Raw genomic sequence first — 72,089 nt, forward strand, 5'->3', positions numbered from 1 at the left:
ACATTCTTATACCCTTGTTCTTCTTATTGAGCCAGAAAAACTCAATACTCCACTTACCCTGATGTGATTATTATATATTGTATGTCTGTATCAAAAAATCTCTTGTCCCCCATAAGTATATACACCTATGTCTTCCCCAAAATAAAAACCAAAGAAACTCACTCAAAGACAGAATGCCTTACATGGTGTCAACTTTAAATTTACTTTCTCTATTATTTTCTCTAATTACTCTTTTATCCCCCTATCCCAAATCATCATAATGTCCAATGTAGATGTTCTACTTAGCCTTTTGTTTTAGAACAGAGTTTGCTCAGTTTAACTTGAGAAATGAAAGGCTTATGAAAAGGGAGCACGGGGAGATAAAAAAGCAGGAATCGTAACTGTTTAGCCTGGCACCATGAAAAGACAATGAACTTCGTGGACACAGGAACAAACAGGCCTTTCAGAATCCAAAGATGTTTTGGCTCCACCATGTCTTGCCATCAGAGGAGTTCATGGATCACCCCCTGGATCTCCATTATTGTGATTTGGTTTACCTCTTGGTGTCTTCTCTCTGTGGGTCTTTTGTCATCTTTCACCTTGCCAGCAGTTGGCCAACTCTCTCCAAATTAAGTTCTAATTCCCTCAGAGAGAAGATGTAATTGACCTCATTAGACATGGTTTTCCAAGTCGGATGCAGTTTTCAAACCAAACCATCTCAAAGGCAACTCTCAGTCCAGAAATTGGCTACTCTTAGGAGCACTGCCTACACTAAATCACTGGGGTCAGAGGGTGGGGGTCCCATGGTCCTAGGCTAACCAACTCATCACAGTTTGCCCGGAACTTTCCCAGTTTTAGCATGGAAAGTCCTGCATCCCAGGAAAGTCTTAAGTAACAGTTTTAAAACTGAAAGTCTCGGCCGGGTGCGGTGGCTCAAGCCTGTAATCCCACCACTTTGGGAGGCCGAGATGGGTGGATCACGAGGTCAGGAGATCGAGGCCATCCTGGCTAACACGGTGAAACCCCGTCTCTACTAAAAAATACAAAAAACTAGCCGGGTGAGGTGGCGGGCGCCTGTAGTCCCAGCTACTCCGGAGGCTGAGGCAGGAGAATGGCGTGAACCCGGGAGGCGGAGCTTGCAGTGAGCTGAGATCCGGCCACTGCACTCCAGCCTGGGCGACAGAGCGAGACTCCGTCTCAAAAAAAAAAAAAAAACTAAAAGTCTCCCACCTTATAAAGAAATCAACTCAAGATGGATTAAAGACTTAAATCTAAGGCTTGAAACCATAAAGATTCTAGAAGATTAACATCAGAAAAACTCTTCTATACATTGGCCTAAGCATAAACTTCATGACCAAAATCACAAAAGCAAATGCAATGAAAACAAAGACAAAGAGATGGGACTTAAACAAAAAAGCTTCTGCACAGCAAGAGAAATAAGCAGCAGAGTTAACAGACAACCCACAGAATGGGAAAAAATCCTCATAATCTATACATCCAACAAAGGACTAATATCCAGAATCTACAAAGAACTCAAACAAATCAGCAAGAAAAAATCAAACAATCCCATCAAAAAGTGAGCAAAGGACAAGAGTAGACAATTCTCAGAAGAAGATATACAAATGGCCAACAGGCTTATGGAAAAATGCTCAATATCACTAAGTATCACAGAAATACAAATCAAAACCACAATGCGATATAATCTTACTCCTGCAAGAATGGCCATAATTAAAAAATCAAAAAATAATAGATGTTGGTGTGGATGCAGTGAAAAGGGAACACTTTTACACTGTTAGTGGGAATGTAAAATAGTACAACCACCATAGAAAACAGTGTAGAGATTCCTTAAAGAACTAAAAGTAGAACTACCATTTGATCCAGCAGTCCCACTACTGGGTATCTACTCAGAGGAAAATAAGTCATTATACAAAAAAAAAAAAAAAAGAACTTACTCATGCATGTTTATAGCCGCACAATTTGCAATTGCAAAAATATAGAACCAGCCCAAATTCCCACCAATCAACAAGTGGATAAAGAAAATGTGGTGTGTATGTGTATATATATATAACATGGAATATTATTCAGTCATAAAAAGGAATGCAATAATGGCATTCACAGCAACCTGGATAGACTTGGAGACCATTATGCTAAGTGAAGTAACTCAGGAATGGAAAATCAAATGTCCTGTGTTCTCACCGATATGTAGGAGCTAAGCTATGAGGACGCAAAGGCATAAGAATGACACATTGGACTTTGGGGATTTGTGGGAAAGGGTGGGGGCTGGGGAGGGATAAGAGACCACACATTAGGTACAGTGTATACTGCTTGGGTGATGGGTGCACCAAAATCTCAGAAATTAAGACTAAAGAAGTAATTCATGTAACCCAGCACCACCTGTTCCCCAAAAACCTATTGAAATAAAAAAATTAAAAAGAAAAAAAAAGATAAAACTAAAAGTCCCATATCCTGGAAACTTCTTCAGTCCCAGGCAAACCAGGATACTTGGTCACCCTTTGTGGCCCCAGAATGAGAATTTCTGCAGTGGAGGTGTGACAGGCATGGCCTCTCACACAGTAAAAATTAAGAACTCCGTAGCCTGCCAAAATCATTCTGACATGGTGGAGTCAATCTGTCTCAGAGGATCATCTTGTTGGTATGTGGGATTCAACTGATTTCTATTAAAACAATGTTTAAAATAAACATTCTGGAATAAAAAAATCTCTCTTAATTTGGAAGTTTTAACCTTTTTTATTTTTACTGCATTTCAGCTTTCTAAGCTTGTAACCAAAACAGTGCCACTTGGACCCAAATCAAATATGATAGTCTGGCTCAAAAGGAAACATTGATAAAGTTAGTAAAACTTGAAAGCAGATTTATGGTACACGGGACCCAGAGACACAACCAGGGATCCCCAGACTGTGAAAGTGGGTATGTGTGCTGACTGCCCACTATCACTCTTCTATTTTCTTCTTAAATCAATATTCAGTAGGAAAATTTATTGGGTGATCACCACATACCATGCTCCCCAGAGTCAGCCAATGTATAAGATTTGCGGACATAGTCCTCAGACTGCCAGGTCTGCTCAAGGCGTCTAACACCAACTGCAAGTTTGGGGATATCCCCAAATTACCCTCAGGTTGGAGAGTTTGCTGGAAGAACTCCCTGAACTCACTGAAAGCTATTGTGTTCTCTTATAGTTTATTATAAGGAAAGGATACATTAAAATCAGACAAGGGGAGAGATGCATGGGACAGAATCTGGAAGTGTTCTGAATGTGAAATTCCTCCTGTGCTCAGGATGCATTATCCTCCCAGCATTGATGTGTGACAATACACACATCTTACTGTACCTGGAAAGTTCACCTGAGCCATGGGGTCTAGAGCTTTTATTGGCACTGTACTACTTGGGTGGGCATGGTTAGTTGATTACCCATCTGGTTGAACTCAGGCTCCAGTCACCCCCTCAATGGAGGCCAGGCTGATATTCTGTGGCATGAGGGGCCTACCACGAGTCATTTTCTAGCATAGTGAATTATCAAGTGTGATCCAAGGGCAACTATGAATTTCAAAGACATTCGTATCACACCAGAAATTTTAAGAGTTTAGAGGTTACCTCCCAGGAGTTTTGGAGAAGGTGCAGAGCTCTTTTTGGGCAAGGTCAAATTCTTTACTACATCCAGCCCAATGATAAACAATCTGTCTTCATGTTCCCATTTAATCCTCAGAAATCTGTGAATAAGCATTATTATTATTATTATTTCGATTGTATCTTGAGGAAACAGAAACTTAGAGTAACTGACCCATGATTGCATAATAGTGGAGCTGGGATAAGAACCAATTTTGTCTGACTCCAAAGCCTGAGCTCTTAACCACTGTGCAGTGCAATTGCCAGGTATTCAGGATTTGTGATACCACTCAAGATATACCAAGATAAAAGTGGCAGGGTCCATGTATTTATCGGGGCCTGGCAGGAAACAGATGGCCTATATATTCTTCCTAATTCAAAAGACTTGGATGAAACGACCATTTTCAAAAGTGTAAACAATAGCACAGGATGGTGCTTTATCCTGGTGCCAGCAATAATGGGGTGCTGTTGGCAACCCTAGCCCTGAACATGAGTGGAGTCAGTAATTCCTGGATCTCGGAGACAGTAGGCCCAACTACTGAGTGGAGGCTGTGGCCTCTGGTAGGGAAACACAAATACAGCCAATGCACAATTCAGTTAGGAGTGGGGGATTGAGAGCTCTGGTAAAAACACTCCAACCTAAACTTCTTTCCTCCTTCAGATTTCCTCCTAGTGTCTCCCATTGACTGAAATCTCCAGGAAGCCTGGAGCAAAAGAGCCTACGGATATAGTCTATACACAGTCCTGGACACAGATCAGGGTTGAAAAGTGTGGAGAGTTGATCTGGAGGGATAAATAAGAAATATTCCACACCCCTCTGCTCACCATGAACTCAATTATAATAGGGTAAAGAAATAAATGCATACATAATGGCAACTCAGGGAATAAACATCATCTTTAACAGAGATAGTAAGAATGGGATTAGGTGCAGTAGAAGGGCTGAAAAGAAATCACCAACCAGCAGAAACACTTGCATCTTTTCTTGAAGGATGAATAGATTACTATTTGGGCAGGAGAAGGATGGACATGCTCGACAAATTTTTTTTTTTAATAGGCAAGACACGGAGGCTTGAAACAGTGAAAAGAACTGTATAATGTTCATCAGGCTTGGTGTGGACTGTTGGGGGAAGCAGCTAGTGATGAGGTTGTGAAGTTAGACAGGGCCAGACAGGGAGGGACTTCAGGTACCTTATTAAGTAAAGAGTGTCTTGATCCCCCTAAGGCCATGAGAGACATTCCATAATTTTATGACAATATTTTAATTTAAGAAACTCCTTCTGGCAGTTTGGAAGATAAATTAGAGACATATGATTTGGTGGCAAAAGATCTGTTAGGAGGCTATTGTAATAGTTTGGGTAAGAACCACAGAAGATGTAGTATAGGGAAGGGGTCTGATGAGCTTGCTGGATGCAGAGGAAGACAGCATGGAGCACGTGCAAATCACTGCATGAAGTGGAACCAGGATCACTTAGGAGGCTGATGACACAGTGAAAAGGATGGTCATTGCTAACGGCATGTGACAACAGTACTCAGATATTTAGGTGTAAAGCATTTGAAAAGATGAGCATTTGTTCATCAACATCACACCATAAGACACTTTTTCCTTGTCTCCTTATCTCCTGATAAAGAAGTCTCAAAGAGAGACTTTTATTAGATGATGTTGCATATGGGCATCTGAAGTCTAAACGGTCATGGATTTATAAAATTGTAAGGTCAGTAGGAAAAGGAAAAGTGATTAGATGATGGACCAATAGATGATGAAAAAAACTTAACAGCAGTGGAAGAACTTTTGAGTTATATAGAAAACCTTTGTACTCTAAAGAGTGAACCCTCAGTAGTCATGAATATGAAAATGGAAAAGTATCTTTATGGTTCTATAAGCACTATTCAGAAGGAAGCTGCAAAACTTACCCACTTTGGGATTTATTTATCTAACAAACTTTGGTCCAGCATTTGTTACGTACCAGGCGTTATTATACTATATTTTAGGTTAGATCAGATTAGATTCTCTCTTTGATCCTTATAAAGACTTAAACTTTACTACCATATTATTATTAATATTATTATTATTATTATTATTTGAAATGGAGTCTCGATCTGTCGCCCAGGCTGGAATGCAGTGGCACGATCTTGGCTCACTACAACCTCCACCTCCCAGGTTCAAGCAATTCTTCTGCCTTAGCCTCCTGAGTAGCTGGGACTATAGGCAGGTGCTGCCACGCCCAGCTAATTTTTTGTATTTTTAGTAGAGATGGGGTTTCACCGTGTTGCCCAGGCTGGTCTCAAACTCCTGAACTCAGGCAATCTGCCTGCCTTGGCCTCCCAAAGTGCTGAGATTACAGACGTGAGCCACCGTGCCCAGCCTACTACACTATTATATTATTATCTGATAATATAAAAGGATTCTGATTCCATTCCCTATTCCTATCCAGGCACAGTTACCACGTACAGTGACGCAGTTTATTCAGTGACAAAATATGCCCGTCTTAGGAGTGAGTCAGGGCCAAAACCCCCACTGCATGTGAGACATGACTTAGGCTGACATTTACCTAGAGGAGAGGAAGGACCACATTTCACTATTATTCATCCAGAAAAGTTCCTTTTTCCTAATTTACACAAAGGCTGATGCCTGGCCCAAATTTAAGGTCCCACTGAGAACAGAGACTTGGCCAAGATGCCATCCAGTTAACTGTGCTCCCCAGACTGTCTAGCTCTCTCTTGCCAACCAGGATCCTCTTCCCCAAAGTTCCAAGGGTGGAGCTCTAGTTCCTTGGCTTCTACTTGATTTTCTGCTCTGAATAAACTGATTATACCAAACCTATCCAGGTACCCATAGTCTCTGCTACAATCTCAGAGCATTTATACCACCATAGGCAGTTCTAACATGCCTTCAGTATAGGATTTGCTAAGTCATGAGTGATGTATATTTGAAGTAGTCCCTGGCTCAGAGCGCCTAGATATGGGTAAAAGAATGGAACTTTCTATCAGGTATTGACAACCTGAGATGATCTGAGGGCAAGGGATGGGTGGGGAACTGGTTGCTACAGGTGTGAAATCGTTAACTCTGGTCTCACTTTGTCCACCACTTCCTGAGTTTGGAAACTGAAACCATGGCCATTTAGAACCTCTGTTCCCTGGAAGGTAACAGCTAGATCATAATTCTTCATAGAAGCGTGATGAGGCTTCCCAGTACCCTCTTCATTAAGCTCCCCTTCCTCCCTACCTCTCTCACTCCCCACCCGTAGTCCCAACAACAAACCATATTTCCACAGCCCCACTCAGGCAACCTGAACCCTTTCTGGCTAATTCCAAACTTGCCAGGAAATTTGTTTCTGATAAAAGAGACTCACTCTCTGATGTTGGTTCTAGGTGTCTTTTCTTAATAAATAGGCAAGATCACCACATGCATCTTAGCCACATAAGAAATGAACAAAATCAAAACAGCATGGGCTTCAGGGTCAGACAGAACTGAGTTCAGTGTTAGAACAGCTAATTATTAGCTGTGTGTCCCTGAACAAGTTACTTCATATCTCTGAGTCTCAATTTCAAAATATGTAATATTGAGGGTACCAATAATTACCTCCAAGTGTTGCTGTGAAGATGGAAGTTCAAAAAGTGCCTCATATAGTTGCTGGCAAATAAGAAGTACTGGATGAGGCACTTGGAGGAATTCGAAAGACTACCTCTGCCTGGCTTGTTTCCTTGTCTAAAAGGAGCCCACAGAGCAGCTGATCTCAGAGAGAATTCAGTGGTGAATTTGTACCCTGACTTCCCCCATCTGACAGTAATGCAATAAAGGAATAATACTTATGTAGATATGTGTTTGAAGTACCAGTTGCCATCAACATGGACATAAAGAACCTATTAGATTCTAAATACCTCATGTAAGCTAAATTACTCATCCGCATAGTGTGGCAAAGATTTGCCTTGGAATTAGGCACTCAACTTCTAAGTCTGGCTCTGCCTGTCATCAACCATATGTCCTTGGATGGGTCACACCCTTGCAAAATCAGAACTTTGCAAACGAATATTTGCAAGAAACAGACGAAATAATTGACGTGGGATACAACATAGAAAAGAGGCTCAATATATTAGAATTCTCTAGTTTTTTTGTAGATCAATACTGCCAAACTTACAGACCATGAGATGACAACAACTGTACCCTGAACTGTTATTTCAAATCCTTTATTCTTCAGTATGTTTTGGGAAAAGGACTTGTTGATGTTTGGACAAGTTAGCAACATGGGTTTGTTTTATGGGCTGCCAGTACTAAATGTTGTCTGTATGCACTTTCATCTTGTTTTTATTTGAGCTTTTGCATAAACTTCTCTTCTATGTTGATTTGACCTTTTCAAAGCCCTGTTCTCCAAGTGTTTGAGACAAGATGAGGATATGTAGAATGATGAAGCTGAACTCACACCTTTTAGACTGAGACGGGAGTAAGCCCAGGCAATTGGGTCCCATGCCAGGAAAGCCTATTAAAATATCAAATGAGGAGTTCATGACAGGTTTAACTAGGCTCTTGTGGCATACCTCCAAATCTTAACTTAGTAAGGTTGGGTTTTGGCTGCAACAAACCAGCTGTCACAAGCTGTGTGAGACCATTAATTATGTATGTGAGCATTGATAAATTAATGCCTGATGGCTAAAAAAATTAGGGGTTCTTGTTTTGTTTAATGTACCCTCTTCCCACCTTTAATGGAGTGCCATGAGAAAATTACATTGTACAACAAGTGTATGGAGCTACAATGAATAAAATGAACATTAACAAATGCATGGCATAGATCTCACTGCTAAAGACTGCATGTTGGACTCATGTTTCTCATAGGTTACTCTTACAGTGGACCACCTATCCTGGCATTTTAGAAGATTGTCCCGGGAGATCATTCTTAATGGGTCAGGCAGGCTTATAATGAGGCCATTTTTTATAGTTTACTAACCAAGAAACTTTGGATCTGTTCCAAAATACAACACCTTATTCTGAATATCTGTACTATAATGATAATAGCCTATATTTATTGAGCAGTTACAGAGTACCAGGCAATTGCAAAGCGTGGAGATTATCCTAGTAATTATAATACGATATTAATAACATATAAGTAATGAGAGAATACACTGAGGCAGGACACCCTATGACCTCGAAGCAAAGAACACAAGAGGAGAGGAAAGGAGAGGAGAGGAGAGGAGAGGAGAAGGAAGGGGAGGGGAGGGGAAGGGAGGGGAGGCCTTTGTGTATTTCAGTCTTATGCTCAGTATTGCAGGGGGTCAGCTGAGTTTGGGCCAACACTAGCTGTTACAGTACCCCTTGAAATGTCAGATTCTCAGGACAAAGAAAAATCATTCCTGCTATTTCATTTCTGACATATTACTAGGGATGACAGCCAGCTGATATGAGTAGACAGTGAGATATGGTTACTAGAATTTGATTTCATGCTAATAACTTAGAATCCATGGTAGACTGATTGTAATAATGGCTCCCTTTCTCATCCCTCAATGTAAATCAATCCCTTTGCCACATAATTTTGCAGTCCTTCTCATTAAAGAAAGATAAAGTCTATTTTGCCCAAAACTGAATATGGTTGGCATTGTGACTTGCTAAGGCCAACAGAAAGCAGCAGAAGTGACCAGGCCCAGTTTTGAGCTTAAGCCTTAGGAAATCTTCTTGAACTTAGGCAACTGCCATGAGAACATGCTTGGGGCTAGCCCACTAGAGGAGGAGACACATGGAGCAGAACTGAGTTGCCTCACTTATCTCAGATGGGGCCAACCAAGACGAGGCAACAGCCATCCAACTCTGGAACTCAGAGTGAGCCCAGCCAAGATCAGCAGAGGCATCTAGTTGACCTGCAACTGTCTGTAGACATGAGAGCAAACCCAGCCAAAATCAGCTAAGCCCAGTTCAGATCAGCTGAACTCTGAAAACTCAAAAACCAGAAATGTGTTTACTGTTATTTGCCACAGAGAATTTCTGGTTGTCATGCAGCATTATTGTGGTCATTGATAAACTATGTAGAGTCTTATAGAAGCTGCTATTTGCTCTAGGTTTCTAAGAACAAATTCACTAATGAGAATACTATTTGTAATTTACATCACAGGGCTTGTGTTACCGAGTCAACGAAAGGAATCTTAAAGCTTATCTTGCCTACCTGTCCAATCTTAAATAGAAGTTCTACCAGATTCAATTCTATTCAAAACACATACATGGAAATTGCAAAGCACAATTTTGTTATTGGGAAGGATGATTCTCAATAGAAGTATACACTGAAGAGACAGAGCAGAACTGTGCTGTGTAACTCCCTTTTTCCCTCTACACCAAGATTCAGTGGGTGATATTTCCTTCATTACCTCTGTAAAGGGTCTCTGTTGCTAATGGGAGGAAGTTATATCCTTCAACCGTGTTGGGTGGAAAAAATGGAGGCCATCAACCTAAAGTCAGAGCTTACTTTCTATTGTCAACTATAGGCATCATTTGTGTGTTATTCATCATAGCAATGCCTGACAGGCAGTAAGGAAAAGAAGACAATGCTCACAAGTCCCCGTGATTTGCAGGTTCTATTCCCCAGCAGCCTCCCTCTCAGTCAATGTTTTCACATCATGACAATTTACAGATGGGCACAAGGTCTTCCTGGAGTCAAGAGATGATTATTCATTCCAAAAGAACTCTAAACAGGGTTCTCATTAATAAATTTGTTCTTTACTCCATAAGTTAAACACAACATCAGGTGGTTCATTTATTAAATGTCATGCTTGAAGCCAAGCTTTGTGATGAGATTTGTAACGCGTGTGTGGGTTAGCAGATGAGTAAGTTAGGATCCTGGGTCTACACAAGGATATGAGTAGTTGGGAACCAGAAAACTTGGCTGAAAGACATTCCCTGACTCTAGCATGTATTGCTCAGATCCACAAAATTTATTTTACTTTTAGAAAGACCCTCAGTGATATGCAGAATATTCTATTTGATGGTTAATATTCTGTGTCATCTCCACATTAATCTAGATGCTTGCCTTGAAAATACATGGTAGATGTGGTTAACATCTACAATCATTGATCTTAAGTAAAGATAATGTAGCTGAGATTAATCCAATCAGTTGAAGGCTTTAAGAGCAAAAACCAAGGTTTTCTGGAGAAGAAATTCTGCCTCAAGACTGCAACATCAATTCCTTCCTGTGTTTTCAGCTGCCAGCTTCCTCTACAAATTTGGGATTTGCCAGCCCCCACAATCACATGAGCCAAGTCCTTAAAATAAATCTCTTTCTCTCTCTCCACATATACAATATAAGATATATATTACATGTCTAATATACATATGTATATATGTATGTACATATTACATAATACACACTCATATGTAATATGTGTATTGTGTATCTTATATATATATGTGTGTGTATATATAAATATGTATATACCTTACTGGTTCTGTTTTTCTGCAGAATCCTGGCTAATACACTACATCAATTTAAACTTCCATCACTCTCACAAAATTAACTTCTGCAACCCTGAAGGAACTACTTGCACCTATTTTGCACTCAGTATCTGAACTTGCTTTTGATACATTTGTTTCTAACCATTTTTATGGTCTTAGGACTTAGATGTGAAGTTGCTTTGTGTATTATTTGCTATGACTTTTGAGGGGGACACTGTTAGCATTCTGCTCAGGTAACCTTGGATCCTTTTTAACTTTACCACTTTACCGTGAGTCCCCCAGAATGTTGTGTGTTTTTGCTTCTGCAGCTCTCTTTGTTTGGTCTTCTCTTATGTTACTGAAGCCTTCTTCCCCATGAGCACAGAAAGCCTATGTGTTAATATCTTAGTCAATGACTGACTGATGTGGGAATATGGAAGCCCAGTATCCTCGCCTTAAGTTGGGGTAAACTCTGAAATGTAGTTTACACTCCAGAGGTCCCTGTGGGATCAGATTGAGTTTGGGACTCTGGCTTGACTTCTGCCCATTTCCTGTCCTGCTTCCTGCCTCTCTTACCACTGTCTCCTAGGAATGCTTCCTTATCTCAGGCCTTGCTTCTCAGGCAAGCTCAGTCTAAGATGCTCAGTTATATTCTCCTTTGTCTGGACTCCAGATTCTTATTCTAGCTATACTAGCTTGGAAGAGCCTGGAGAGATAACCTGCCTGTAATTCAGCAGACCATCCCATCAAGAGTGAAATTTTTAGTTAGTTCTGTCTCCCTGAGTAAGATCCAGAGAGATCTGACAAAATACTAAATACAGAAATGCAAAAGCAAAGGTAGAATTTTAGAATGACACATTCACAGCAGCTCAGAGTTGGAAGAAACCTAAAAGTATTTTATCCAAAATCCCACCTACTCCTGAATTCCTTCTTTAACATCTCTGGAAAGTGGTCATTGCATTCTTTTTGAATAGTCTCTACTTTTTAAAGCATCATATCCCATTGTTGAAGTGTTATATCAGAAAGTTTAATCTTACACTGAGTCAATTTATTCTCCTATAAACTTCACCCATTTGAAAAAAGAAGTCTTTACTGTTTATAAGAATTGCACTGAAGAAGAAGAGTAATCCCAGGGACTCATGCGCACCACGGTGCAATTCCTTAATGAAAAATTTTAGAAGTTTCCTTTTACACCTGAGTTTAATCCAATATCCCTCCAATAGTTGCCTTGTTTTCCACAGGAGTGAAAGAGCCTCGAGACACATATGTAGGGAAGATAAGACATTTCATTGTTCAGCATAGAAGAGATCCATGGCTACAAGTTAGCAAACTTCAGAAAGACTTCTCATAAGACTGCTGATAACATACTTGAAAAGGTCCTAGTCCTTATCCAATAAACACTTAGGATCTATAAAAGGGTTTACAATATGTGTTCAGCTGAGTGAGAATCTCAAAATCAATAAAGATTCCCAGTGTTTATCTGGAGGAGGTGAGCATCAAGGATCTCTTTGTTAGTTAAAAAATTTTAATTCTAGAAAAGATGACGTAAAAACCAATTGATTATGTAGGGGCTGATACCAGTGTGAATATACATAGTAGGTCTAATTCCATGTTCATTTAACTGCCATTTAAACATCTGAGTCCTGGTCTAAGGCTCTCTTTGACCATCTTCAAGTGCTCCGGTCACTTTTCAAAAGATACAGCGAAGCTCATTCCTTTCAACCCTTACCTCTCAGTGCTGTGCCCTCTTCTCTTCCCAGGGATCCCCCCTCTATATTCCTTTCTGGGCTCTGGGTCCTCCCGATCTTTGCATTTTGTTCTCCATCAAACTTTGTTCCTTGTTAAGAGCTGAAACTAGAGTGGAGATGACTATTAATTTAATATCCTTACTCTGGCCTAGAGGCCAACATGATTTCCCCCATCAACATTCTGCTCTGAGCTCCTATCGTCCCCATTACCCTCTCCAGCCCCACAGGTCTCTGCTGTTTCTCAAACACTTTGGACTCATGCTTCAGGGTTTTAGAATTTGCTTTCTCTCTGTCTGGAAGGATCTTCCTCGCATGGATTCTGATGGCACCTGGGTTAATCCATTCTCACGCTGCTATAAAGACATGCCTGAGACTGGGTCATTTACAAAGAAACGAGGTTTAATTGAATCACTGCTATGCATAGCTGGGGAGGCCTCAGGAAACATAATCATGCCAGAAGGTGAAGGAGAAGCAAGTACCTTCTTCACAAGGTGGCAGAAGAGAGAGAGTGAAGGAAGACACACACTTTTAAACCATCAAATCTCATGAGAACTCACTCACTATCACAAGAACAGCATAGGGGAAACTGTCACCATGAACCAATCACCTCCCACCAGATCCTTCCCTCGACACATGTAGATCACAATTTGAGATGAGATTTGGATGGGGACACAAAGCCAAACTATATCAGAACCCTAACCTCCTTGAGGCTTTTGCTCTACCTTCTTACTAGAGAGACCTTGTCTGACCACCCTGGATATTTCCTCTCTATTTCCATTCATGGCATTTGTTACTTCTTGATGTTTATAAGCTTCTTCATGTACTGTCTTTCTACCCCTATTAGAATATCATCACTAGAGGGCAGGGAATGTGTCCATTTTATTTTCTGCTGCCACCTAAAACTCAGAACTATGCTTAGCATCCAGTGTAACTACTCTATGTCTATATAACCAAAAATCACATTTTCATATTACCAAGGTTCATGTCTTAGCATATTTCTCTATTTGCAATTTTCTTTTTTGCAAAAGTTAGAGGAGTATCTCTGCACCTCTGCCCCCAGCTACCTAGATTTCCTTCCTAAAGGCAACCAATATAATAATTTCTTTATGTATCATGCAAGGGAAAATTTTGCATATACAGGAAAATATACATGAAGGTATTCTTTTTTATATTTTACTCAAATGAAACCATACTATGCATACTATTTTGCTAACCAAATAATATAACATGGAATCATTTCACACCAGTATAAATCAAAATATTTAAAAAGATGTATCTGCACGGTCTTCCACTGAAAGGATGTGCCATAACATATTTATCTAATCCCCTATTGATGGACACTTTATTTCTATTGTATGATTTCTTGGCACACTCATTACTTTGATCATTTTCAAGTGTTACATTGGACCATATACAAATGCAGATATTTAACCATTTTGTATTAAGAGGATAAATTTCTAGAAGTAGAATTGCTGGATTACAGGAGACAGACACTTGTGAAGTCAATCAATATTGTCAAATTGCCCTCCAAGGAGGATGTGTGATGACTTTCCCATTATGGGAGAGTTTCTATTTCCACACACACCATGCTGGCACAGAATGTTATTACATGTTCTTAACTTTACCAATTTGATAGGCAAAAAGTGATACCTCATTGTAGTTCTAATTTGCATTTCTTTTATTATTAGGCTGAGCATCTTTTTATATGTGTAAAAACCATTTGTATGTCCTATTTTATAAACTGTTTTGCCTATTTTTCTTTTAGGTGTTTTTATCTCTTTTATGTTGATTTGTAGATTCTCTCTATTAAATAGATAATTTCTATACTTGCAGTCTGAGTTGCAAATATTTGCTCCTAATTTGTGGTCTGTCTTTGAATTTACACTTATTTTTTTCTTTGTGGAATTCTATTTTTACATTTATGTGGTTAAATTTATGTTTCGTGTTGGTTTTGTGTTCTAGGAAACGACTTCCTTTCTCCAAGATTAATTTTAAAAAATTCTTCCATATTTTCTTCTAGTATTTTATGGTTTCAATTTGTATTGAATCTTTTAAAAATATGGAGCTTATTTTCAAGTGTGGGTGAGGTCAGGAGCCAGCAAGATATATATTTTTTTCAGATGGCTACCCCATTTTCCCAACTCCAGTTTTTGAAGTTGGCTTTATCCCTTTTTCATATATTAAGTTCTCATACGCATTTGCGTTTATATTCTGCCCTTTCTGGTGTATTTCACTGGCCTGTCTGTGCATGCATAGAGCAATACCACATTGCTTTAATTAGTGTAGATGTATAACATGCTTTAATAAATGGAAAACCTAGATTCCCTTAATCATTCTTCTTTTCTAGCATTGTTTTAACTCTCTCTGCTTGCCTAATTTCCATATTAATTTTATACTCATTTTATCTAGATTCCCCCAAAAAATTCTGTTGAAATTGAATTTAATGAGTCTATTGTTTCTTCATTAGGCATGATGTTGATTTTCAGATTAAGGTACATTTAAAATATATATTCATATAGTTGTATGTCATATAAATAAGCATTTATCTTTTTATTAATTAAAGTTTTATTCAAGTAAACTATTGAATTTTATCCAATACCTTTTCAGTAGCTTTAGAAATAATTATATAATTTTTTCTTTTGATCTGTTTCCCTGATGAATTACATGGATGGATTCCCTAACATTTCAATACACTGGGATTAAGACCGCCTTGATTATAGTATTACTTATTTAATGCATTCTGGATTCTGTTTGTTATCAATACAGGTAAATTAATTTGTTCTGCAATTTACTTTTTTTTTCTCTTTATTTATGGTTTAGGTTTCAATATTATGCTGAGTTCAAAAAGGAGAATTTCAAAAACTGCTTTATACTTCTGCGTTCTGGAGCAGTTCAGGTCACATTGGATTAACCTCATCCTTAAAGGTTTGGTGGAATTATTCTGTGAAATCATCTGGGGTGGTTGCTTTGGGGGATGTAACACTTTGACTATACTCCCAGGTTTAGTGGATGCTAGTGAACTTAAGCTTCAGGGCCCCTTGCATGGGATCCTAATAAGTCCCTGAAAGGGCCCTAGCAATTTGTCCACATGATCATATGCTTTTGTGAAATCGGTAAAGTGAGATGTTTTAGTTACAATTGGCTTAGGCCGCTATCTCCATGCTAATTTCTACGTTAGCCTTCTGTTTCTGTCAGGTGGCATTGGAGGGACTGCAGACATTTTTGGGGGTCTGGCTAAAGGGAACGTGGTAGACTTGAAACTGGGCCACTCAAATCCCCCTTTAAGAAAGGAGTTGCTACAACCATGTCTGGAAAAGCAGTTTAACATTTTCTAATTGGATTTTATCCCACATTTGCTGTATAATGTAGCTGTTAATACTGCACAAGTATACTTAGCAATAATGTTTACTTTAAAACAAAGGGATCTTCTCCCCCGTAACAAATTTTCAACATCAAACCTATGCTTATAAAAATTTAAAACTTTCAGCAGTCTATTTCAAATGAAAGCCATTACAAACTTCTCAAGTGTTCTCTATATTCCAGGTATGTCAACCTAGTTATCTAGTGTAGAATCCTTCAGAGATATTTCAGTCTCTCTCTCTTCACTGGATGGCTTTTTCTTTGTGCTGGCTTCATGGTTGTCTTTGCTCTCTTCATTGCTCTCCCCGTTATGTTGTGGTTGATTACCGTCTTGAGCATCAGATCTTCCATTTAGAGTCTTTGACCCTGTTTGTTCCTTTTCTAGCTTTTTGTTTGGCCCTTTCTTCCCTTGATCTTTGGTTTTATTCGCTTCCTCATGCTGTCTTTGTTCAGCAAGAGATTTCTTCAGCACTTGTGTGATCACGGAATCTCCTTCACCAACCAAAAACATGTTCTTAAACTTGTTATACAACATTGTAGACTTTTCCATGATAACCTGACTAACTTTGAATCGTCGTATTTTTTTGAGTGTAGTAATCATCTCTGTGTGTTTCTGAGCTTGTTGCATTGTGACCTGAAGTGAAGCAAGTTCATCCAAGGCCTCAATGCATCGGTTCACATCAAGATTATCAATTTTGAGGGAAATTTTAATCTCAGCATGTATCCTTTGAAGTCGAGAATCCATTGATGTTTCTCGCTTCTTCTCCACTTTCTCCACAATTAGTGTGTGTATGTTAATGTGTAATTGATAGTAGAACAAAGTTACATTTTTAAAACTGCTACTTGTATAAACCTTGCCTCTTTCCCCAAATACCGTGGGTTTTGTGCATAGTTTTTACAAATCTTGGATTTACCAGACTGTCTTTTCACTGTTTGTGGGTTTTGTAGAAGTTGAGCATTTTTATGGTAGATAAAATGTTACTTCTATACAAGTACTCACTCCCTTTTTATCTAAAGTCTGTATGGTTTGTTTGATATGACAACTAGTTAAGTAACTGACATTGAACTGACTGAGAAATCTACAAACTATAAAACATGATGTTAAATACAAACTAAATTTTTGAAGGTAATTTAGTTTTGTGGCTGAACATTCAGTGAAGTCTTAGGACTTCTCTGCAGATAACTGACTGGCTATATATAGGAATGAATCTGGCTTTAGGGTTAAATCATTTAAGGTCCTTTTATAGGCAGGCACTAGTAGTTAAAACTGAAAACTAAGTAAGTTTATTTTTGAGAAATGTTAAAGATGTGTTCAGGAAATCACTAAATAGTACTTAATTGGAAGAAAAAATCATGATGCTTAGACAAATATAAATAAATGCTATATAAGGAAACTCACCTATTTGAAATTATGGCTATATTATTTTTATTTTCTAGATTCCAAAAATACAAACACTAGTTCTTCCAACATAGTACTTTGATAGTCTGTACATTGACGTGTATGGACTAAATCCTGGGTGAAATCAATGTTACAAAATTTAAGGGTATGTTAACTAAATGATAGCATTTCTAAGATATTTTGAATATTAGGTCATTTGGCATTTTTAAATAAGTAGGATACTTCTCATGTTTTGAAACTACATGAATATGGAAAAAAATGGCTTAAGACCAGCATCTGTGTATGACATTGTATGGTTGACTCTCTGGGATAACTGTTTTCATCTACAGAATTGAAGTTTTGCTTTTACGAGGTCTTATAGTGGAACTAGGAATCACTGTTTTGAGAGAACCTGCATATATACCAGTCATTATCTGTTTGATCCTTATACAGTTTTAACTTAGATTTATCCTAGTTAAGCCATAAGTTCAACGTGTAAACTTGTTTTGATTAAAGAATTTTTCTACAAAAAAAAAAAAGAAAGGAGTTACATCTCACCTGCAGGAAGTGTGGTCAGCAGTCTGCAGCTGCCGGCTCCTCTGGGGACAGCCTCCCTGCTGACTATGTTACCCTTGCCAGGGCAGCCCCCTCATGGGGTGATTGAGTGAGAAGAACAGGAATGCCCAGGCGTTTCAGCCCAATGGAGAATACTCTGACAAATGCTACCGTCTGGAGGGCTCTCTACAGCACTGTTGATGTCTTCCTTTGTGCGATCCTGCGTCCTCTCCTTCCCATCACAGCTGTTGATTCCTAACAAACACCTTGCACCCGAAATGGCCTCCCAGCATCTGCTTCTAGAGAATCCAGCCTGCAATAGGAAAGTTCAGTCTGACATACATTTAGTTTGATTTTAACAGGATACAACACACACGCACAAACACTATGGTTTTCAATCAACCATAGTCAACCAACTTGTGTGTTTTGCTATTTACTGTTGCCAGATTTGGTGTGCAGTCTTGGCTTCCAAAGTACTCCTACTCCCCAGGGTATTTCCTCACCTGGCATTATCACATGAGTGGTGCCCGGCTCTGCAAGTATCCAGGGTGAAAGACAAACCAAGTTTGAAGTATAAGGAATCAGAATGTAATCTGCAAAAAAGAAAAAAAAAAAATTCAGTTGTCACACACATAAATGTGTAAGCAAAGAATTTGTTTTCAACCAATACCAGTCAAAATGGAAGATTACCCCTGAAAGAAAAATCCTCAATAATGTAGCATATTCACTTAAAAAAGCATCACATTTTAAAAAATCAAACTGCGCAAAATAGAACTTAAAATTCTCCTATGTAGGGCACAAATCTGCAGCAATACTCAAAACAGCAAATACATCTGTATGTGAAGTAGAATGGCATTTGTCTGCTTTTGTGTCCCTATATATTGAATAGAACCTTAGAAAAGTTGAGCAATTCCAGACAAATGGCATGCCAGATTACTACCCAAAACTGAAAGAGCCTGAATAAACAAATATTCCAGTGACAAAACCACACATATTTAATAATATGTCAATGCATGTTGCTTATGAGTAATTTGATTACACAGTTATGGAGTTCAATGCACCATAGAAGAAATTTTAAAATGCTTTAAATTGATCTAGGTAATGAGTGATAATAAATTCAAACAGTACTTAAGATTATTCATTGCATAAGAAAACTTAAAATACCTGAAAATACATATCTCATATAGGAAAAAATACAGTGGTTTTCCCAAACTTGCCAATAATCCTAAAATAGTTTTAGATTATCAGTAATGAGTTGTGAAGCTAAAAAAAACTCTAAGAGACAATAATTTTAAAATTAGAATTAACATTGCTAGAGGAAAGACCAAATCGCCTTTCTCATCTTTCTATAGAAAATGATGCTCAGGCCGGGCGCGGTGGCTCAAGCCTGTAATCCCAGCACTTTGGGAGGCCGAGACGGGCGGATCACGAGGTCAGGAGATCGAGACCATCCTGGCTAACACGGTGAAACCCCGTCTCTACTAAAAAAATACAAAAAATTAGCCGGGCGAGATGGCGGGCGCCTGTAGTCCCAGCTACTCGGGAGGCTGAGGCGAGAGAATGGCGTAAACCCGGGAGGCGGAGCTTGCAGTGAGCTGAGATCCGGCCACTGCACTCCAGCCTGGGCGACAGAGCGAGACTCCGTCTCAAAAAAAAAAAAGAAAATGATGCTCAAAAAGCATTACCATATGAAGAGATAACAAAGTATGCCGCCAAAAACTGTTGCAAAAGTACAGTATGGATGTATTGTTTAATAAAAATACTACATTATTTACCTGAGTTTTGCAATATTTGCATTTGGGTTTACTATTTTGCTTGTAATTTATCCTTTTTTATATCTTCTTTCCAAACAAACATTAACTTTGCTTTTTTTTAATTTTTTTATTTTTTTGAGACAGAGTCTTGCTCTGTTGCCCAGGCTGGAGTACAGTGGTGTGATCTTGGCTCAATGCAACCTCCGCCTCCCGGGTTCAAGCAATTCTCCTGTCTCAGTCTCCCAACTAGCTGGGATTACAGGCACATGCTACCACGCCTGGCTAATTTTTTGTATTTCTAGTATAGACGGGCTTTCTTCATGTTGACGAGGCTGGTCTTGAACTCCTGACCTCAGGTGACCTGCTTGCCTCAGCCTCCCAAAGTGCTGGTATTACAAGCGTGAGCCACCTCACCCAGCCTCACTTTGCTATTTTTATTTCAATATTTTTATATTTATTTATGAAGAGAACAACAGAATTTTTTAAGTATTGAGACCCTAAAAACTGGAATCCAGTTCTGCTCTTAATGTGTGTGTGTGTGTGTGTGTGTGTGAATGCAAACATGAGCAACTTAGGGAATTTGATCTTTTCAGATGTTTTATTTCTTATAGGTCAGTTTTAGTAATCTATGTATTCCTAGGTAATCCTTCATTATCATTACTCATTTTATTCTGCTTTCCAATTTATTTGCAAAAAGCAAAGTAGTCTCATATTTTCAATTTCTTTTGTCAGTAGTAGTTTGCCTCTTATGATCTAATTTGTATGTTCTCTCTGTTTTTCCTGAGTTGGTTATCTGATAGAGTTTACCTATTTGTTGTTCCTCCCTTAAAAACAGTTTATTCTGGCCAGGGATGGTGGCTCGCACCTGTAATCCCAGCACTTTGGGAGGCCAAGGTGGGTGGGTCACCAGGTCAGGAGTTCGAGACCAGCCTGGCCAACATGGTGAAACCCTGTCTCTACTAAAAATACAAAAATTAGCCGGGTGTGGTGGTGCATGCCTGTAATCCTAGCTACTCAGGAGCCTGAGGCAGGAGAGTTGTTTGAACCTGGGAGGTGGAGGTTGCAGTGAGCTAAGATGGCGCCACTGCACTCCAGCCTGAAAGACAGAGTGAGACTCTGCCTCAGAAAAAAAAAAAAAGAAAGAAAAACACACACACACAAAAAGTTTTTTTTTTTTAGTTCAACAATTGTTTACATGAATTACTTTCTGCTCTTATTTTTACTTATCCATTTTTTTTTTCCTGGTGTGCCTTTCCTAATTCTTATATTTTCAATCCCTCTTTGCTTTAAATTGCTTTTTTTTTTTTTTCTCAGCATATAATTGAATTTTGCTTTGTAAAATCCAGACTTTTTTTTTTTTTTTTTTGAGACCGTCTCGCTCTATCGCCCAGGCTGGAGTGCAGTGGCCAGATCTCAGCTCACTGCAAGCTCCGCCTCCCGGGTTTACGCCATTCTCCTGCCTCAGCCTCCCGAGTAGCTGGGACTACAGGCTCCCGCCACCTCGCCCGGCTATTTTTTTTTTTTTTTTTAAGATGGGAGTCTGGCTCTGTCACCCAGGCTGGAGTGCAATGGCATGATCTTCGCTCACTGCAACCTCCGTCTCCTGGATTCAAGTGATTCTCCTGCCTCAGCCTCCCAAGTAGCTGGGATACAGGCACATGCCACCACACCCAGCTAATTTTTTTGTATCTTTAGTAGAGACGGGGTTTCACCATGTTGACCAGGCTGGTCTCGAACTCCTGACCTTGTGATCCGCCTGCCTCAGCCTTCCAAAGTGCTGGGATTATAGGCGTGAGCCTATTATAGGCGTGAGCCACCGTGCCTGGTCAAACCCAGATGTATTTTTAAAATATAGAAGTTAAGCCATTTATAGTTATTGACATGTCAGATACATTTAATATTGGCATCATGTTATGCTTGCTGTTTGTATATATTTTCTTTACTTTAAAAAAATTTTTTCACTATACAGTGTGTGTTGTGTTTCTTCGGATCATTTGGAAGGTTTAATGTATATCTTCTGGATAAGTTCTTCATAATTATAACAACATAATACACTTAATGCTGTCTTTCTTTAGACAGTGTCAATTGAATTTCTATAACAGTGATAAAATTGATACATGTCCACATCTTCCCTTACCCTACTCACCAATTTTAGTTGAATGACTTTCCAAAAATTATCATGTTTAAATGATATATTTTTACTCCTGGTTATAAAGTATAAGAACATAAGAACACACTTACACTTAATTTTTTTCTCATCCTTCTTTCTCAACTATTGTAATTTATATAGTTTCTACACTGGTAATATATGTAGCATTTGTATTATGTTTTGTAGCTAAAATACTCTTATTCATTTAGTCTTTATTCTACTTCTCAGTATAATCCTAACGGGGTGGAGTTTTTTTTCTTTCTTTCTTTTTTTTTTTGCTATGGATTCTCCAGTCATCTCTTTGTTGACTAAACATTATATTCCAGTGGTTTCTTCAAGAAAAATTCACAAGGACTACACATTCAAAAATAGTTTTCTGTTTTTTGTTTGTTTGTTTTGGTGTCTGAGCAAGATGTAAAATTAATGGGTCTTACTTTATTTTCTTGAAGACATTGTCACTTTTGTGTTTTTATATTGGGGCTTCTGATGTTATTTAGAGGAAATATAGTTGGGAATTCCTAGAGTCCCAGAAATTAAAGCTTCTAAATTGGTCACTTGCTCCCTAAATTGGATGAAACCTGAAGCTTTTTGATTGCTTTCCCTCTGATATTTTGTAATCTGGGTTCAAGCCAAATGTGCCCCTTTCCAATGATACCAACTGATTTGGGGTAATATAATTGGTTATTCAGTAGCAGTTTGTTGCCTTTTTAAAAAATTGTTCGTTTTTAACTCTGTATTTCCTAATCAAAAGCCTGTGTGGATTTGGGATCCACGAGAAGCTAGTGCTCACCCTTTCTGAGGATCAGGATGATGCAACTTTGTCACACTCCTCTTTCTTCTGTGGCTGACAAGAAGCTTGCAGTACATCTCATTCCTATTCACAGGCACTTTTCTAACTCCTGTGTTTGCCTCTTTATCCTCTCATGGTGCTGACTTTTTTCTTGGCCCCCTTGCTCACATGAGGGGTCTTTTAGTTGCTAGTCCTTTTCCAGGAGAGCATCCTTTCCACTCTCTTCCCATTGCTAACTCCTAGACACCCTTCAAGGCTCAGCTCACACATCAGCTCTTTCTGCAAGCCTTTGTGGGTGCTTCCACAGCCTTCTATGATTGCACTCAACCCAATGCATTATAATGTTTTTGTTTATGTGGTTCCTCAACTACACATAAACTGGGAACTCCTTCAGGATGACATAAGTGTTTTTTGTTTTGTTTTGTTTTTGTTTTTTTGTTTTTGTTTGTTTGTTTGAGACAGTCTCACCCTGTCACCCAGCCTGGAGTACAGTGGTGCATTCTCAGCTCACTGCAACCTCTGCTTCCCAGGTTCAAGCCATTCTCCTGCCTTGGCCTCCTGTGTAGCTGGGATGACCAGGCACCCGACACCACACCCTGCTAACTTTTGTAGTTTTAGTAGAGACAGGGTTTCATCACGTTAGCCAGGCTGGTCTCAAACTCCTGCCTCAAGTGATCTGCCTGCCTCAGCCCCCCAAACTGCTGGGATTACAGGTATGAGCCACCACGCCTGGCTGACATAAGTGTTTTTAATCTCTGATTTCCCAACATTGAACACTGGATTAAGTTTATTCAGTGAATAACTAAATGAAGGAATGATGCTTGTTCTTCTATTTTTTTAAGCTGTAAACCATATAAAATATATTTTATCAAGGCCCCCCCTGCTATCTTTCAAGGCCTTTGCTTTCTGTATTCAGTTGTATCATTCATCATTTCCTTACATCGACCATCTGACCCAAGCAACCAGAAGTCTTCACTCATGTAGTTTGCATTTTCTCCCTCACCCCAGCCCCAACTGGCTCTGAAAAACCAGACATCCCACATTTAATCTGGTGACATTGCCTCTCCCCTGACTCCACTTACCTTGCAGCCAAAAGATAATTGGATGCTTGGTTAAGACAGAGCCCTGGCAGGAGCTCTGCATTCTTTTCTCCTGATGTGTGTCTGTATTTTGACACCTGTGTTACTCTTCGGGACTTCTCCAACTGACTCTCTGGTTTTCATTTGCCTCAACATACCATTTGGTTTCTTCAAGTAGCTGAACTGCTCCCTTCTTTTTGTCCCTGGAAGAGGGGAGCTCATTTAATGATTTCATAGTGGAATGCATTTTCTCTTATAAAACTGATTAATGTCTCAGCTACATCAAGGAAATGAAAAAACAGATATCCCTGGCAGTTTAGTCAATTACTGATCGGCCATATTTCCTAGGTTCCATTATCGGATAGAAAAAATAAACACTGAATTTGGAGAAAAATGATCTGGAGTTGATCTTAGCTTCATCACTTGCCCATTATGTTTCTTCGGGAATGTACACTTCCTGAGATTTAATTGCCTCCTTGGCACTAATGATTCTTCTGTGCTTCATAAGATTATCGTGGGTATGAAGTGAATTTATGAAGTCAAGAGTCCTTTTAAAACTCTGATGGATTACACAAGCAATAGTTGTCATTATATAAGAAATTTCAAGTCAAATCTGCAACTCCTACCTGATCTTTTCTTTTCAACAATGGTTATTTTTTTTAAACATACAATATAGTTATTATCCTTTTAGCAACAAAATCAGTGAGGGCCAGTATGTGAAGTTCTAATACATCCTGAACTCAGTGTGTTCTAATTTGTGCTGAATTAGTTTTTGACACACCCTATCCCAATACCACCGTGTAATGTAAGGGTTGTGATCAGTCTTATAAATTTTCATATCATACTCCTAAGTGGTGACAGAAATTCTAAGCCTACCAATTCATTTGTTCAAAAATTCATTTGTTTCTCCAAGTATGAATTTAGAAATGTGCTTCCTAACTGTGGCCTTTAAAAAGCTGTGTATTGGCCAGGTACAGTGGCTCACATCAGTAATCCTAGCACTTTGGGAGACCGAGGTGGGCAGATCACGAGGTTAGGAGATCGAGACCATCCTGGCCAACACGGTGAAACCCCCGTCTCTACTTAAAAAACACAAAAAATTAGCCAGGCGTGGTGGCGGGCGCCTGTAGTCCCAGCTACTAGGGAGGCTGCGCCAGGAGAATGGCGTGAACGTGGGAGGCGGAGCTTGCAGTGAGGCGAGATCACGCCACTGCACTCCAGCCTGGGTGACAGAGCAAAACTCCGTCTTAAATAAATACATACATAAATACATAAATAAATAAATAAGCTGTGTATCTGGCTCTGGAAAAAATTCTACTCAGTCTCATCACAGTGGGGCTCAAGAAGTGGATGTGATTTATTTTGTGTTGGTTTTCATCATAAAGCCCTAGTGTTGAACTTTAGCTTCTTTGATTCAATAATGATAATACTAACGAATGACAATGATTATGTTATTTCTAAGGCTTCTCTGGAGCTATGTATTTTAAGAAATTAAGGCAATTTACATGCTTTATACTTGAAATGATGGTTCATGACCTCACTATATAAGGCATTAGATATAGCTAATTATTTGCCTGTGTTAGAATCACCTTATTTTGATATAGAAAGCAGTCTTTTTTTTTTCACTTTCTTTGCTAGATTTCAATTTTTTTCTAAAATTTCAGTAATCTCATTATTAATTTCCAGATAGTAAATATTAATTGCATAACATTAAATACACAAAAGTATGACGATATTTAATAATATTTACAACCTTATTTTTGATACTACATATTAAAATGGTTGTATATGTTCTTGCAAATAAACACACACATGCACACACATTTTTAAAGTGAAATGTGTATTAAATATTTCACCTGGGACATTTTACAAATTTTTCCCTGTTTTAAAACAAATGCCTATTTATTATAAAAAATGTGAAAGGATGTTTAAGATGCTTTTACTCATTAAAGACATCTTAAAGAAAGTAAAACAACAAATTACCAACTGCAAGAATTAGTATGTAACACAATTAATTGATAAGTGACTAGAATCAATAATATATTAAAAATACATAAAAAGTTCCTTTAGGCCGGGCATGGTGGCTCATGCCTGTAATCCCAGCACTTTGGGAGGCTGAGGCGGGCAGATCACAAGATCAGGAGATGGAGACCATCCTGGCCAACACGGTGAAACCCCGTCTTTAAAATAAATAAATAAATAAATAGCTCCTTTAGATGCAAAACAAAAAGACACAATACCCTAATGAAAAATGTATTTTAAAAGTATGAACAGGAACAAAATAGGAGCAGAAATACAACAGGCTAAAAAAAAACAGATGTTCAATCCCCATAGTAATTAGGAAAATGTAAATCAAGATTAAAATGTAACTTTACAGCCAACTGATTGAAAAATAATGTTTTGGACAAATTTGTGATGGACAGCAATTTAAAAAGTTTGAAGAATATCAAATTTTGAAAAAAATTTGGGAAGAAGTTTAAGATGCTTTTACTCATTAAAGACATCTAAAGAAAGTAATAACAAATTCCCAACTGGAAGAATTCATTTGTAACACAATTATTGATAAGTGACTAAAATCAAGAATATGTTGATATTCTTGATATCAATGGCACAAATTTTGGAGACAGAGAGACAGAGGAGAGAGATTTCTGTCCATTATTAATTACCTAGTCTCAGGTATCCTATTATAGTGGCACAAAATAAATTAATATACCTTCTATGGAAAACTGCCTCAATCACATACCTTACGAAGGGATGCAGCCAGTGTTTTTGCCTTTATAGCAGGGGCCATATTCCATACCAAATAATCACTCCTCAGCCATGATAATTTAACTAGAAATGATCACCTGACTCACAGTAAAATAACATGCTGATAATTCAGACACTCTGATTTTAAAAATATGGCAGTAAATTCTTTGGCACTCTCCTACAAAGAAGATGGAGGTCGTCTATGCCTCCTCTCCTCCAAGCTGTGATTGCCTAGCCAAAAGAACATAGTGGAATTGGTACAATATCAGTTTCCAAAGCCAGGCCTTCTGAGGTTGCAACCTCTACTTCCTCTATTTTGAAATCCTAGTCACCATGCTGCAGAGAAGCACAAGTAGCCATGTAAAGAGGCTCGTGTGGGATGGAACCTAGGCCCCTGGCCAGTAGCCTCCACTGAGCTCCCAGCCAACAGCCAGTACCAACTTCCAGGTATGTGAGTGAGTCATCTGGGCTGCTGCGGGAGGTCAGGGACTCTGAACGGTGGGACGGGCTGAAGCCGCGGCAGAAGAACATAAATTGTAAAGATTTCATGGACACTTATCACTTCCCCAATCAATACGCTTGTGTTTTCCTACGCCCGTCTTTACTTTAATCTCTTAATCCCGTCGTCTTCTTCGTAAGCGGAGGAGGATGAATGTCGCCTCAGGACCCTGTGATTGTGTACGCTGCACACATTGTTTGCAGAGCACGTGTGTGTGTTTGACCAATATGAAATCTGGGCATCTTAAAAAAGAACAGGATAACAGCGATGTTCAGGGAACAAGAGAGGTAACTTTGAACGGGTCACCAGAGAGCCAGACGGAAACAGAGCTCTATTTCTCCTCTTTCAAAAGCAAATAGGAGAAATATGGCTGAATTCTTTTTCTCAGCAAGGAACATCCCTGAGAAAGAGAATGTGCCCTGAAGGTAGGCTTATAGACAGCCCCTTTTAAGGCGTCCTGTCTTTTATGGTGGAAGCCCAAGGGATGAAATAAGCCCCGGTCTCCTGTAGCGCTCCCAGGCTTATTAGGAGAAAGAAAATTCCCACCTTAAAAATTTTGGTCACACAGGTTGTCTGCTCTCAAACCCTGTTTCCTGATAAGATGTTATCAACAACAATGCGTGCCCGAAACTTCATTAGCAATTTTAATTTCACCTCATCCAGTGGTCCTGTGATCTCCCCTGCCTCCATTTGCTTTGTGATATTTTATTACCTTGTGAAGTATGTGATCTCTGTGACCCACACCCTATTCGTGCACTCCCTCCCCTTTTGAAAATCGCTAATAAAAACTTGCTGGTTTTACAGCTCAGGGAACATCACGGATCCTGCCGACATGTGATGTCTCCCCCGGACATCCAGCTTTAAATTTCTCTCTCTTGTGCTCTTTCCCTTTGTTTCTTGACCCAACCGAGACAGTTTGGAAATAGAAAAGAACCCACGTTAAACATCGGGAGCGGGTTCTCCCGATACTGGGATATGGATCCTCCAGCCCCATTTGAATCATTTTGGTTGATACTCCGTGAAGCAGAGATTAGCTGGACTCACTGAACCCTGCCCAATTGCAGAGTCACAAACGAGTGTTGGGATGGCTTGTTACACTGCAACAGATAACTAGAACTCCTAATTTCTCAGGTCCCACTTCTCAGATTTTTTAATGTGGCCTAGCACAAAAACGTTTCAGGAACAGGGAGCCATCAATCCCATTAGATGCCTGTGATTAGGAATTTAAATTAGAAAAGATGGAGAAATAAGTGTTGGCAAAAAAGAGAAGTTAGAAGTCTACCAGGATGGAAGAGAGGCCATGAAGGGAAGAGGAAGTAAGGCAGGAGATGCCAAGAGAGAACTGAGGGAGCCCAGGTTAACCCCCAGCCTATGCTGTCATGTGACTATTTACATTAAACTTTCTCTGCATAGACAAAAACATGGGTTTTGCTGGTAGTCAACACATCAGAACTCTCAAAATAAAACTAATCCTGAGCATCACCTAGTTAAGAGAGAAAATGACTTATCATTTCCCTCATCTGGGATTTATGAGTATCTCTGGAATAACCAAAAAGTGACTAAAACATTTTTAAATGAAGACAAAATGGCTCACGCCTGTAATCCCAGCACTTTGGGAGGCCAAGGTGGGTGGATCACCTGAGGTCAGGAGTTCAACACCAATATGGCCAACACGGTGAAACGCTGTCTCTATTAAAAATACAAAAATTAGCCAGGTGTGGTGGCAGCATCTGTAATCCCAGCTACTTGGAGGGCTGAGGCAGGAGAATCACTTGAACCCAGGAGGTGGAGGTTGCAATGAGCCAAGATCATGCCACCACACTCCAGCCTGGGCAACAGAGCAAGACTCCATCTCAAAAAAGAAAAAGACAAAGAAACTTGTCTTGATTTACAAAAGGACAAAGAAAAAGACAGACTTTGATGTATGTATTAGTTTTCCATTGCTGTTTAATAAGTTGCCACAAACTCAGAGGCTCAAAACACCACCGGTTTATTATCTCACACTTTCCAGGGGCATGAGTCGACTGGGCTCTCTTCTGAGGGTCTTACAAGGCTGAAATCAACGTGTTGGTCAGGCTGCGTAACTGGAACTACCATTTCTTCCTAGTTGTCCCTGGGGACTGCACTCAGGGGTAGTCACATGGGCTCCTCCACTGGCTCTCTCTCCACATGGCTGTCTACTTCTTCAGGACCAGCAGAGCAACCACTTGTACTCTATACCTTTTCCTTCAAGAAGAGAACGGTGTCTTTGAAAGGCTCACCCAATTAAGCCACACTCACCCAGAATAATCTTCCTTTTGATTCACTCAAAGTCAACCCATTAGGGACCTGAATTACATTTGCAAAATGTCTTCATTTTTGTCATATAACCTAATTATAGTCATAGTCTTGCCCCACTCAAGGGGAGGGGATCACATACAGCATATATATAAGGGGTGTGGACAGTTTAGGTGCCACCTTAGAATTCTGCTTACCACAGTAGGGTTATCAAGTATAATTAATTATAGGATGCCAAGCTAGATTTCAATTTCAGATAAACAACAAATAATTTTTTAGTATGCTTGCTTCCCAAACTTAGTCTTCAGAATGTTCAAGTGCCTACAATAGGGTCATGAGCTCAAACGTTCCCAGGGGGCAAGAAGGTGATGTGAGTAGAGAGGCCACATAGGAACTGCGGCCGACTCAGAGGCTCACGCCTCAGGTAAGGGAGGCCACAGCTCTGCAACTGCAGCTGGCTGTTGCCAGGAGGACTCACAGGCCAAGTGGCAGGAACTTCTGATGCTTTTTCAAGAGATAGTACTTCTACTTGAATTTCTACATGAACTCTCCCAGGGATGACTATTAATCCAAAATTTAAAAACAAAAACATTTTATGAGTTACATAAAACACATTTATGGACTATACTTTGGCCCATGGAAGCCAGTTTGCAACCCATAAACTAAGGTCTGCAATCCTTGAGACTTGGGTTCCTCCAGGATGCGGGGAGAGCTTCCCTTGGTCCCGCTCATGACACTCTCCCGACTGAAGCCCACAAAATTTATATCTCTTTGTACCCCCATCTCACTTAGCCACCGAGCTTCACCTCTAAAACAAAATTGATTTGCGACATCAGAAAACTGATTTACAAGTCCTCTACGGCAGCCGTAATGCCAACAAATCAAATGCCAGATTTACAAATGCTCCGAAATGCACAATAAATGCCAAATAAAAACTTTCAATTTACCAATCTTTATTTGTAGGAAGCATAAATCAGAAATGGGATGGAATGGCTCCTGGCATTATTATGATTAAGTTTTGAAGTCATGATTTTTTTTTACTTTATATTTCCTTTCAAATTTGATCTTCTCTTTATGAGTGGACTTCTAGTTTTAATGACTGTGTAAAAATAATAACCTTACTTGCAGCTTAGAAAAGATGTTAGGCCGATGGAGGCTTGGGCTGGATCTTAAAACCCACAGTATTTTTGATTTGGGGAATCAGCAAGGCCTTTGGGGGGCATTTCTGGCCAGTGTCTTATTCACCAAGAGAGTTTGCTGGACACAGGCCTTGTGTAGCCAGGCAAGGCCCTAAACATCCCAACCCAAAGTCTTTTACCTTATTTGGTTTGTTTTCTAGTGGCATTTAATACTCTCTCCAATTTATCATGAAGTTTGACTTTAAGATGCTTTTTTTTTTCAGAGAAGTCTCAATCTTTGGCTTAGAGCTGAAGACCTGACTTCTGCACAAGACAAACAGAAAACATTAGAAGTGACGGGTGCTCTTTGGCAATTGTCAGCTAGGTAGTGATGGGGAAGGACATGTGTCTGGAGATCATGGTGCTGGAGCTTTGAATATTTCCACATTTCCACCTTTGCTCTTTTCATCATTAACAATGGCTAACACCACCGCATATTGGTTGATATGCTTTGGCTGTGTCCCCACCCAAATCTCATCTTGAATTGTAGCTCCCATAATTCCCACGTGTTGTGGGAGGGACGCCGTGGGAGATAATTGAATCATGGGGGCAGTTTCCTTCATATTGTTCTCATGGTAGTGAATAAGTCTCATGAGATCTGATGATTTTATAAGGGGAAACCCCTTTCATTTGGCTCCCATTATCTCTTGGCTGCTGCCATGTAATATGTGCCTTTCATCTTCTGCCGTGATTGTGAGGCCTCCCCAGCCACATGAAACCAAGTCAGTTAAACCTCTTTTTCTTTATCAATTACCCAGTCTTGGGTATATCTTTATCAGCAGCATGAAAACGGACTAATACATTGGTAATTACCATGGCACATGGCAGCCTATGGTATCAATAAATACCGTTAAAAGGAAAGAAAGTGCCAGACGAAAGAGAAATGAGGAGCTCAAAGCAGGCCTTCTCTACACTGTCATCTGAGGTAGCTCACAGTTAAAAGCACATAATCTCATGGCAGAAGGATCATGAAGAGCACCTAAGACGGTTTCTTTGCCTGTATGTCTATGTCCCCATCAACTATGCAGTGGAGGCGGAAAGGAGCAGCTTGGGGTGAGACTGAGAGACACGAAGGGGCAATTGAAGCATCGGGATTCTTGGGGTGAGGGAGGAGCCATGCAGGGGTGCAGAGAAGGGAAGGTGGCAACAGGCAAGGCAGGAGGTGTGTTTGGAGCAGTTGGCCCCATCCTCTCTAGGATGAAGATCCCTCCCTTTGGTAAGGGGTAAGGGGACACTTGTATCTTTAAAAAAAAAAAAGAAACTTAGAGCAATTTATCTTTATTACAGAAATCTTAATAAAAATTTTAAAAGCCTATAAAATATACAGATAATCTGTTCCATCCAAAGTTAATCCTTGTATGAACCCCCTATTAAAGGATCCTTTGGTAAGGGGGTGAGAGGACACTTCTATCTAAAAAAAAAAAAAGAAACCTGGAGCAATTTCTCTTCAATGCAGAAGTCTAAATAAAAATTTTAAAAGCCTATAAAATATACAGATAATCTGTTCCATCCAAAGTTAATCCTTGTATGAACCCCCTATTAAAGGATCCTTGGTAAGGGGGTGAGAGGACACTTCTATCTAAAAAAAAAAAAAGAAACCTGGAGCAATTTCTCTTCAATGCAGAAGTCTAAATAAAAATTTTAAAAGCCTATAAAATATACAGATAACCTGTTCCATCCAAAGACAATCCTTGTATGAACCCCCTATTAACAGACTATACACAGTAATGGAATATAACATCATATATGATATTATCATATCATATGCCACCATGAAAGAAAAGTTGTTTTGTTAGTGTTTATTGATTGTGAAAATTCAAAGTGACAAACAGTGAGGAGTTCGAGACCAGCCTGGCCAACATGGTGAAAACCCATCTCTACTAAAAATAAAAAAATTAGTTGGGTGTGGTGGCATACATCTGTGTGGGAGGCTGAGGCAGGAGGACTGCTTGAACCTGGGAGGTGGAGGTTACAGTGAGCTGAGATCATGCCACTGCATTCCAGCCTGGGTGACAGAGTGAGACTTCATCTCAAGGAAAAAAAAAAAAAAAAAAACTAAAGTGACAAGCAGCCACTATGAATTGAGTATCGGTGCACATTTAAAGTTTAGTTATGCATGGCTCTAAAGAGTGTGGGCTATAGATCAAGTTTTGTGCACAGCTTCTTACCTTGTAATATCTCCCCCCGCTTAACCATCCTACATGCACTCAGTTATTCCACTCACACAATCCAGTGCTGTGTCAGCAATACATGAGTGAAATCATTTAATAAAAATATTTCCCATGCATCTGCTATGTTTAAGGCATTGTGCCCAGATGCTGGAAATGTACTTGTGGGGGAAAAAAAAATCCGAGCAAAATACCTGTGTTCCTGGAGCTTGTTATTATAGCAGGGAAAAAGTGACTCACTTGTGAGATGTTGCACTTGGATTTTTGCTAAAAATTATTATTAAAAGTAATGGCAAAACCACGATGACTTCTGCACCAATCTAACAATTTAAAATATTTGCAAATGATTTACTTTATTTAATTAATTAATTAATTTTTTGAGACAGAGTTAAGCTCTTCTCTCCCAGGCTGGAATGTTGTGGTGCAATCTCAGCTCACAGCAACCTCTGCCTCCCACTTTATTTCTTTGGTAACAAAACTCTCACTGACATTTGAATTTGCTACCTTGGGTGAGATCAAGAAGACCTAAGGCCATCTTGTGTTGAGATTTAATCCTGAGGGCTAGTGGTCCCCAAAAAGAGCATGTTACCCTTGTTGGCATACCAGATCATTTTAGAAACATTTAAAAATCATTGTTTACTTATTTTAATTTTCCTTCATGTTCAATGAAGAAAAAGTAACACATCAAAACTGAAATTTATTGAAAATTATTGCTTAGGACAAGAGCAAGTTTAAAATAAGAGTATATTTAAATAAAATATTAAAGAAAGCATTGTAAAGATGGTACATGATACAGCAAAAAAAAATTGTAAAATGTGGAGGCAAATCGTGAATCTTTGAGAAATAACCCTGCTAGAGTTAGACAGGAGAGCAACCTGAGTGACATGCCTAGGTCTGCAGGGCATTGTTGTGGGCTGTGATTTGCCTTCCAAAGATCACCCAAACACCAGAGCAGAGGTTGCACAAAGGTAAGTAGAGGACAGTCTGGAACTCTGATTTGGGAGACTAAAGAGTAATCCCAGAAAAAGACCTTGAAGACTGGAACTATAGTAGTGATAGTGATGGAAGGACACATTCAAATATGCTCCCCCTGCTTCCTGTCAAAGTAGAACACAGCCTGGCACACAGGCAGGAAATGAGAAGCAAAGATGGCTTTTCCCCAGATTATTATCATTTATGCTTCCTTTCCCAATTACTGGTATTAGAATTATAACGTCGCGTGATAGTGATGTTTTCTCCTGGTGTCCGGAAGCTGCAATCTAAGTGCTCATAAACATCTTTGGGAATGGATGAACAGAGAGTATGAAAATGGACTTTCTGATTTAGTCATTACAGCATCTGTGCTGGACTGTCAGCCACTTGCAACTGGCCACATGCAAGGAAATGCCTCTTTGAAGTTTACAGTCAACATCAAATATAAAAAAGAAGACAATTTATACCAGATGGGTTGACAGTTGTTTCAATCCCCAAAATTTCCTGCTTGGTATTCATCTTTATTCTCTCTCCTATCAGCACCCCAACTTTCCTCCTAAAGACACCCTTTCTCCACTTTAATCCCTGAGTTTAGATGGGCTTAACCCCCTCCCTTGCCTTTGAGGCAGACACAAATCTCAGGTTTGGCCTGGTTCACAAATAGGCACTTGGTACAATCTCAGTAAAGAAGACTCAACCAGCATGATGTGCTGGGCCTATTCGATAAGGAAGCACTTTGTCCACTCCTTATATTCAGACCTGAAGTTCAGGAGGGCTACTACAGGGAAGGAGAATGACCCTCATCCAGAGAGAAATGGACCTTTGGGAGATAAAGACTCTATATCCTCATGGCAATTTTTAGCCTTTTGGATATGGTTTTTCTCCCTAGACCTTTCAATTTTGTGAGAAAATATTCCCCTCTTTTTTCCCCTCAGAGCAATTTGAGTTGGGTGTCTGTCACCTACAAACTAAATGTCATTGCACAGTCAAGCCCAGCTTAGTAAATCACCATGTAACTGGGATGGGATGGGGGAACAACAGTGAAAAGGAGGCAAGCACTGTCAGGAAGACGCCAAGGGGCTCATTCTGATTCATCTCTGTAAAAATTTATTGAGGACTTGCTATGAGAAAGGAAGTGTGTTGGACAAGGTCGGGTAGAGAGTACGAATGCAAAGACTTAAGAAAATGGTCTGTGTCCTTAAAATTATTATCCTCCATTCAGGTTGGAGTGTTACCAGTGTAAAGCTTACATGGCGTAGGTGAGTTTCTACCCTGCCCTAACTCCGCTGACCTTTAGGAAACAGCATGCCTGTGGTCAGAAGTTCCCCTTCATGGCCAAACCAGTCAAGACTTGTGAGATCTAAGACAGCAGCTCACTTGACCTAAGAAGAACCTCTAACTTTGTTGTAACCTAATTTCCATGCTAAGTGACACTCCCATAGTGCCATGACAGCTGACAATCAGCATGACACTGACCAGAAGAAACTATAAAAGGACAAAAAAGAAGGCAGTATTCTGTTTCCCAGAAGTTTTCTGCCCATTCCCAGAAAAGACATGAATATTCCTCCCCTTTTTTTAATACCCAGCCTTTTCACTAAAGATGCCCTACATTTGTGGCTTCCCAGGTCTCATGAGCTGAGAGGTTGATTTGGGAGCCGAGCTCCTGCCTCTCAATTCCATGGCCATGGAATAAAATCTGTACCATTCAATGCTCCCTTTCAGTTTTGTGTATTGTCTCCACAGCACTGAAAAGGGAAATACCCCATTTTGGGGAAGACTGGCTTCGTTGGCAACAAGCGCAAGGTAGTGTTACCTCTGGATCTTGCCTCTACCAAAGCACGCTCCACTGCCACCTTCCCTCTTACTCTCTACATAAGATGCTATCTCCAGTCTCATTGAGGAAGTCCACACCATCAGCCACAAGCTCCCCTAACATCCTTCACAATGTATGAAGGATGCATTGTATCCTGCATTGCACAGAAGGTTTTAGAGCAGGGAGTGCTGCAATCAGATCACTGCTTTTTGAAAAGTCACTTTTGAGACTTAATCTTGGCATAAAGCATTGTATGAATTTCCTGAGGGCTAATTTTGCCCAGAAATGGAGCAAAATTAGTCCTCAGGAAATTATTTTTGTATATATATGTATAAAATTATTTTTGTATGACATGTTAAAACTCCAAAAACTGAAAGGGCAACATGCACATCGAATGAACTATGATGACCATTCCCACAACCTTTCCTCTCCTTGTATCCTCTTTCCTATTGTGTTTGTCCTTCTGACAACTGCACTGTGAAAGTGGCATGAAACATCTGGAAGGAAAGAAAAAAATGAAAAGAAGGTAAAAGGAAGGAAAAGGTAGGGAGAGAGAAAAGGAGCAAGGGAAGAAGGGAAGAAAGGAGGGAGGGAGGAAGAAAGGGAAGGAAGGAAGGGAAAGAAGGAAGGAAGGAAGGAAGGAGGAAGGAAGGAAGGAAGGAAGGAAGGAAGGGAGGGAGGGAGGGAGGGAGGGAGAAAGATTGGCTGCCTCTTGGAGTTTGTTGGCATGGAAACACAATGTTTCTTTCTCCGAACAAAGCCTCCTGCACAATTGCAATGCTACTATGTATCAATCCCACAAAATAACCACTGGCCAGGAATTACAAAGTATTCCCAAAGAAATGCAAGCTGAAGGGGAGCCTGGATAGAAAGGGCAGATATACCCTGAAAATTCACAGAGAAGTATCTAGGGCTAGAAGTTGATTGAAGTCAAGAAGCTGAGTGCTGGGGGAGGCTGCTGTTGTGTTTCTCTCCTCCTGCTTAGCCAGCAGAAATCAGATCATTTGCAGATCTTGCCTGCCCTTCTCTTTTGGAATAAGAAATGTATGGCCATTTGTTATTTCTGCATGTGCTGAGGACTCTTCTCTCTCCCGCCTCCTAAATGGAACCACAGGGTCTGTAAGTGCAGCAAGAATCCAGCATGCAAAACATCAACACTATGGATCACTTCTTGCTTTTTCGTTGCGCACCCCCTTCTTCCTGCCTTAGGAAACCTTATCTTTAGCCTCCTTTGCCCAGCTGCCAGATTCTTAGTGTGGCTTTTCAAACTGAAGGACACATATTTATGGCTCTTCCTCTGAAATTAAAATCCAGGATAGGTTACGCATATGGGGAAAGGAGGGGTCCTTCAATCTGAACATGCTGCCAAGTGAGTCAGCACACAGGCTGGCTTGAGGGAAATAGAAATATCTGTAACAAACAAAAGCCAGGAAATAAAATCATGATGCTTGCAATACTTATCAAAATGATGACCACCACAGGAATCTAACATGGGCAACCCCACACTTTGGGCAGGGCAAAGGAGATGTGTTTCCATAAATAACAATAGACAGTTGCTACCTTGAATGCTTTCTTTTGGAAGTAGGAATGTATAAGTTGTAAATTAATATTAAATTCAAATTTACACCTGCCTTTATAAAGACCGTATAGCAAAATTGATACGTGAGCCTAGACAAAAGAAGGTACTGGATCCCATAGACTCTGGCAACCCCTGGGAATGGAGGGCATTGTCCTCTAAGGATGTGTCAAAGGACCGTTGTGAAGTTCACAGGGACCAGAAGCATGATCATTTTGGGATGGAGATAAAAGCATGTGGCTGAAAAAACACAGAGTCTGTTTGGGAAATGGTGACTGACCCAGGAACCAGATCAGGAGTATGAGATATGAAGAATGAATCTGTCTATGATCATATATTCTAAACTTTTATGATAAATTGGTGATTCTGGGTATGGCAGAAGCAGAGGGGAAGGGTGTGGCAGAGAATAGAGGAGTCCTCTGTTTTAGACGCATCTTTGGAAGCAACCACAGCCTGGCCCTGCAGCCCATCCAGGCTCCCCCTGTGGGGTGAGTTGTTAGCTCATCACACCAGAAGCCATTTAGAGATACAGCCATTTAGGGAGAATTCCTTCCTTCCTTCCTTCCTTCCTTCCTTCCTTCCTTCCTTCCTTCCTCCTTCCTTCCTTCCTCCCTCCCTCCCTCCCTCCCTTCCTCATACAGCCTACACAAGAGGTGGGTCAATCCATAATATCATGAAAATTTTTTAATTAAAGGAAAAATGAAAAATCGGCTGCTGTTGGGTGCTTGTCACATAATAACATGATACAGCATTACTTGGAACAGATTCTAGTTTTTTTAGCCTCCCTCACTCTCAGGCTCAGATGCCAATCAATCCCTGAGCCCTTAGTGCCTTAGCATCCTCAGCAACAATGAACTCCATCTTTAATTCACTAAGGGGGCCCATTAAAATGGCCTGGCTGCAGTACCCAAACACGGTTCTTCTGCTTCCTCCCTTCTCCAGCAGATGATCCCTGCCCACAGTTCAGAAGCTCCCTTCACTAACCCTCTTTACCCTTGCCTAGTGTCAACTATCCTCTTCCACCCTTGACCACTCTTCTCAACCTCAAGTATCTTCAGTAACCCTCATCTACCCTCGGTCACCTGAATCCGTCCTCCATTCTCTTCATCTAATCTTACCTATCCCCAACTATCCCCATCCACCCTTGACTACCCTTGCCTCCTTTTATGAATCATTAGCTTGCATTACCACCATCACACCTACCCCCAGAATATAGTAACAAGGATTAAAATTATGCTCTGTCTGACACGCAGCACGTTTTCCACTCAAGAAATATCTTTGGAATGAAGGATTTGTGTAGCAGTCATAATCATTTGTGTTTACTGGCAACTTATATCTTTACATCATTGTTATTTAATCCTCATAAGAATCCTGTAAAGAATATGAGATTTTCCCCAGATGAAGAACAGATGAAGAAATTTAACAGCTTTATGAAGGTGAGTTTATACCTAAGTACAGCACGAAGACTCAGGGACCTCCTGCTGTTCCTGCTCACAATAACGGATATTGTTTAGTGTCACACTGCAGTATGTTCAACCCAACCATGCATGAGGAACTTTATGGATACAGTGTATCATCCTCAGAGTCTCACAAGGAAGGCAGGCATCTTACAAGTGAAGAATCTAGAGCTCAGGAAACCTCAGTGACTGACCCAAAGCTACCAAGCCAGAAAAATGGCAGAATAGGGACTGAGAACCAAGGTCCTCTAACTCTGGGTGTTTCTTTTGTGTCACAAACAAACTCATTCACACCCTGATGTTATCGAAGTCACGTGCATTTCTTTTTCATGAACACGTGCATTTTAAAAGGAAGAAAAAATTCACTTTCATGGTACAGAAAATATTTTTAGTTGGAGGAATTGTCTGAAAAATTGTACCAGAATGATTAAAGTTTCCATAGTCCCTCAAGTTATACTTTATACTTCTAAAGTCATTCCTGTGTCAAACACCAAAGAAGAAAGTAGGTCAGATATTGAAGTTATCTTCCTTCTACTGCATTCCCCTCTGTTTCATGCCTGTTTCTACTGCAGAGTACATTTGACTCCCTTGAGTTAAGGCTCAAGAAATGTGAGATACTCTGTTATGCAAATCACAGGAGGAAAGAGCAGACAGGAAAAAAGGGGACAATCTGCTATGGTGGAAGTTTTTGAATTATGAAGCTTTAAGGTAAATAGACAGATTAAGCAATGACCTAGTTTGACCTCACAAGCAGATGGAAGACTCTTAAGAAATTGTGTTATGAAGAAAAACTAGGAAGAAAAAGGGAATTGGTATCGACTGAGGGCTGAATGGCACATTGGCTTGGGTGCGTGTTCTGACCTCAGACTGCCTGCCTTTGATTCCAGCCCCACTTCCTAACTGTCTCAGTTTCGTGATCTCTAAAAAGGGAATAATATGAAAAATGGTACCCAACTCAAATAATCAGAGAGAAGTCAAGGAACTGGTGTGTGCAGCCTATTTCTTTTCTTTTCTTTTTCCTGAGATGGAGTCTCGCTCTGTCACCCAGGCTGGAGTGCAGTTGCATGATCTCGGCTCACTGTAACGTCTACCTCCTGGGTTCAAGCCAATTATCTTTCCTTGGCCTCCCAAGTAGCTGGGACTACAGGCACACGCCACCCCACATGGCTAATTTTTGTATTTTTAGTAGAGATGGGGTTTCACCATGTTGGCCAGTCTGGTCTTGAACTCCTGACTTCAAATGATCCACCTCCCTTGGCCTCCCAAAGTGCTGGGATTACAGGCGTGAGCCACCACACCCAGTCGTGTAGCCTATTTCAAACAGGCACTGGTGTGTTTATCAAATGCAGCATGAACGATAGCGAGACATCACTAGAAAGCACCCTTCCTGGATGCTCCTGGGCCACCTTCTGTGCCGGGTGAATTAGGCTGCTTGACTTGTACAGTGCAGAACCTCATTCAAGGTGCAGCAAGGAGGAGGAGTTTCCCATAAAACGTACAGGAAATGAAGAAGAGCAGGGAACAAGTGCTCAGACAGACCACATGGAGACTGCAGTGTGCTCAGCACATGGGAAACTCTGAGCCATCAGGTGCCAGCTTGTGACTGAATGGATAGTGCACTGTTCCCCAGTCTCTTGGACCACTGTTAGGGCAATGAGAATTCATTCTCTCTAAAATAGGCTGCCTTCAAAGGCCACTAGAAATAGGATCTCACTGGTTCAGTGGGGCAACATAGGTCTTGGCAGTTAAAGCCATTATTTAGCCAAGTTACCAAATACGTTCTCACCAACCTATAAATTAGCCTCCAATGGGCCAAGAGCCAACCATGATCAATAAACTGAAGTCTAGGGAGAGAGATCCCAGAGCCAGCCTTCCTGAGAGAGGAACAGGGTAGGACAGGTATAGAGAGTGCAGTAGTTTCCTACCTAATACAGTTATTTCATATGATCTTATTCAGCCTGACGAAATGGGCATTATTAAGTCCTGTGTTTCAAAATGCATTCCTCTAGGCATGTTTTTTTGTTTTTGTTTTTTTTTTAAAGAATGATGCTCAGTCATAGACTTCAGAAGTAAGTAGGGCTTAAAATCAAACCTTTTTAAAAAATTTAAACTTGAGAAAAGTTAGAGTTCCCTAAGGAATTCTAACTCGAATGTGTTTTTATTTCACCAATCCTCAAATATGCAAAGTTATAAATACTTTATACAAATGTTATGGCATTTGGATTTTTATCATGTGTTCTTGATTTTATTATCATCTTTCTTTTTTTTTTTTTTTTATTATACTTTAAGTTCTAGGGTACATGTGCATGACGTTTATATCATGTATAACTCCCCAGTGCAATCCCTCCCTCCTCCCCCCTCCCCATGATAGGCCCCAGTGTGTGATGTTCCCCTTCCCGAGTCCAAGTGATCTCATTGTTCAGTTCCCACCTATGAGTGAGAACATGCGGTGTTTGGTTTCTCTTCTTGTGATAGTTTGCTAAGAATGATGGTTTCCAGCTGCATCCATGTCCCTACAAAGGACGCAAACTCATCCTTTTTTATGGCTGCATAGTATTCCATGGTGTATATGTGCCACATTTTCTTAATCCAGTCTGTCACAGATGGACATTTGGGTTGATTCCAAGTCTTTGCTATTGTGAATAGTGCCGCAATAAACATACGTGTGCATGTGTCTTTGTAGTAGAGTAATTTATAATCCTTTGGGTATATACCCAGTAGTGGATGGCTGGGTCATATGGTACATCTAGTTCTAGATCCTTGAGGAATCACCATACTGTTTTCCATAATGGTTGAACTAGTTTACAATCCCACCAACAGTGTAAAAGTGTTCCTATTTCTCCACATCCTCTCCAACACCTGTTGTTTCCTGACTTCTAATGATTGCCATTCTAACTGGTGTGAGATGGTATCTCATTGTGGTTTTGATTGCATTTCTCTGATGGCGAGTGATGATGAGCATTTTTTCATGTGTCTGTTGGCTGTATGGATGTCTCTTTTGAGAAATGTCTGTTCATATCCTTTCCCCACTTTTTGATGGGGTTGTTTGTTTTTTTCTTGTAAATTTGTTTGAGTTCTTTGTAGATTCTGGATATTAGCCCTTTGTCAGATGAGTAGGTTGCAAAAATTTTTTCCCATTCTGTAGGTTGCCTGTTCACTCTGATGGTAGTTTCCTTAGCTGTGCAAAAGCTCTTTAGTTTAATTAGATCCCATGTGTCAATTTTTGCTTTTGCTGCCGTTGCTTTTGGTGTTTTAGACATGAAGTCCTTGCCCATGCCTATGTCCTGAATGGTACTACCTAGATTTTCTTCTAGGGTTTTTATGGTATTAGGTCTAACATTTAAGTCTCTAATCCATCTTGAATTAATTTTCGTATAAGGGGTAAGGAAAGGATCCAGTTTCAGCTTTCTACTTATGGCTAGCCAATTTTCCCAGCACCATTTATTAAATAGGGAATCCTTTCCCCATTTCTTGTTTCTCTCAGGTTTGTCAAAAATCAGATGGCTGTAGATGTGTGGTATTATTCTGAGGACTCTGTTCTGTTCCATTGGTCTATATCTCTGTTGTGGTACCAGTACCATGCTGTTTTGGTTACTGTAGCCTTGTAGTATAGTTTGAAGTCAGGTAGCGTGACGCCTCCAGCTTTGTCCTTTTGACTTAGGATTGTCTTGGCAATGCGGGCTCTTTTTGGTTCCATATGAACTTTAAAGCCATTTTTTCCAATTCTGTGAAGAAAGTCATTGGTAGCTTGATGGGGATGGCATTGAATCTATAAATCACCTTGGGCAGTATGGCCATTTTCACGATATTGATTCTTCCTATCCATGAGCATGGTATGTTCTTCCATTTGTTGTGTCCTCTTTGATTTCACTGAGCAGTGGTTTGTAGTTCTCCTTGAAGAGGTCCTTTACATCCCTTGTAAGCTGGATTCCTAGGTATTTTATTCTCTTTGAAGCAATTGTGAATGGAAGTTCATTCCTGATTGGCTCTCTGTTTGTCTGTTACTGGTGTATAAGAATGCTTGTGATTTTTGCACATTAATTTTGTATCCTGAGACTTTGCTGAAGTTGCTTATCAGCTTAAGGAGATTTTGGGCTGAGACGATGGGGTTTTCTAAATATACAATCATGTCATCTGCAAACAGGGACAATTTGACTTCTTCTTTTCCTAACTGGATACCCTTGATTTCTTTCTCTTGCCTGATTGCCCTAGCCAGAACTTCCAACACTATGTTGAATAGGAGTGGTGAGAGAGGGCATCCCTGTCTTGTGCCAGTTTTCAAAGGGATTTTTCCAGTTTTTGCCCATTCAGTATGATATTAGCTGTGGGTTTGTCATAAATAGCTCTTATTATTTTGAGGTACGTTCCATCAATACCAAATTTATTGAGCGTTTTTAGCATAAAGGGCTGTTGAATTTTGTCAAAAGCCTTTTCTGCATCTATTGAGATAATTATGTGGTTCTTGTCTTTGGTTCTGTTTATATGCTGGATTACGTTATTGATTTGCGAATGTTGAACCAGCCTTGCATCCCAGGGATGAAGCCCACTTGATCATGGTGGATAAGCTTTTTGATGTGCTGCTGAATCCGGTTTGCCAGTATTTTATTGAGGATTTTTGCATCGATGTTCATCAGGGATATTGGTCTAAAATTCTCTTTTTTGTTGTATCTCTGCCAGGCTTTGGTATCAGGATGATGTTGGCCTCATAAAAAGAGTTAGGGAGGATTCCCTCTTTTTCTATTGATGAAATAGTTTCAGAAGGAATGGTACCAGCTCCTCCTTGTACCTCTGGTAGAATTCAGCTGTGAATCCATCTGGTCCTGGACTTCTTTTGGTGGGTAGGCTATTAATTGTTGCCTCAATTTCAGAGCCTGCTATTGGTCTATTCAGGGATTCAACTTCTTCCTGGTTTAGTCCTGGGAGAGTGTAAGTGTCCAGGAAATTATCCATTTCTTCTAGATTTTCTAGTTGATTTGCGTAGAGGCATTTATAGTATTCTCTGATGGTTGTTTGTATTCTGTGGGGTCGGTGGTGATATCCCCTTTATCATTTTTTATTGCGTCTATTTGATTCCTCTCTCTTTTCTTCTTTATTAGTCTAGCTAGCGGTCTGTCAATTTTGTTGATCTTTTCAAAAAACCAACTCCTGGATTCATTGATTTTTTGGAGGGTTTTTTGTGTCTCTATCTCCTTCAGTTCTGCTCTGATCTTAGTTATTTCTTGCCTTCTGCTAGCTTTTGAATGTGTTTGCTCTTGCCTCTCTAGTTCTTTTAATTGTGATGTTAGAGTGTCAATTTTAGATCTCTCCTGCTTTCTCTTGTGGGCATTTAGTGCTATAAATTTCCCTCTACACACTGCTTTAAATGTGTCCCAGAGATTCTGGTATGTTATATCTTTGTTCTCGTTGGTTTCAAAGAACATCTTATTTCTGCTTTCATTTCGTTATGTACCCAGTAGTCATTCAGGAGCAGGTTGTTCAGTTTCCATGCAGTTGAGCGGTTGGATTGAGTTTCTTAGTCCTGAGTTCTAGTTTGATTGCACTGTGGTCTGAGAGACAGTTTGTTATAATTTCTGTTCTTGTACATTTGCTGAGGAGTGCTTTACTTCCAATTATGTGGTCAATTTTGGAATAAGTGCGATGTGGTGCTGAGAAGAATGTATATTCTGTTGATTTGGGGTGGAGAGTTGTATAGATGTCTATTAGGTCCGCTTGGTGCAGAGATGAGTTCAATTCCTGGATATCCTTGTTAACTTTCTGTCTCGTTGATCTGTCTAATGTTGACAGTGGAGTGTGAAGTCTCCCATTATTATTGTATGGGAGTCTAAGTCTCTTTGTAGGTCTCTAAGGACTTGCTTTATGAATCTGGGTGCTCCTGTATTGGGTGCATAGATATTTAGGAGAGTTAGCTCTTCCTGTTGAATTGATCCCTTTACCATTATGTAATGGCCTTCTTTGTCTCTTTTGATCTTGATGGTTTAAAGTGTGTTTTATCAGAGACTAGGATTGCAACCCCTGCTTTTTTTTGTTCTCCATTTGCTTGGTAGATCTTCCTCCATCCCTTTATTTTGAGCCTATGTATGTCTCTGCATGTGAGATGGGTCTCCTGAATACAGCAGACTGATGGGTCTTGATTCTTTATCCAGTTTGCCAGTCTGTGTCTTTTAATTGGAGCATTTAGTCCATTGACATTTAAGGTTAATATTGTTATGTGTGAACTTGATCTTGTCATTATGATATTAACTGGTTATTTTGCTCGTTAGTTGATGCAGTTTCTTCCTAGCCTCGATGGTCTTTACATTTTGGCATGTTTTTGCAATGGCTGGTACCGGTTGTTCCTTTCCATGTTTAGGGCTTCCTTCAGGGTCTCTTGTAAGGCAGGCCTGGTGGTGACAAAATCTCTAAGCATTTGCTTATCTGTAAAGGATTTTATTTCTCCTTCACTGATGAAGCTTAGTTTGGCTGGATATGAAATTCTTGGTTGAAAATTCTTTTCTTTAAGAACGTTGAATATTGGCCCCCGCTCTCTTCTGGCTTGTAGAGTTTCTGCCGAGAGGTCTGCTGTTATTCTGATGGGCTTCCTTTGTGGGTAACCTGACCTTTCTCTCTGGCTGCCCTTAAGATTTTTTCCTTCATTTCAACTTTGGTGAATCTGGCAATTATGTGTCTTGGAGTTGCTCTTCTGGAGGAGTATCTTTGTGGCGTTCTCTGTATTTCCTGAATTTGAATGTTGGCCTGCCCTACTAGGTTGGGGAAGTTCTCCTGGATGATATCCTGAAGAGTGTTTTCCAACTTGGTTCCATTTTCCCCCTCACTTTCAGGCACCCCAATCAGACGTAGATTGGTCTTTTTACATAATCCCATACTTCTTGCAGGCTTTGTTCATTTCTTTTTCTTCTTTTTTCTTTTGGTTTCTCTTCTCGCTTCATTTCATTCATTTGATCCTCAATCGCTGATACTCTTTCTTCCAGTTGATCGAGTCGGTTACCGAAGCTTGTGCATTTGTCACGTATTTCTCGTGTCATGGTTTTCATCTCTGTCATTTCGTTTATGATCTTCTCTGCATTAATTAGTCTAGCTGTCAATTCTTCCACTTTTTTTTCAAGATTTTTAGTTTCTTTGCGCTGGGTACGTAATTCCTCCTTTAGCTCTGAGAGGTTTGATGGACTGAAGCCTTCTTCTCTCATCTCGTCAAAGTCATTCTCTGACCAGCTTTGATCCGTTGCTGGCGATGGGCTGCGCTCCTTTGCAGGGGGAGATGCGCTCTTATTTTTTGAATTTCCAGCTTTTCTGCCCTGCTTCTTCCCCATCTTTGTGGTTTTATCTGTCTCTGGTCTTTGATGATGGTGACGTACTGATGGGGTTTTGGTATAGGTGTCCTTCCTGTTTGATAGTTTTCCGTCTGACAGTCAGAAGGACTGTCTGTTGGTCTGTTAGAGATTGCTTGAGGTCCACTCCAGACCCTGTTTGCCTGGGTATCAGCAGCAGAGGTTGCCGAAGATAGAATATTGCTGAACAGCGAGTGTACCTGTCTGATTCTTTCTTTGGAAGTTTCCTCTCAGGGGTGACGCCACCCTGTGAGGTGTGGGGTATCAGACTGCCCCTAGTGGGGGATGTCTCCAGCTAGGCTACTCAGGGGTCAGGGACCCACCTGAGCAGGCAGTCTGTCCTTTCTCAGATCTCAACCTCCGCGTTAGGAGATCCACGGCTCTCCCCAAAGCTTTCAGACAGAGTCGTTCACGTCTGCAGCGGCCCCCACTCTTTCCCCTAATGGACTGCAGCTGTGCGCTGTCCGCAGAGGTAGAGTCTACAGAGACAGGCAGGCTTCCTTGAGCTGCTGTGAGCTCCACCCAGTTCGAGCTTCCCAGCGGCTTGTTTACCTACTTAAGCCTCAGCAATGGCGGGCGCCCCTCCCCAGCCTCGCTGCTGCCTTGCGGATAGATCGCTGCAGACGGCTGTGTTAGCAGTGAGGGAGGCTCCGTGGGCGTGGGACCCTCCGGCCAGGTGTGGGATATATTCTCCTGGTGTGCCTGTTTCCTTAAAGCGCAGTATTGGGGTGGGAGTTACCCGATTTTCCAGGTGTTGTGTGTCTCAGTTCCCCTGGCTAGGAAAAGGGATTTCTTCCCCCTTGCGCTTCCAGGTGAGGCGATGCCTCGCCCTGCTTCAGCTCACGCTGGTCAGGCTGCAGCAGCTGACCAGCACCGATTGTCCGGCACTCCCTAGAGAGATGACCCCAGTACCTCCGTTGAAAATGCAGAAATCACCGGTCTTCTGTGTCGCTCGCGCTGGGAGTTGGAGACTGGAGCTGTTCCTATTCGGCCATCTTGCTCCACAATCCGTTTCCTGACTTCTTAATGATTGCCATTCTAACTGGTGTGAGATGGTATCTCATTGTGGTTTTGATTTGCATTTCTCTGATGGCGAGTGATGATGAGCATTTTTTCATGTGTCTGTTGGTTGTATGGATGTCTTCTTTTGAGAAATGTCTGTTCATATCCTTTCCCCACTTTTTGATGGGGTTGTTTGTTTTTTTCTTGTATATTTGTTTGAGTTCTTTGTAGATTCTGGATATTAGCCCTTTGTCAGATGAGTAGGTTGCAAAAATTTTTTCCCATTCTGTAGGTTGCCTGTTCACTCTGATGGTAGTTTCTTTAGCTGTGCAAAAGCTCTTTAGTTTAATTAGATCCCATGTGTCAATTTTTGCTTTTGCTGCCGTTGCTTTTGGTGTTTTAGACATGAAGTCCTTGCCCATGCCTATGTCCTGAATGGTACTACCTAGATTTTCTTCTAGGGTTTTTATGGTATTAGGTCTAACATTTAAGTCTCTAATCCATCTTGAATTAATTTTCGTATAAGGGGTAAGGAAAGGATCCAGTTTCAGCTTTCTACTTATGGCTAGCCAATTTTCCCAGCACCATTTATTAAATAGGGAATCCTTTCCCCATTTCTTGTTTCTCTCAGGTTTGTCAAAAATCAGATGCTGTAGATGTGTGGTATTATTTCTGAGGACTCTGTTCTGTTCCATTGGTCTATATCTCTGTTGTGGTACCAGTACATGCTGTTTTGGTTACTGTAGCCTTGTAGTATAGTTTGAAGTCAGGTAGCGTGACGCCTCCAGCTTTGTCCTTTTGACTTAGGATTGTCTTGGCAATGCGGGCTCTTTTTTGGTTCCATATGAACTTTAAAGCCGTTTTTTCCAATTCTGTGAAGAAAGTCATTGGTAGCTTGATGGGGATGGCATTGAATCTATAAATCACCTTGGGCAGTATGGCCATTTTCACGATATTGATTCTTCCTATCCATGAGCATGGTATGTTCTTCCATTGTTTGTGTCCTCTTTGATTTCACTGAGCAGTGGTTTGTAGTTCTCCTTGAAGAGGTCCTTTACATCCCTTGTAAGCTGGATTCCTAGGTATTTTATTCTCTTTGAAGCAATTGTGAATGGAAGTTCATTCCTGATTTGGCTCTCTGCTTGTCTGTTACTGGTGTATAAGAATGCTTGTGATTTTTGCACATTAATTTTGTATCCTGAGACTTTGCTGAAGTTGCTTATCAGCTTAAGGAGATTTTGGGCTGAGACGATGGGGTTTTCTAAATATACAATCATGTCATCTGCAAGCAGGGACAATTTGACTTCTTCTTTTCCTAACTGGATACCCTTGATTTCTTTCTCTTGCCTGATTGCCCTAGCCAGAACTTCCAACACTATGTTGAATAGGAGTGGTGAGAGAGGGCATCCCTGTCTTGTGCCAGTTTTCAAAGGGAATTTTTCCAGTTTTTGCCCATTCAGTATGATATTAGCTGGGGTTTGTCATAAATAGCTCTTATTATTTTGAGGTACGTTCCATCAATACCGAATTTATTGAGCGTTTTTAGCATAAAGGGCTGTTGAATTTTATCAAAAGCCTTTTCTGCATCTATTGAGATAATTATGTGGTTCTTGTCTTTGGTTCTGTTTATATGCTGGATTACGTTTATTGATTTGCGAATGTTGAACCAGCCTTGCATCCCAGGGATGAAGCCCACTTGATCATGGTGGATAAGCTTTTTGATGTGCTGCTGAATCCGGTTTGCCAGTATTTTATTGAGGATTTTTGCATTGATGTTCATCAGGGATATTGGTCTAAAATCTCTTTTTTGTTGTATCTCTGCCAGGCTTTGGTATCAGGATGATGTTGGCCTCATAAAAAGAGTTAGGGAGGATTCCCTCTTTTTCTATTGATTGAAATAGTTTCAGAAGGAATGGTACCAGCTCCTCCTGTACCTCTGGTAGAATTCAGCTGTGAATCCATCTGGTCCTGGACTTTTTTTGGTGGGTAGGCTATTAATTGTTGCCTCAATTTCAGAGCCTGCTATTGGTCTATTCAGGGATTCAACTTCTTCCTGGTTTAGTCCTGGGAGAGTGTAAGTGTCCAGGAAATTATCCATTTCTTCTAGATTTTCTAGTTGATTTGCGTAGAGGCATTTATAGTATTCTCTGATGGTTGTTTGTATTTCTGTGGGGTCGGTGGTGATATCCCCTTTATCATTTTTTATTGCGTCTATTTGATTCCTCTCTCTTTTCTTCTTTATTAGTCTAGCTAGCGGTCTGTCAATTTTGTTGATCTTTTCAAAAAACCAACTCCTGGATTCATTGATTTTTTGGAGGGTTTTTTGTGTCTCTATCTCCTTCAGTTCTGCTCTGATCTTAGTTATTTCTTGCCTTCTGCTAGCTTTTGAATGTGTTTGCTCTTGCCTCTCTAGTTCTTTTAATTGTGATGTTAGAGTGTCAATTTTAGATCTCTCCTGCTTTCTCTTGTGGGCATTTAGTGCTATAAATTTCCCTCTACACACTGCTTTAAATGTGTCCCAGAGATTCTGGTATGTTGTATCTTTGTTCTCGTTGGTTTCAAAGAACATCTTTATTTCTGCTTTCATTTCGTTATGTACCCAGTAGTCATTCAGGAGCAGGTTGTTCAGTTTCCATGTAGTTGAGCGGTTTGGATTGAGTTTCTTAGTCCTGAGTTCTAGTTTGATTGCACTGTGGTCTGAGAGACAGTTTGTTATAATTTCTGTTCTTGTACATTTGCTGAGGAGTGCTTTACTTCCAATTATGTGGTCAATTTTGGAATAAGTGCGATGTGGTGCTGAGAAGAATGTATATTCTGTTGATTTGGGGTGGAGAGTTCTATAGATGTCTATTAGGTCCGCTTGGTGCAGAGATGAGTTCAATTCCTGGATATCCTTGTTAACTTTCTGTCTCGTTGATCTGTCTAATGTTGACAGTGGAGTGTTGAAGTCTCCCATTATTATTGTATGGGAGTCTAAGTCTCTTTGTAGGTCTCTAAGGACTTGCTTTATGAATCTGGGTGCTCCTGTATTGGGTGCATAGATATTTAGGAGAGTTAGCTCTTCCTGTTGAATTGATCCCTTTACCATTATGTAATGGCCTTCTTTGTCTCTTTTGATCTTTGATGGTTTAAAGTGTGTTTTATCAGAGACTAGGATTGCAACCCCTGCTTTTTTTTGTTCTCCATTTGCTTGGTAGATCTTCCTCCATCCCTTTATTTTGAGCCTATGTATGTCTCTGCATGTGAGATGGGTCTCCTGAATACAGCAGACTGATGGGTCTTGACTCTTTATCCAGTTTGCCAGTCTGTGTCTTTTAATTGGAGCATTTAGTCCATTGACATTTAAGGTTAATATTGTTATGTGTGAACTTGATCCTGTCATTATGATATTAACTGGTTATTTTGCTCGTTAGTTGATGCAGTTTCTTCCTAGCCTCGATGGTCTTTACATTTTGGCATGTTTTTGCAATGGCTGGTACCGGTTGTTCCTTTCCATGTTTAGGGCTTCCTTCAGGGTCTCTTGTAAGGCAGGCCTGGTGGTGACAAAATCTCTAAGCATTTGCTTATCTGTAAAGGATTTTATTTCTCCTTCACTGATGAAGCTTAGTTTGGCTGGATATGAAATTCTTGGTTGAAAATTCTTTTCTTAAGAACGTTGAATATTGGCCCCCGCTCTCTTCTGGCTTGTAGAGTTTCTGCCGAGAGGTCTGCTGTTATTCTGATGGGCTTCCTTTGTGGGTAACCCGACCTTTCTCTCTGGCTGCCTTAAGATTTTTTCCTTCATTTCAACTTTGGTGAATCTGGCAATTATGTGTCTTGGAGTTGCTCTTCTGGAGGAGTATCTTTGTGGCGTTCTCTGTATTTCCTGAATTTGAATGTTGGCCTGCCCTACTAGGTTGGGGAAGTTCTCCTGGATGATATCCTGAAGAGTGTTTTCCAACTTGGTTCCATTTTCCCCCTCACTTTCAGGCACCCCAATCAGACGTAGATTTGGTCTTTTTACATAATCCCATACTTCTTGCAGGCTTTGTTCATTTCTTTTTCTTCTTTTTTCTTTTGGTTTCTCTTCTCGCTTCATTTCATTCATTTGATCCTCAATCGCTGATACTCTTTCTTCCAGTTGATCGAGTCGGTTACCGAAGCTTGTGCATTTGTCACGTATTTCTCGTGTCATGGTTTTCATCTCTGTCATTTCGTTTATGATCTTCTCTGCATTAATTAGTCTAGCTGTCAATTCTTCCACTTTTTTTTCAAGATTTTTAGTTTCTTTGCGCTGGGTACGTAATTCCTCCTTTAGCTCTGAGAGGTTTGATGGACTGAAGCCTTCTTCTCTCATCTCGTCAAAGTCATTCTCTGACCAGCTTTGATCCGTTGCTGGCGATGGGCTGCGCTCCTTTGCAGGGGGAGATGCGCTCTTATTTTTTGAATTTCCAGCTTTTCTGCCCTGCTTCTTCCCCATCTTTGTGGTTTTATCTGTCTCTGGTCTTTGATGATGGTGACGTACTGATGGGGTTTTGGTATAGGTGTCCTTCCTGTTTGATAGTTTTCCGTCTGACAGTCAGAAGGACTGTCTGTTGGTCTGTTAGAGATTGCTTGAGGTCCACTCCAGACCCTGTTTGCCTGGGTATCAGCAGCAGAGGTTGCCGAAGATAGAATATTGCTGAACAGCGAGTGTACCTGTCTGATTCTTTCTTTGGAAGTTTCCTCTCAGGGGTGACGCCACCCTGTGAGGTGTGGGGTATCAGACTGCCCCTAGTGGGGGATGTCTCCCAGCTAGGCTACTCAGGGGTCAGGGACCCACCTGAGCAGGCAGTCTGTCCTTTCTCAGATCTCAACCTCCGCGTTAGGAGATCCACGGCTCTCCCCAAAGCTTTCAGACAGAGTCGTTCAGTCTGCAGCGGCCCCCACTCTTTCCCCTAATGGACTGCAGCTGTGCGCTGTCCGCAGAGGTAGAGTCTACAGAGACAGGCAGGCTTCCTTGAGCTGCTGTGAGCTCCACCCAGTTCGAGCTTCCCAGCGGCTTTGTTTACCTACTTAAGCCTCAGCAATGGCGGGCGCCCCTCCCCAGCCTCGCTGCTGCCTTGCGGATAGATCGCTGCAGACGGCTGTGTAGCAGTGAGGGAGGCTCCGTGGGCGTGGGACCCTCCCGGCCAGGTGTGGGATATATTCTCCTGGTGTGCCTGTTTCCTTAAAGCGCAGTATTGGGGTGGGAGTTACCCGATTTTCCAGGTGTTGTGTGTCTCAGTTCCCCTGGCTAGGAAAAGGGATTCCTTCCCCCTTGCGCTTCCAGGTGAGGCGATGCCTCGCCCTGCTTCAGCTCACGCTGGTCAGGCTGCAGCAGCTGACCAGCACGATTGTCCGGCACTCCCTAGAGAGATGACCCCAGTACCTCCGTTGAAAATGCAGAAATCACCGGTCTTCTGTGTCGCTCGCGCTGGGAGTTGGAGACTGGAGCTGTTCCTATTCGGCCATCTTGCTCCACAATCCGTTTCCTGACTTCTTAATGATTGCCATTCTAACTGGTGTGAGATGGTATCTCATTGTGGTTTTGATTTGCATTTCTCTGATGGCGAGTGATGATGAGCATTTTTTCATGTGTCTGTTGGTTGTATGGATGTCTTCTTTTGAGAAATGTCTGTTCATATCCTTTCCCCACTTTTTGATGGGGTTGTTTGTTTTTTTCTTGTATATTTGTTTGAGTTCTTTGTAGATTCTGGATATTAGCCCTTTGTCAGATGAGTAGGTTGCAAAAATTTTTTCCCATTCTGTAGGTTGCCTGTTCACTCTGATGGTAGTTCTTTAGCTGTGCAAAAGCTCTTTAGTTTAATTAGATCCCATGTGTCAATTTTTGCTTTTGCTGCCGTTGCTTTTGGTGTTTTAGACATGAAGTCCTTGCCCATGCCTATGTCCTGAATGGTACTACCTAGATTTTCTTCTAGGGTTTTTATGGTATTAGGTCTAACATTTAAGTCTCTAATCCATCTTGAATTAATTTTCGTATAAGGGGTAAGGAAAGGATCCAGTTTCAGCTTTCTACTTATGGCTAGCCAATTTTCCCAGCACCATTTATTAAATAGGGAATCCTTTCCCCATTTCTTGTTTCTCTCAGGTTTGTCAAAAATCAGATGGCTGTAGATGTGTGGTATTATTTCTGAGGACTCTGTTCTGTTCCATTGGTCTATATCTCTGTTGTGGTACCAGTACCATGCTGTTTTGGTTACTGTAGCCTTGTAGTATAGTTTGAAGTCAGGTAGCGTGACGCCTCCAGCTTTGTCCTTTTGACTTAGGATTGTCTTGGCAATGCGGGCTCTTTTTTGGTTCCATATGAACTTTAAAGCCGTTTTTTCCAATTCTGTGAAGAAAGTCATTGGTAGCTTGATGGGGATGGCATTGAATCTATAAATCACCTTGGGCAGTATGGCCATTTTCACGATATTGATTCTTCCTATCCATGAGCATGGTATGTTCTTCCATTTGTTTGTGTCCTCTTTGATTTCACTGAGCAGTGGTTTGTAGTTCTCCTTGAAGAGGTCCTTTACATCCCTTGTAAGCTGGATTCCTAGGTATTTTATTCTCTTTGAAGCAATTGTGAATGGAAGTTCATTCCTGATTTGGCTCTCTGCTTGTCTGTTACTGGTGTATAAGAATGCTTGTGATTTTTGCACATTAATTTTGTATCCTGAGACTTTGCTGAAGTTGCTTATCAGCTTAAGGAGATTTTGGGCTGAGACGATGGGGTTTTCTAAATATACAATCATGTCATCTGCAAGCAGGGACAATTTGACTTCTTCTTTTCCTAACTGGATACCCTTGATTTCTTTCTCTTGCCTGATTGCCCTAGCCAGAACTTCCAACACTATGTTGAATAGGAGTGGTGAGAGAGGGCATCCCTGTCTTGTGCCAGTTTTCAAAGGGAATTTTTCCAGTTTTTGCCCATTCAGTATGATATTAGCTGTGGGTTTGTCATAAATAGCTCTTATTATTTTGAGGTACGTTCCATCAATACCGAATTTATTGAGCGTTTTTAGCATAAAGGGCTGTTGAATTTTATCAAAAGCCTTTTCTGCATCTATTGAGATAATTATGTGGTTCTTGTCTTTGGTTCTGTTTATATGCTGGATTACGTTTATTGATTTGCGAATGTTGAACCAGCCTTGCATCCCAGGGATGAAGCCCACTTGATCATGGTGGATAAGCTTTTTGATGTGCTGCTGAATCCGGTTTGCCAGTATTTTATTGAGGATTTTTGCATTGATGTTCATCAGGGATATTGGTCTAAAATTCTTTTTTTGTTGTATCTCTGCCAGGCTTTGGTATCAGGATGATGTTGGCCTCATAAAAAGAGTTAGGGAGGATTCCCTCTTTTTCTATTGATTGAAATAGTTTCAGAAGGAATGGTACCAGCTCCTCCTTGTACCTCTGGTAGAATTCAGCTGTGAATCCATCTGGTCCTGGACTTTTTTTGGTGGGTAGGCTATTAATTGTTGCCTCAATTTCAGAGCCTGCTATTGGTCTATTCAGGGATTCAACTTCTTCCTGGTTTAGTCCTGGGAGAGTGTAAGTGTCCAGGAAATTATCCATTTCTTCTAGATTTTCTAGTTGATTTGCGTAGAGGCATTTATAGTATTCTCTGATGGTTGTTGTATTTCTGTGGGGTCGGTGGTGATATCCCCTTTATCATTTTTTATTGCGTCTATTTGATTCCTCTCTCTTTTCTTCTTTATTAGTCTTGCTAGCGGTCTGTCAATTTTGTTGATCTTTTCAAAAAACCAACTCCTGGATTCATTGATTTTTGGAGGGTTTTTTGTGTCTCTATCTCCTTCAGTTCTGCTCTGATCTTAGTTATTTCTTGCCTTCTGCTAGCTTTTGAATGTGTTTGCTCTTGCCTCTCTAGTTCTTTTAATTGTGATGTTAGAGTGTCAATTTTAGATCTCTCCTGCTTTCTCTTGTGGGCATTTAGTGCTATAAATTTCCCTCTACACACTGCTTTAAATGTATCCCAGAGATTCTGGTATGTTGTATCTTTGTTCTCATTGGTTTCAAAGAACATCTTTATTTCTGCTTTCATTTCGTTATGTACCCAGTAGTCATTCAGGAGCAGGTTGTTCAGTTTCCATGTAGTTGAGCGGTTTGGATTGAGTTTCTTAGTCCTGAGTTCTAGTTTGATTGCCCTGTGGTCTGAGAGACAGTTTGTTATAATTTCTGTTCTTGTACATTTGCTGAGGAGTGCTTTACTTCCAATTATGTGGTCAATTTTGGAATAAGTGCGATGAGGTGCTGAGAAGAATGTATATTCTGTTGATTTGGGGTGGAGAGTTCTATAGATGTCTATTAGGTCCGCTTGGTGCAGAGATGAGTTCAATTCCTGGATATCCTTGTTAACTTTCTGTCTCGTTGATCTGTCTAATGTTGACAGTGGAGTGTGAAGTCTCCCATTATTATTGTATGGGAGTCTAAGTCTCTTTGTAGGTCTCTAAGGACTTGCTTTATGAATCTGGGTGCTCCTGTATTGGGTGCATAGATATTTAGGAGAGTTAGCTCTTCCTGTTGAATTGATCCCTTTACCATTATGTAATGGCCTTCTTTGTCTCTTTTGATCTTTGATGGTTTAAAGTGTGTTTTATCAGAGACTAGGATTGCAACCCCTGCTTTTTTTTGTTCTCCATTTGCTTGGTAGATCTTCCTCCATCCCTTTATTTTGAGCCTATGTATGTCTCTGCATGTGAGATGGGTCTCCTGAATACAGCAGACTGATGGGTCTTGACTCTTTATCCAGTTTGCCAGTCTGTGTATCATCTTTCCTAATGAAGGATAAACAGTCATTTAAGAAAGGAAGATGGGATTTAGAAAAGAGGGAAGGAATGAAAAAAGCATTTTACAGCCAGTGTTCCCCAAATTAGATACACATCAAAATCATCTGGGAAGTTTGTTTGAGAAAGAGCTTTATTAAGGTATTATTTACATCCCATAAAATTCACTCATTTAAGTATAAAATTTAACACTTTTAGTAAATGTATACAGTTGTGCAACTACACCACAATTCAATTGTGACATTTCTGTCATCCCCCAAATACTCCCTCATACCTGAAAGCTTTTAATTTTGATTTTAAACCAATTCATTCTCGAATTACATAGAAAATCAATGTTAAGAGGTTGGTGTTTTTTCCCTACTTTTATCAATACATGTATGCATTTATATACTGTCTTAGTAACTCAGGCTATCCTAACAAAAAATATCATCAACTAGGTGGCTTGTCAACAAGAAGCATTTGTTTCTCACAGTTCTGGAAGATGGGAAGTCCAAGATCAAGGCCCTGGTGGGTCTGGTGTCTGGTGACAGCCCATTCCTCATAGACAGTGCCTTCTCACTACATCCTCGTGTGGTCAAAAGGGACAAGGCAGCTCTCTAAAGCTTCTTTGATAAAGGCATTCATCCCCATTAGAGAGCTCTGTCCTCATTACCCAATCATCTCTCAAATACCCCATCTCCTATTACCTTGGGGGTTAGGATTTCAACATACACATTTGAGGGGACACAAACACAGCACCACAGCACATACAGAAGGGGGGCCAAACATAGACCATAGCACATACATAAGGAAATAATAGCCACACATGTGTTGAGGCTGTTTTGTTTCATTAATAAAATTAATGGGGCCAGGCTTGTGGCACATGCCTGTAATCCCAGCACTTTGGGAGGCCAAGGCAGGTAAATCACTTGAGGTCAGGAGTTTGAGACCAGCCTGGACAACATGGCAAAACCCTGTCTCTACCAGGAAATACCAAAATTTGCCAGGTGTGATGGCACGTACCTGTAGTCCCATCTACTCAGCAGTCTGAGTAGTAAAAAAAATTAAATAGAAATAAATAAATAAAGGAAACCATAGCATATATTATGTTTCATGACCTGCCTTTTTCAGCGAAAAATATGCCTCAGAGACCTTTTCACATTGGTTGTCTTTTCTCATTCTCTTGTAATGTCTTCCTGGCATTCCAGAGAATAAACATAGCATAATTCACTTAGCCACCATTTCCCCTTTTGATGAAAATGTTAGCTGTCTTTTTTACTTTTTATCTTAAATAATGTGGCAGTAACATTTGTGTACTACATCCACAGGCATCTGTGTGTTATTCCTGGAGGACAGACTCCTAGAAATGCAACCACAGGTGTGAATTTTTTTAAAACCAGGTATTGTACCAGCCTTCCTCTCCATTCTCAGACCTCCGAGAGTTTATTAGATCAGGGTGGAGCTGCATTCTTACCAAGCACCTGCTCTAGAGATTCAGATATAGCCAGCCTGGCACCAGCTGCAACTGTCATTGCGGAGTCTTTGTTCTAAAGCAAACATCAGTAACGTTGTAGTCAGAAAAGTGTAGGTTCAAATCCCAGGTCTGTCATTGCAAGTAGTATAACCCCGGATGCCATTCATTCTTGCCTATGCCTATGCACCCATTCATTCACTCACCATCTAGTAAACAAGCATTGAGCACTTCTTATGTGTTCAATTCTCAGTCAGCAGGTGACACAGATACAAAAACAAATGAATAAATACAGTAAAGTATCACAGATTTTATGAAGAGGAGGATAGTCCATGTTATGTAGAGAAGGATGACTGGGGAAACCTGAAAAGATGGTAGAGGGAACTCTCATGGTGAGCCTTCAAATGCACATGTACCCTAGAACTTAAAGTATAATAAAAAAAAAAAAAAAAAAAAAGGTTTCTGCCAAGCGACCAAGATAACCCACTCAGAGGAAACAATGAGTACAATGGCCTGGAGGTAGCATGCATTGTGATTCCGCAAAATACAGGGTACAAGGGGCAGCAAGGAGGCTGGGAAGGCAGATAGGATTATGGTAGGCTTTGTAGGGTGTACTAGGGTCCTTTTAAAGGGCTGTGCCATGGGACATCCCATGGTTGAGTTGCATTTAGCACAACTTTAATGGTACGGTATGAAGGAAGGAATAAAGGGGCTTTGGCAGGGAGACCCAGGTCATGGAGTGAGTTGGTGTGGAGCCTTGTCCCAGGCCAGCACTCTTTGCACAGCCCACACTAAACACTAGTGTTAGAACCCATTAGAAAGCCAAGTAGTGCCCCCTAATTATTGTTGACTTGCCTAGTTGATAAGCTTATTGTTCTTGGCCTTGCTGCAGCCCAGCACTAAGCCTAGTATTGAATGATCAGCCAGGTACAATGGTTAATTTTATACGTCAGCTTGGCTAAGCCACAGTGTCCAGATGTTTGATCAAACATTATTTCGGATGTTCCTGTGAGGGTGTTTTTGAATAAGATTAACATTCAAATCCGTGAACTTCAAGGAAAGCAGACTGCCCTTCTTAACATGGGTGGGCCTCATCCAATCAGTTGAAGGTTGACTAGAACAAATGAATGACTTCCCCCGAGTAAGATGGAATTCTGCCAGCAGATGGCCTTTGGATGTGGACTGTAACATCAGCTTTTTTCTGGGTCTCCAGCCTTCTGGCTCACCGTGCAGATTTTGAACTTACCAGCTTCCTTAACTGCATGAGCCAATTCCTTGAAATAAATCTCTCCAGATATATGCACACTCCGTTGGCTCTGTTTCTCCAAAGAACCCTGACTAGTACACCAGGGAAGACTTATGTATAAGTCTTTAGCAGTTCTCTCTAGGGCTAGAAGCAGCCCCAAGACTGTGGTGGGAATGCTTCTCATCACAGGAGGAACATCCAGAAAGGTTGCAGGGGATGGATAGACAATCTGGTGACATAATCTCTCTCTCTTCAAATGTCTCCATTACAGCAGTTGTTTCTAGACAACTTTTCTGAACTTCTTCTTTTCATTCTCTGTCTTAGTCCAGGACGTGATACTTGCCTGAACCTGCACAGAATGCTGCTTTGCCTGTTTTTGTTGTGGTTTGTTTTTTGTTTTGTTTTGTTTTCTTACATTTTCTTCAGTTATTGGCATAAGTCGCTCAACTCTCAGAAGGTGGGATCCATATATTGAAAATTTTTCATATTTTCCTTGTAAAGTGAAGGTGGTAGTCATACTGGCACTTTCTATTTAATATTATTTTATAATTTATAGAATGGTGCTTGGTTTAATTAAGCTCTTAGCCTCAGTTACGAAATCTGTAAATTGAGGATAATATAGTAATTGGGACTAGTACTACAGTACCTTATAGATTGTTCTAAGGATTAAATGAGAACATGCATGTCAAGTGCTTAGCAATGTCCCTGGCATTTAATAAATGCTAGGTCTTTCCCTATGAGATTATAAGTCTTTTTTTTTTTTTTTTTTTTTTTTTTTTTGAGGCAGAGTCTCGCTCTGTTGCCAGGGCTGGAGTGCAGTGGCCGGATCTCAGCTCACTGCAAGCTCCGCCTCCCGGGTTTACGCCATTCTCCTGCCTCAGCCTCCCGAGTAGCTGGGACTACAGGCGCCCGCCACCTCGCCCAGCTAGTTTTTGTATTTTTAGTAGAGACGGGGTTTCACCGTGTTAGCCAGGATGGTCTCGATCTCCTGACCTCGTGATCCGCCCGTCTCGGCCTCCCAAAGTGCTGGGATTACAGGCTTGAGCCACCGCGCCTGGCGAGATCATAAGTCTTATATGATTATTTCAATAAGCCTCTAAAGTAGACAAGAAATGATCAGTTAACCTTGCTTCATAAATGAAGATGAAGCTTAGAGGTAAAGTATCTTCCTTGAGGCCACACAGTCAAAAATTAGAAAAGCTAGAACCTGAATTCAGAACTTCTGACTTCAATGCTCTTATTACTGTGCACACTCAGTTTCTGGGGCACTCAGACCCTGAAAAGATACATACACACAGAAGAGTTTAGGCAAATCTATATGAGTATGTACAGCCAACAATAAAACAAATATACTATGTACTTACATGTATATTAGAAACGTGCACATTTTCCAAAATCATGTAAATTTTATTATTCTTACTCAAATATCACTGTTTTAATTTCTTCTTAAAATCTTTATGAATGGACTGCTAAAAATGTATACTAAGGCCATACATTTTTGGCGGGGTCCGGTTTCTTGCAGCTCTTTTAACGTACCGAAGTGGTGGTAGAATGCGAAACTTCTAATACTTGAATTGTCTACATATTCTTTTTAAGGGATATGAACCTTAGTTACACATTTTTTTTTTCTGTATGTTTACACAGACTCCATCAGAAAGGCTTCAGCCAAGTAGCCTCTTTCTAGCTTCCAAAGCCACAAATTTGCAGAATGAAGAAAATTCAACTGGAGAAGAAATAGAATGTATATGGCCAATGGGAAGAGTGCTTTACTACAGCATCACCATAATATTGCACATCAGTAGAAAACCACATCCAGCGTCAACTTCAGAGAAGGCAAATGTGTCATGGTGGAGACACAGGCTGTGGAGCCAAGCAGGGTTGGGTTTACATCCCTTTTTGTCAATGGAGCAAACTTATGCAAGTGCCCATCTTGAGTTCAAGGCCATACATTTGAATAAAATACGTTTGTCTATATGAGTAGATGTGGAAATATTGTATTGGTCGGCATCTGCACAATAATAGTTGGTAACTAATTATTCAAAACTCAGTGGCTTATAACAGTAAGCATGGATTTTCATGTTCATGGATTTTCATGTTAATAATTTTGGCTGATCCAGGCAGGACTCAGCTGGGTATTTCTACTGCAGGGCGCTGAACCTACCTCCAGTGTATGAACTGTGTTTCACATGGGCTCAAGCCTGCAGGGCAGTGACAAATCAGCACACGACATAACCATGTTGAGTTACGGGACTGAGCAAAACCTTAAACCGACATGTACAGTCAAATATTTGATAATGACATTGATAAACAATTATGCTTTTTATCCTTTATAATCTTTCAAATGCTTTCAATTTTAACTTTTCATTAATTAGGAAGTAAAGATAGGTATATATTTTCATGTGGCTTTGAATAGAAATTTCCTTAAATGGCCTCATTTGGGGAGAAAATATCTGAAGTAAATATTCCTTAAACTATAGCTTCTTAAGCCTTGCATGGATCACTTGTTAGCTTCCTAAAATGTAGATCATCATTCAGTTCATCTAAGGTGATTCTGCAATTTTGCATTTCTGACATGTTCTCAGGGATGCTGATGATGCTTTTGAATTCTGGACAAATTTTAAGTAGGAAGGAAAATAATGCTACATCCACTTTTTTATTATTTTAGTTTTGTAGAGAAAGATTTTATTTGTTTCTCAAATGATAGTTATATGGTTTATGCAATAAAATGAAAAAAGTTTATGCAGATCAATGAATAAAAATGTGTATTTCAACAGTTTCTAGATCATGCCAGATGAATAATAAGTGTTGAATAATATTCAACAAAAGAAAAACCTCAGTCAACAGTTCTTAGCCTTGATACATTTCTCTGTAAAATATTGAGCAGATCATTAATCCTCAAATGCCTCAGCAAGCAACTTGAAGTTCTAGCATGCACTCCCTTCAGCTCCCAGGGTCACTTCTGTTCCAGAACGTGCAGGCCTATAGCCTCTTCTGTTCTGAAATTCTTAGGTACTTTTGAGTAGCTGCTGCTTCCAATTTCCATTGTCAGGATTCCATTCTCTATCCTTTCATCATTTCTTCTAGCATCAGAGTTATCTTTCTGAAACTCAAATCTTATCATAATCTTCAACCGCTTATCTGCAAATTAAGTTCCCTCCCATCATGCCTGGATTAAAGTTCAACTCCCCTCACAAGGCCTATAGACCATTCTTCATGCATTCAATCAACAAATATTTACTGTGCCATACTATGTGCCAGACAGAGTTCTACGTGCTGGAGAAATCAAAGTCTCCACATGGATTCACAAGCAAATAAATGTAAATAAATCAGATATTGTCCTAGCACAGTCTTACCCCCTTCTCCTCCTGCCACTGTGCCCTGTACAGTGCATAGTTGGTCCTCATTTCTCTACACCCCCAGGTACATCATGTTCTTTCCTACCTTTGAGCCTATGTCATTGTTGTTTCCTCTATCTAGAATGTCCTTGACTCTTCTCTACTTGGAACAGCATAATTGTCTTTGAAGATATAGTTCACGTGACTTGCAATGTGAAGCTTTTACCTTTTTTTTTTTTTGAGATGTTGTCTCACTCTGTCACCAGGCTGAAGTCCAGTGGCACAATCTCAGCTCACTGAAACCTTTGCCTCCTGAGTTCAAGCAATTCTCCTGCCTCAGCCTCCCAAGTAGCTGGAACTACAGGCGCACGCCAACCACCCCAGCTAATTTTTGTATTTTTAGTAGAGACAGGGTTTCACCATGTTGGCCAGGATGGTCTCGATCTCTTGACTTCGTGATCCACCTGCCTTGGCCTCCCAGGGCTTTTCCATCTTAACTCCATGTAGTTATGTCCTGGTTTGTGCCTAATTAAATCTGAAATGTCTGTTATGGCCCTGTTTTTATTCATCCTTTTTTTAGTAGATGATCCACCCTCACCCAATATGGGCTTGCACCATCCAATCGTCCAATCAGCTGATAGAACCAAAAGGCAGGGAAAAGGTAAATTTTCTCTCTCCGTTATGGGGCTGGGACTTTTTGGTTTTTTTGTTTTTGTTTTTTGAGACAGAGTCTGTCGCCTAGGCTGGAATTCAGTGGCACAATCTTGGCTCACTGCAACCTCTGTCTCCCAGGTTCAAGTGATTCTCTTGCCTCAGCCTCCATGTAGCTGGGATTATAGGCACATGCCACCACACCCTGCTAATTTTTGTATTTTTAGTAGAGATGGGGTTTTACCATGTTGACCAGGCTGATCTTGAATTCCTGACCTCAGGAGATTTCTGCCTACCTCAGCCTCCCTAAGTACTGGGATTATAAGTGTGAGCCTTCATGCCCAACCTGGGACATTCTTCTTATCCTGCCCTTGGACACCAGAACTCCAGGTCCTTTGGCCTTTGGCCTTCGACTGAAAGTGACACCATTGGCTTCCCCAGTTCTTCAGCTTGTAGACAGCCTGTCGGACTTCTAAGCTTCCATAATCACATGAGCCAATTCCCCTAATAAATACCCTTTATATGTCAAATTATCTACATGTGCTATTGGTTCTGGAGAACCCAAATACAATCCCTCCTCTCATTCAAGCTTCGCAAATATGACTTAACAGCCCATTTTCATCAAGAAGTACAGTCTATTTCTTTACACCTTGACTCTGGGCTAGACTTACACTTGCTTTGGTCAGTCGAATGTGTCAGAGAGTTGGGGTTCTTGCTGACTTCTGCTCTCTTGGATTCCTGTGTCTGCCATGAGAACAAGCGTGGGCTAGCTGGCTGATGGAGGAGAGACTTAATGGAACAGAGTCAAGATAAACCAGTAGTCCCCGCAAGATCCCAAGGCAGAATCAATAAAGCCCTCCAGATAACCCACAGATTCATGAAACGAATTCAATATTTATTGCTCTGTGTCCCTAAGGTTTGTGACTGTCTGTTACGCAGCATCAATGTGGCCCTTGAACACTGATGCCAATGCTTTAGGGTATCATCAAATCTTATGACTTTTATACCTGACATATCATTTGCATTGTTTTAGTCATTTAGTCATTTATTCATGTATCTGTATTTCAAGGAGGTTTGTCTACTATACGCCAGACACTATTATAGGGCTTAAAGATTAATATAGTATATTTTGTGCCCTAATCAACAAATGTCAATGAGACATTTGACGTGCGTCTTTTCCCCTTGAGCAACTCTAGAAACAGAACTTCCCTGACTTTCCATAAAGCCAATTCCTCTGTTTAATCTCTCCAGGGGTTAAGAAGTTCTTCCTTATGTCCAGCCCCAAACTCTTCAGCTTTAGTCTGAGCTTCTGTCTTTTCGTTCAGTTGCCCATGAACCTGGGGAATAAAGCTCAGCATCTGCCTCATAAAAACCCTTTATGAATTTAAATTCAGTCATTAAGTCAGGGAAATAGTTAAGCCACTTTACATGTGCTGAAGATTTTATTTTGGGATATCTCTGTGGGAAGGGATGTTTGGGATTAATTGAGCTTTCTGGATATCTGCACATGAGCACCGGAGTTTTATATATAGAACCAGAACACCTGATCACAGCACCTGCAAAAGGAAATCACTCATTTAACCTCTTGAACTCCAATCAGAGGAGGAAGGTGTTGAGGATCTGAAGGAAAACCCAGTGGCAAGGGGCCAGGTCCCATGGATGGGGTGCAGGAGGGACATTCCAAAGATACCATCTTGGCACTCATCTTTCCCTGCCTCCCTTCTCCCATTCCTCATGGTCACTCCAGTTCATATTCTGCTTAAAACCCTTTCCCAGGTCAGGTTCTTAATCATTCACTAATGTATATGTCTCTGTCTGATTGCTCCAGATACCATCTTCTATAATATTTTAAGAGGTTGGTTTCACAGAATTTTATAAATACTGGAAAGGAAAATCTATTTATCTTTTTCATTCTTTCTTCCATCATAGAGTTTAGAAAATCATCATTCCTGCAGAAGGTTTGATAAATATTTACTTTTCTCTTTCCACCATCTTTAAAATGCAATTAACTCTATTCAACCTCATGTTCTAAACTCATATGATCAGAGAGAACTTTCCTGACCATTCTATATAAACTTACATGCCCTCTCCTTATTTTTTCTGGTTTATTTATCTATCTATTTTATTGCTGTACTTTATTCCATTGTGTGACTGTATTACATTTATTTACTTATAATGTCTGGGTTTCTGGTTTGTTTGTTTTTAAATAAAACAGGTTCAGGGTACACATACAGGTTTGCTATGTAGATAAACTCCTGTCATGGGGGTTTGTTGTACAGATTATTTCATCACCCAGGTATAAACCTAGTGCCCAACAGTTATTTTATGCCCCTCTTCCTCCTCCCACCTTCCACCCTGAGGTGGGCCCCAGTGCCTGTTGTTTCCCCTCTTTGTGTCCATGTGTTCTCATCCTTTAGCTGTCACTTATCAGTGAGAACATGGAGTATGTGGTTTTCTGTTCCTGCATTATTTTGTTAAGAATGGTAGCTTCCAGCTCCATCCATGTTCCTGCAAAGGACACGGTATCATTCTTTTTTATGGCTGTGTAGTATTCCACGGTATATATATATACCATATTTTCTTTATCCAGTCTACCATTGATGACGTGCACTCTCATTCTTGATCACCTTTTGTTCCTCTAGTCTTTCTAGTTCCTAGCATCAGCTGACCTCCATGTATTTATGTGCATATGTTTTTTAATGTGTTTCTCCCCCACAAGAAGTGGGAATTTGTTTTGGTGTTTTGTTTCATTTGTCTAATTTTTTTCATTTTTTATTGAAATGCAATTTATGTAGTGTAAAATTTACCTTTTTCTGTGTAGGGTTCTATGAGTTTTGACAAGATTTCTGTTTAAATTCTTTGCCAATATACAATCATATAACCACCACTACACTCAAGATGTAGGACAATTCCATCACCCCCAGAAATTTCCAAATGCCCCTTTGTAACCAGCCCTTCCCCTCACCATTCATTAATAACTATTCATCTGTTTTCTGTATCTCTAGTTTTATCTTCTCCAGAATGCCATAAAAATTGAATCATGTATTATGTAGCCATTATGGTTTCTTTTACTCATCATAATACATTTGAGATTCATCCTTGTTGTTGCATGTATTGGTAATTTTTCTTCCTTTTTAAAAAAAGATTAATATATTTTATCTATTTTTCAACAATACATTTTGAAAGCAAAATAAACAAATTATAACATAAAACGGGGTCTGCTAGATTCCAAATATTTTATTGTCAGAGTTTCCAGAAAAGGTCGTGTAGTCACACCTAAGGAGAAGCAGCTGACCCTCTAATGGAGATTTCTGGACCAACGGGGTGGATTTTTGGCATTCCTGGGGAGGCTCTTTCACCATCTTGATATCACACACTTCAGCATCTGATTGCAAATAGATGCCTGTGATTCTAGGCATCTACTTTGTGACAAAACATCTTGCATATATATTGAGATCCACTGTTGTTTTCTCTACACATGGCATATCAATACAATGACACATCTCTAATCCGCAATCTCACGGGGCTCTTCTTTTCTGTACCTCACTCATGGTCACTTAGACTGATGTTGGTCTATCCCTTTGAGATGTTCCTAAGTCCCAGAGTTACTGCAAAGACTTGTTAGTGCTGCAGAAAATCCTTCTCAAGTGACCACAAGAAAGCTCCCTCCCTGTTTTGTCTCAGATAAATTTCCTGGTATTCCAGCAGCCTATCATTTTAAACCAGGCCATCCTAAACACATTCAGATTGGTAAAAATTCATTTAGCCATTTTTTTAATACTTTAAGTTCTGGGATACATGTGCAGAACATGCAGGTCTCTTTCCTTTTTTAATGCTAAGAAGTGTGCCATTGCATGAATTGTACCACAGTCATTTATAAATTTAAGGACATATGAGTTATTGCCAGGTTTTGGCTGTTACACACAAAGCTGTTATAAATATTTACATTCACATTGTTTTGTAAACATAAGCTTTCGTATCTCTTGGGTAAATACCTAGGAGTGGGATTGGCAATTCATAGATTAAGTGTATGTCTAATTTCACAAGAAGGTGTCAAACTGTTTTCCGAAATTACTGTACTATTTTGCATTCTCACCAGCAGTGTGCACAAGTTCTAGTTGCTCCACATTCTTTCCAGAACTTGGTATTATTAGTTGTCAGTTGTCCACTTTTGCTCTGTTTTGTTTTGTTTGGGGTTCCAGCAGGCAAGTGGAGGTACTGTGTTTGTGGTTTTGATTTTTCATTTCCTTAGTGATAAACGATGCTCATCTTTTTTTGTTGTTGTTGAGACGGAGTATCGCTCTGTCACCCAGGCTGGAGTGCACTGGCACGATCTCAGCTCACTGCAACCTCTGCCTCCCGGGTTCAAGCAATTCTCCTGCCTCAGCCTCCTGAGTACTGGGATTACAGGCACCCACCACCAGACCTGGTTAATTTTTGCATTTTTAGTAGAGGCAAAGTTTCACCATGTTTTGCAGGCTTGTCTCAAACTCCTGACCTCAGGTGATCCACCTGCCTCGGCCTCCCAAAGTGCTGGGATTACAGGCATCAGCCACCACGCCTGGCCACTGAGCATCTTTCTATGTGCTTATTTGTCGTCATGTTCGCTGGTGAGGTGTCTATTTAAGGTCTTTGCCAATTTTTAATCAAGGCATTTATTTACTTGTGAGTTTTTAGAGTTCTTTATGTATTCTGGATACAAGTCTTTTATCAGATTTATGATTACAAATATTTTATTTCAGTTTGTGTTTTGTCTTCTATCCTCTTAAAACCGTCTGTTGAGGAGCAGAAGTTCTTAATTTCAATGAAGTCCAATTTCTTAATTTTTTTATGGTTTATATTTTGAAGTTGATTCTAATAAATCTTTCCCTAAACCAAAGTTACAAAGATTCTCTACCATGACTTCTTCTAAAAGTCTTACAGATTGAGGATTTAATTTCATGAGTATGATCCATTTTGGATTAATTTTTGCATATGGTACAAGACAGGAATTTGTTAGTTTGGTGAAGCCTATAGACTCCTTTCTCAGAATAATGTATTTAAATGCACAAAACAAAAGCATAGGATTACAAAGGAAACCAATTATATTGAAATACAGTTTTCAAAATAGTTTCATAAAATTGTGACATGGTAATATATGTGTTTCTTTACTTAAACATCATAACACAATCTAGCAGCAAGTCTAATGACTACCATCATGTCAGAGCAGTGATAAGCTTTAAGAGGTCTGCAACAAACTGTAATGTGATATAGAAGCATCTGGGATTTCTATTGTTGCAAAGTTACAGGCACTGTGGATTCTACTGTGGCTTGTTGCCTATATCATGACTGAAAGACATGCTAAATGTCTGTTAGAGGTTAGTGAAAATAAAGATGTATTCTTGTCCTATTCAAATTCCCAGCCCCAAGAACCGTAACTCCATTGAAGAATTGCTGAGCTGGAGGGATGCAGAGATGAATAATAAAATGTGGCCCCTATTCCTAAAGAAATTACATTCCAGTGAGAGGCAAAAGACATTTGAGCAAGAGAGTCCTCAAGATGCCAGATTGTGTTGAATGTGCTAAGACAGTATGGCAAAGGATTTACAAGGATGGAAATCATTTAAGTCATCCCTAGAGGAACATATTAAGTCCTGTGGTCACATGAGAGGAAAAGATGACCTCAGTGATCAGTATAATCTCTTTCTCCATCCCACCACTGAATAATCAGACATAGCCGTGTTTTTAAGAGCTTGGTCATTATTAAAATTTTTTTGATCATGGAAAAAGAAGGTACTGCTGTGTGGGGCAGATGGTGGACATGACAAATAAGTTCTCTTCCAGTGGAAGGGGAGAGCTACGGTTGTCTGCTCTCCCTGGTATGTGTGCATGTTGTGTGTGTGTGTGTGTGTGTGTGTGTGTGAGAGAGAGAGAGAGAGACAGAGACAGAGAGAGAGTGTGTGTCAGTGCATTCAGGAGACAGAAATCACACCAGTTACTTGAAGAGAGTATTTAATATAAAGAATTGTTAACTAGATATAAAGTTGTTACCAAGGTAACTGAAAGAATAAAAGAGAGCTCAAAGGTATGGCAGAGGTAGTAACTGCAAGCAGCAGCTACCACCCATAGGGCTGGGGGAACACAGGGAGGAAGCTGGCGTCATTACAACCTAGAACTTGGAGAACAGCCCATGGAGCTGGGACTGAGACCTCCGAGGAAGGGGCACTGCCAGCCTAGGAGTGCGGCTGTGGCGCGGGCAGGGGGAGTATAATGAGGTATATTTTACAAGTGTTTTTTAAAAGCTGCAAACTGGATTCAGCCGCTTCTATAGGAAGGAAACACCACTGCCAGGGTGAAGGGAAGAGGCTGGACGATGCTCAGAGGAACCTGAAATAGCCAGGAAGCCAAGAGACAGCTTCCTCTTTTCCCCTCTGGCCTCCCATACTTTCTCTCTAGTGCCCTCTATTGGAAGATCCTAGCAGGGAGTAACCAACAAAGTCCAAATGCAGTCCCAGCTCTGGCATTGCAGAGATGAGTATTAAAGGGTGGATTTGGAGCCAAGAAACAATAGTGTAACAATTGGCATAAGGGGTGTGTGTGTGGGGGGGAGGTATATGTGTATGTATCAGTATGGTAGGGCGTATGTGTGTGAAATAGGAGTGGGAGAAAGGAAGTTCACCTCTACTTCTAGTCCAGTGTTATGATTATTAAGGCATTTGATTCTTATGTGACTATTATGTTTATCTTTTAATTGGTTAAAAATGCAAAAGGAAGAATAGTGTGATTTATTACCGCCTCTCACAAACCCTGAGAAATTTCTTACATAGGAACTCTTTGCTGTGAGCATATAATTTTAAAACATAAGTGAAATGGCTAAAACAGTTCCTTGCACAAAGTAGAAAATCAACAAATGCAAATGTTCTCTTTTTTTTCTCACTCTTCCATGTACAACTGAAACACTGGATATAGAAATAAATTTCTCCCACCATACTTACTTATATTAATAAAAAGTAAAGAGTTGATAGAGAATTTATGTTTGTAAAAGGTTTCACATGTATTTTATTCCATTCTCACAATAATCTTACAGGCAAAATATTTATTCCCATTTTGCAGAGAAGAAATCTACAGCTCAGAAAAGTTGGTAAACTGGCCCAAGGTCAAACAGCTGGACTATATACTTAACTGCTCCAGTGTTTCTGAAGTGTGGCATTTTTACCATTTGACTCAGAAATACTTCTGGCATTTGTTCATATGCATGTTTATAAACCTCACCCCAAATCTATGGATTCAGAATCTCTGGACTTCTCAGATTGTGAACTTCACCAGGACTTTGTATTTTTCACAAGCTCCCCAGATAATTGTGATGGACAATGGAGCTCGAGACTCATTGTCCTACGGTATATGTCTCCCTAATTGGTAATAAAAATCTATTCTGGCAAAAGTTCTTTAATTGATTCCCTGACGGTTAAGATACTACTCCTGACATGATTCTTAATGATTTCACTATCTTTGTAGCTATTAATTGAAGTAATTCTCAAAGTATGGTCTTGAAACAGCAGCATCAGGATCCCATGGGAACATGTTGGGGGTGCAAATTCTTGGACTGCAACAGACATGGGGGAGAGAGGCCTCCAGATGATACTGGGGCAAATGAAGTTTAAGAGTTACCTTTGCAGATGACACGTCTAGTAACTATCTATTCAACTGCTTGGCCTACTTTCTTTGGAGGATCAACCGTCCCATCTGCATATACTGTCATCTGTATATAGCATTGGTTATACCTTTATAAACTCTGTTCTTACCAATAGCTGCACCCTCTCCATAATCAGTATTTCTCTCTCCTATTCTCTAACTGGCACTTTCTACCTTTTCAGATCATTCTCTCTAGTACTGTAAGTCCAACAACTCTTCAATCCTATGGGAACTCCCAATCCATTAATTCCATGTCCTTTTCATTCTCCTTATCCACATACATAGTTCTCCCTAACTAGATAGTGTGGTCCACGATTACATTCATCTCCTTGCATATACCCTCAATTTCTTTACTTCTGTCCCTTTATTGTGTTACACCTGTCAAATTCCCAATGCTGGCTACATCCAATGCTCTGCCTATTTTGAGCTTTCACATACATAGTGGAACACATCAAGAGAAAAATATAACCATGCTGACAGGTCTCGCATTGAATTCAGTTCTTGGACCACATCTCATCTGTATCTACATATATTCCTTAGGTAATCTCCTTCAATCCTCTAGCTTTCAATACTTTCTACATGCAACTATTCTAAAAATTATATCCCTACCCAGACTCATCCCTCAGACTCCCGAATCATACAAAATCCAAACTCTTCACTAACATACCTACTTGGAATCTCCAACTTCATATCTCCAAAACCCCTGATTCCACCTCCTTCCCTGACCTGCTTCTACTACCAGTCTTCTCCTTCAAGGAAAGTGGCAGGTCGGGCCTTACAACTTTGAGATTATCCTCCATTCTTTTGTTTCTCAAATTCCACATCAAAAAGTCTTATCAGCATCACCTTCAAAGTATATTTTGAACCTGACAACTTTGCCTCGTTTCCATCACTATGATACTAGGCCGAGACAACATCATCTCCCACCTGGATTATTTTACAAGAGCTTTCTGAACACCTAACCTTGTTTCTACCTTTGCCCTGCCCCCATCCCCAGTAGCAGCCTAAGGGATCATTTTTATTTTTATTTATTTATTTATTTTTTGAGACGGAGTCTCGCTCTGTCGCCCAGGCTGGAGTGCAGTGGCCGGATCTCAGCTCACTGCAAGCTCTGCCTCCCGGGTTCACGCCATTCTCCTGCCTCAGCCTCCCGAGTAGCTGGGACTACAGGCACCTGCAACCACACCTGGCCAATTTTTTTTTTTTTTTTGTATTTTTAGTAGAGACGGGGTTTCGCCGTGTTAGCCAGGATGGTCTCAATCTCCTGACCTTGTGATCGGATCGGCCCGCCTCGGCCTCCCAAAGCGCTGGGATTACAGGCCTGAGCCATCGCGCCCGGCCCAGGATCATTTTTAAAACAGGAAGTCCAATCATGTCAATTCTCTGCTCAGAACTTTTCACTGGCTTCTCACCTCAGTACAGAAGACAGATCTCCTACAGCTGCCTGCAAGGCTCTGTATAATCTGCCTCCTCTTCCTCTCGGACTCTATCTCACACTACTCTCCTCCTCCCTCCCTCCCTTCCAGCCACTCTGGGCCTTGCATCTCCATATACCAGACAGGATCTCATTTTAATGTATTTGACTTCATGCTTCCTCTCCCCTTTCACGTCTCTGTTCATGTGTCCATATCAGTAAGACCTTCCCTGACCCTCTGCATACCCAGCAGCCACCTTGGATCAAGTCTTTATTGTTGTCCCTATTTCCCTGCTTTATAGTACATATCACCATTCAGATATGATATTTATGGCATACTGTTTATTTGTGTGTTGACTGTCTTTTGAGACTAAAAGATAAATTCCTTGAGAACAGGTACTTTTTCCCTCCATTGTTATACTCAGCACACATCGAACGGTGCCCAGTGCACACCACACATTGTATTTACCTCATTAACCTTATTGAATAAACAAACTAGTTTTTGAAACTGGGAAATTTTTGCACAAAAACTGACATATCTCTTTTTCGGAAAAAAAAAAAAAAGTGATGTCTATGAACCCATAGATCCTCTGCATCTCCTCTGCATTGGGCCCAGCAGCTGAGGGTGAAAGGGAGCAGATCCACTTTGGAGGGTGTGAGCCCTCCAGTTTACAAG

At 40.4% G+C, this 72,089-nt stretch overlaps 1 protein-coding gene and 1 long non-coding RNA gene across 2 annotated transcripts; both read right to left on the reverse strand.

The window, feature by feature from the left end:
- Positions 1 to 16,046: 16,046 nt before the first annotated feature.
- Positions 16,047 to 49,412, reverse strand: LOC117085188 (PC4 and SFRS1-interacting protein-like; the record flags this gene model as incomplete). Its single annotated transcript, XM_033213839.1, has 4 exons — positions 16,047 to 16,890; positions 21,815 to 21,824; positions 37,649 to 37,660; positions 49,404 to 49,412. Coding segments are annotated over 4 exons (612 nt in total), but the record flags the coding sequence as incomplete, so codon positions are not given.
- LOC117085189 lies at positions 16,894 to 18,639 on the reverse strand. The gene is made up of 2 exons (XR_004437852.1): positions 18,553 to 18,639; positions 16,894 to 18,362 (listed from the first exon to the last, which is right to left on the reverse strand). It is a non-coding gene; the product is annotated as an uncharacterized LOC117085189 (long non-coding RNA).
- Positions 49,413 to 72,089: the final 22,677 nt, after the last annotated feature.

The sequence above is a fragment of the Trachypithecus francoisi genome, unplaced genomic scaffold, assembly GCF_009764315.1.
Source record: "Trachypithecus francoisi isolate TF-2019V2 unplaced genomic scaffold, Tfra_2.0 Lachesis_group1, whole genome shotgun sequence".
NCBI lineage: Eukaryota > Metazoa > Chordata > Mammalia > Primates > Cercopithecidae > Trachypithecus > Trachypithecus francoisi.